This window comes from Ixodes scapularis, unplaced genomic scaffold (assembly GCF_016920785.2).
Source record: "Ixodes scapularis isolate PalLabHiFi unplaced genomic scaffold, ASM1692078v2 PGA_scaffold8__174_contigs__length_109621045, whole genome shotgun sequence".
NCBI lineage: Eukaryota > Metazoa > Arthropoda > Arachnida > Ixodida > Ixodidae > Ixodes > Ixodes scapularis.
In genome coordinates this window covers 12,391,207-12,462,899 of record NW_024609883.1, presented here as the reverse complement: position 1 = coordinate 12,462,899, position 71,693 = coordinate 12,391,207, and the positions used below count along the sequence as shown (strand labels likewise).

The following is a 71,693-nucleotide window of genomic DNA, read 5'->3' as shown; positions in this document are numbered from 1 at the left end:
TCCAATTGGTCTAAAGAGAGCGATATCTGATTGTCTCCTCGGATGGCGGGAAAAGTCTTAGAAAAGTGAATATAGGCGCCTAAAGGCGCGGGATTTGCGGTTCAAGATTCGAGTATGGAAGTTGTCATCGGCAGTTTGAGAACCGCACGAGATAGGGGCGCGAGTGTGCGACCTGCTGCCTCAGGACGAGAACCAAGTGCAATATGTGAGTGTGTAAACCATTTTACATCGTCCCTTTGTTGCGTTGTGTGACTTCCTTGACTTGCTTTTGTGAGCGGACTTCGGAAACCTTAGAAATCGATACCAACGAACAAATCACGTGAGATGTTTGTTGGTTAGATCAGGTTAAGATAGGGAGTACTTTATGGTAGAGCAGCTTTCTAGTGTTTATCGTCTATCCATCAAGATGTTCCGCGTTTCTACTTATGCATAATTGTTTTATCAGGCCCGGTGACTGGAGGCTTTGTGCATTAGAGTGGTGCTTCATAAAATATTTGTTTTTATGATTCTTGTTTTCTGCTTACTCTGGTGCCTTCTTTTGACGTGACTTGTAAACAAACAAAAAGTAAGATGCAAATGCCTTCCTGGTGGGGGATTTCCGGGGCATCATTTTTATGTATCATAATCATCCCAAGATCAATGACAACTTTGTTTTAATTACTTAATAGAAGAATGCATAGTTATTAGAAAAAAAATGAACATGCTTTTATTTTCTCTTTGACTTTCTTTTCTTTTGATCTTGTCCCTCTTTACTCTCGTTGGTCCGGCCCCCCGCGAAATGAAATCCTGCGTACGCCACTGCTGCCGTCGGTTAGTTTAGTAGTCCCTCTGAACTATCGCTTTGCTTGACGTGCTAATAGGTTGATGGTGCGTCATTAATATAACAGCCGGATCGAAATGAATGTTCAGCAGAACCAAGCAGAACTATTAGCCCTCATTACAAGACGTCGCGGCCATTTTGCTTGTAGGTACTGCTCCTCCCTCGGCGCCCCTGCTCTCCCAGTCACATGACCTAGAATTTCCCCTTCTAGGGACAACAGTTAACTTTAACCCACGGTTTGCGTTCGAGAAAACGAGCCCAGATGTCCGGGCATTGAGTAGGAGACGAGCCGGCGGGAGTACCGAAGGAAAGAAAATAAAAACTAAGCCAAACAAGTCAAAGCAAAATACGCGATGGTATCGCGATGGCGACAAAAAGAAAAAACTCAAAACCGTTTACAACTCCCTGTAACGCCGAGTTAGAGCGCGGCTCTTGAGGAGGAGGAGGGAAGGGTGCTGAGGGGGGAGGAGGAGGGAAGGGTATTGAAAAGAGGGTAGACCCCTCCTCCTTCTCCTTCTCCTCCTCCTCCCCTCATTCTTCAATATCCTCCCGGGAGGGAGGGGTCACGTAATCGTGGGGGGGGAGTCACGTGACCTCGAGGGGGGGGGGGGGGGGATCACAGACTCGGGGGTCACGTGACCTTGAGGGGTCACCTGACCTCGCGGATACGCCGACGGCGACGCCGCTCAAGCCGGAAACTGGCCCCTAAGAGCTGCGCTCTAAAAACAACAACATAAGAGCAGGAGGAAGAAAGAACGCGGCGGCGTAGCGTCGCCTCAAACACCAAAAAAGAAAATAGATTGAAAAATGGAAAAAGTCGCAGTACCGCCCGCACCGTCCGACGGGTGCCGGCCTTTATCGTAGAAGTTCCAGAAGGCGTTAGTCTTCCCAACGCTAACAATCGTAATTTGTGCACCGTATAGAACGTGCATGAAATCACTTTCATTTGCGCCACGCCGCTCGCTTGTTCTTTTTTTTTTTTTTTTTGCACGCGCGAGAAGTCTTTTTTTTTTTTGTATCTCCGCTTTTATTGGTTTCAGTAATAGCGTCAAATTTGCATGTGCACAATCGACCTCTTCCAGAGCATACTGACGTCGCAGTAACGTACGTGGTTCGAAATTGCCTTTTGCTTCTTCATCGACAAAACGGTTTTAAGCAATAAATTCATGAGAAATGGGAATTGAAACAACAAAACGAATTGATCGATAAGAGCAGTAAAGGTGAAAAGTAGCTATGTTCTAAAATGTTTGTACATTATCCCTTTTCAAGAAACAGGGCGAAGGTACTATCGGGGAAAAATGAAATGCAAACAGAGGAGCGCGTGGCTCGCGGTACAGGTTGCGCCACCTGGAAGTGAGCCTAGGGGCGAGGGTGCGTGGCCTACTACGATGTGTTCACGCCACTCGCTCAGCGCTCCTCAAGCTTCGGCAGCGCGCCTCTTAGTGCGCTGAAAGCTATCACCGCTATCTTTGCTGGCTCAGCGCGTGCGGTGCAAAGAAGCTCGCCGCACTCGCCGAGCAGGCCAAGATAGCGGTGACAGCTTTCAGCGCACTGAGAGGCGCACTGCCGAAGCTGGGGGAGCACCAATCGAGGGGCGTGAACACATCGAAGTAGGCCACGCACCCTCGACCCTAGGTTCAATTCCAAGCGGCGCAGCCTGTACCGCGAGCCACGCGCTCCTCTGTTCGCATTTCATTTTTCCCCGATAGTACATTCGTGTTTTGCCTGGCTTACATAAGTTCTGACACAGTGTTTTCTTCAGGAGAGCCGCAAAATTGCTCTGAAAGCTGTAACATCTTTTCCACGCGAAGAAAATGTCCTTCACTCATGAGGTAGCACCTATTTTTTAACATTCAAAGCAGCGAATAACCGTGACAATTTTTTTCGTTGGTTACCTCGCACGGAGATAGACAAAACCAATGCGTTGCGGAGAATTCGTCTGCTTGCGGAGACTCCAAGCTCACCAGGGGCGTTGCGATCGCATTATCTCAAATATATATATATATATATATATATATTTTTTTTTTTCAATTCTGTCATTGTCCCGAGTTTTTCTGTATGAAGTTGCACGAGCAAACTGGAACATTCTTTCGGAGTAACTGAATCCTGTCGCTATTTCCGGAAAACTACGGTGACTTATGGTGAATTCCGCTCGCAGATCTCGAGTGCTCCAAAAGCGCTCCAATTTGAGCGCGCATATTCCGCTCGCAGATCTGGCTCGGCTTGGTCATCTTCCGCTCGTAAATCTCTGGCAGAGCCCGCTACGTGGAGCGCCAGCTCCGCCAAACTTGATCCGCGGGATTTCAGAGATCTTTGCGGAAGTTGACAGGTGGTTGACAGAGCGCGCTACGTCATTTCCGTTCACTCGGCGGCGGCGCATGAGCTGCATGAGCGACGAGGTCGGTGGGCCGACCGGCGACCGGCCGCGCCGTCGACGGAGTCGAGTGTCTGGTTGGTTGGTTCAGCTGAATCTGCCCGAATGCGTCGGTTGTTTACGCGAGATTGTGACGACTCGAACGCTTCTACCTCGCGTAGAAAAGGGATACAAAGCCGGGACAGGAGCGTGACAAATCGAAAGCGCTGACATCTGTGATCGTGAGAGGAAGAGCGAGAAAAAGAAAGACCGAAAACCGGAAGGAGGCAGACGCAAGGTTAGGCCAATTCATTTTGCAGCCACTGATTGTTTATATTTTTACACTGCATGCTACCGGCGTTTTCTCGTGCGATAAAGCAAGAACAGATTAGGCAACGACCGTGCAACTGGTGGCTTGTTACCTCTGCGTTTATTAAAGTCGTACCACCAATCTGAACTCCCCCGATGGCAATCGCTGCGCTTGCCCCACCGGTTCGAGGCGTTCGAAAGTATGTGACAGTGGCGAACGCGGACGTCTACCTCGTTATTTGTGAAGTGGGCTCCGTGGTACGTATATTTTCGCCCGCTCTGTGTCGCGTGTTATTTGTACAGCTAAGCAGTGACAGTTGTCTCTGGTCGTCAGAAAGGTCAGTCGACTGAAGCATTCGTCGGCTTGTCAAGTTCGAGCAGCGGCCATTTTGAACGGCCGAGGGGGACGCGGGGGAGGGGGGGGGGGGGGGGGAGAGGGAGGGAGGGAGGGGGGTGGGCGAGGTCGCTCCAAACATGCGAGTTTTGTCTTCCCCTCGTCGATTCGCAGCGGGTCCCACGGAGCGGAAATTTGCCTCCCTCGCGGATTTCGGATAGTGCTCCGGATCTCGCGAAAACACTTAATTTGTGTCGATTGTGACTCATATTTCACCCCGATGTTCGTAAAATGTAGGTTCTCCCCTCGCCTTCACAAAGGCACCTTTTATTTCCTAGAGTTTTCCACGAAAATTCCTCAAGCTAAAAGGGTGGTGATGCGGTAGTAAAGGTTGCCACACTGAGGCGCAACGCAGAACAGAAACGACCCACGACAACAATGCAGACTTCAGTATCAAGAAAATAACTAATAGAAGAAAATGAAAAGCAAACACAAAAAAGAATGCACTTTTTTTTTTGCTTGTTGTATATATTTGACAGCGGCAAGGATTTTTTTGTTTTTTTTTTTCGTCAGTTTGGCATTTATTGCTCTCGCGAAAACTATAAGCGAATATTGATAAGCAGAGAACAGGGCAGTAAACGAACTACGAGCAGGATGACCTTTCAAAATGCCAACAAAGCGTACCCCCAACGTTAAGTGCCTTTCTGAACGCAACCTACTTGAAGAAGGCGCAACTAGTGCCATGTCTATTATGTGGGCTCTCTTTGTTATCCATTCACTCATTTCCGCATTCCAGATTCGTTTATAGTAACCTCCCCATATGGGGAACATGGATTGTAGTTAAACGATGCGTCTAAGGTGCGCCGCAGGGCGTGATACTCAGCAATGACACTATACCAGACGCGACTTCTTTTTTTATCTTTTTTTTATCCCAGAATTGCCTTGTAACATGTATCAGTTATATCCTGCTCCTTATAGTGGACTGCGAAGGATAGCCCTACGATATTTTACCCCCGTTTTGTGCTGTTATGTGCTATAAACCAATCAGGTAAACCAGATTTGCTCACCTGCATAATTGTGTTTGTCACTGACGTCGATACAAATTACGGAATGCAGAAGTATCTTCAAAAGTAATTGAATTGCATTTCTAAGTATTTGTATTCTACTCAAGGTACTTTAAAGTGAAATTAACTTGAGTAGCATTTTAAATACTTTATGAAGCAGGTATTTAGTAACATAACTTAAATACTTTTCTCGAATATTTCGTCCAACACTGGTTTGACCCCGGATTTACGGCGCGACCACTGATCTCTATTGTAGTAGGCTAGATTGCGGATCGAGGCTTCACTTGCTAATGTCGAGCGGCACCACCGGCAGCCATTGCTCGACACCAACAAATACATAGGACTCTATGGGGAAAACAGAAAAAGTGTCGTTTCTCCGCTTCTAAGTTGTTGTCGGTATAAAACTTTTTGGCTTTTTTTCGGGAAGCCTGTCAAATAGCTTGTGCACAAACATTAAAACTGATAGCCCTCACAGTTCTTATAAATAAATGTTGTGTGGCCCAAGGTACTCCGCTGGGCAAAAATGTAGTGCAGATCAATGAGACAAGAGTTACCTAGAGTTACCGCGGAGTCGGTTTTTGTGAGTTGGGTTTAGCAGACGACATGCTCGAAGACTTTGCTACGCGGAATTCGCTCACTCTCGGAAAGTCGCTGTGAACATGAAACTTTTTAGACATTCATCAACTTCTGGCCTTCCCCGAAGACGGTCGATCTTATTGACAACAAATTCCTTTATTTACTCCACTACGAGAGCAAGCTTGCCAGCTCAGCCTTGGGTGCTCCAGCACGTTTGATTTTTTTCAATAAGCAATTGAACGCTTGACAAATACCAATTCAAGCTCCAAACACCCGATATAATGATCGCGGTACGTCCTAGAGTACTCTCCTTCGAGCGCCCTGTAGTAGTTTAAATATTCCTACATTTGTCTGTTTCTCCCATAGACTTCTGTGTATTGCCTGGTGTCAAGCAATGGCCGCCGGTGGTGCCATTGACGGACCCCGGATCTGCGATCCAGCCTACTACAATATAGATCAATGGGTATGACTTTGGGACAATGTGCATTGTGAACGCTGATCTGCACGTGCCGCGTTGCATTTTTGTTGCTGTTTTTTCGTTGCTTGGCAGTTTGCCTTTTTTTAGCTCTGTTTTCAAAGTCTGTAGGCTAGTATTTATTTTTTTAAACATACCTCAGCCTTAAGTCAAAGTCAAATTTGGGGGTTTTACGTGCTAAACCTACGACGGGCATCTGGCATGCCCCAGTGGAGGACTGAGGATTAATTTCGACCACCTGGGGATCTTTTGACGTGCAACCGAAAGCTCGGTTACACGGCGCCTTTTCCGCAATAAGCCTCCGTCATATTACGGGCACCTCGGTCGGGATTCGACCCCGCCACCCAGCCTTAAGGAGAGGGAAGTGTGGGCATGACGTGTTCACCGCATCCCTATCTATTCCTAGCTCAGGCAGGCCGTGGGTGCTGTCGTGTCGGGGCGCGCTACTCAGGTGCGAGAGGAGGCCGCATGCCCCTGCAGCTCTCCCTCGCCCTTTTCAGGTGACCTGCCGCCGGCACACCCTTCGAACACACTCATACTTGGACGCGTCCACGACCTCTGGGCAGGGAACCTACTTCCGGCAACCCGGGCGCGTCCATTCCCGCAGGCTACACTTATAAGACGGGGCCGTTCACCAAGAACACAATTCGTAGCAGGGCAACTCGTAGCAGGGCAATTCGTCACATGTATAATTCGTCATAGGGCGATTTGTCACTGGGACAATTTGCCAAAAAACGGAGATGATGTTTGAAGACCTTGTTGCTAAAAAGTACTAACGTTTTTAGCGTTAAGTCGTTTTTTTTTGTTTTTTTTTTCATATTTAGCTTCTGTGTAGTGTTTTCTGACCTTAGCAAAACAAGCTTTGATCCGCGGTCCGGCCTACTAGAATATACACTAATGGTCGCCGCGAGGTACGGCTCTGGCCGCCGCAGGATGGCTGACAATAAACCGGGCTGACAAAGCGTTCCACGCGTGCGCGACGCCACCCTAGACGCCACCATAACTGTAGTCCACAGGAGGCAGGCACCTGCAGCGCACAAGACAGCTTGTGCCGTGCCCTGTCGCACACACCCGTAGCCGGGTTTTCGGGCACAAATGTTCCCAAGATGCGTGTCAACGGCAACGGTCATGAACCATTTCTCTCCCGACTTCAGAAGAAGCCGGCGCCGACAGCACCGCATGGCCCAGCGTGGCGCTGCTCCGAGCCTACGAGTCCTGGGTACGCCTGGCCGAAGACTGCGGTCATGTCGGCGACCTTGCCGCAGGGCCCACACCTTCCCACCCTGCCGACAACTGTCAGGTGAACCACCCACGCTCCCGGATTAATCGGGGCACTCATGAGTTCCTCTCTCCCCACGACCCCCGCTGCCATAATATATCGCCATTTTAAAGAAAGGAGAAAAAATTGTATCGAAAATTAAAGCGTGCCGCCACGGAGTTCCGCTGTTCGGCGCTGATTTTATCTGCCCCTCTCTATCTCTTCATCTCCTTTTTTCCAGTCAGAAGAGCCGCTCGTCGTAAAGGAATTCAGGCCGCTCAGAATCGAACCTACGAGGCAGAATCAAAAAAGTAACCGCATTTTAGTCATAAAATGGCGCAATCCCACGCTAGAGTGCTGTTTTAAATAGTGTGAGGCCCTTATAAGTTGTGCACACCGGCCCAGCGGCCTGCTAGAAAATGGCACGTGGCCACAGCACCCTCAAAATGACCGCCTCCTTGAACGCTTGCACCAGGGAGGAGCGGCGCTCAGTAATCCGGTTGTTGAATGTAGAAGGCGAAAAAAACGCGGATATTCAGGATGCTGAAGCGGTATGGAGGTGCCTCTATGGATGTTCCACAGGCTATGAGTATTACAAGCATTTTCAAAGATTAGAGTCTGACTGACGCACCTCGCTCCGGCCGGGCTCACACTCTGAAGACGACGCACTCAATGTAAAAAGTTGAAAGGCTTGTGAGAAAAAAAAAAAACGCCGAGTCACTCTCAATAAAATGGCTGAGGATTCCAAGGGTGGTCATGACTTGGTGCACCATTTGCGATAGCCTGTAGCATCTCCCAGGTGGGTACCAAGACAACTTATGCCAGACATTAAAAGGGCCGGGCAACGAACTACAACATAGGAATGTTTGAAGCTAAAGCAAGTAGGCAGGCGAGCCCATTTAGTATAGACATGGTAGCCCTGGAGCGGGGGACAAAAAATGGACGGACAGGTACGAATAGCCCCTGTCCTCTCTGAAATATATCTAAGGATTATCGAATCCCGGAGAAAAGCTCACCGGAGAAAAGCTCACCGCAAAACCGGTGGATGCGGAGTAAAGCTCACCGGCCATTGAGCGGATGCGGAGAAAAGCTCACCGATATATTTTTTTCTTCTATTCATATGGGAGCTGTCGGGTCATGCCTAACATACATAAATTTATTATGATTAAAATTCGGTAGTTTTGTAAAAAAATTTCCTTTTTCCTAATATTTGTTAAGCTTATTGGGTATACTGCTCCCAAATTAATAACTGCGGGCGAGTGTTTTCTGCGGTTTAGTCTCTAGGCAATCAAAGGCTAAGTGAAATCTTTATGAACTTGAAAAATGAGAAAATTTTCGAAAACTTAAAATTGTCTTCCTAAAAAGTAAACCTGTAAAGGCAAAAAATTCGAAAGTGCTTGCGCCACAACGCGGAGCCTGAAATTCTATTTGAAGCTTTTGTTAACCTTTGAAAACAGGATAGAACGGTTAGGATATCGAGGTCTCTTTTTTCCAGGGACATGCACGTTTTCTAGCCGTTCATGCTGGTTTTTCCACACGTTGCCTTTATGTGATAGTGCCCGTCTATGGCAAACCATCCATAACCTTCAGAGCTGCGCTCTGCCACCGTTGTTATTCGTGAGTCGTGATGCTCAACCGATGAAGACGGTGTGAAGACAACAAACACAACAGAAAACTCTTCTCGCAACTAAAGATTTATTAGTGGAAAAAAAAAAAAAACAGCCTAGCCGACACTGATTACATCAACAAACACCTACTCATATATCAGGCACTGCAACGGTTCACACACCCCTATTCATGTTAGCTTGTGAAAACAAACTGACAGAGCTACTGATGGCGCACTGTAAATCTGTCGTTTGTTGTCTTTTTTGCCAGGGATGAATAAAAGCATTTTCTTCCTAAAATGAGACAAAATGCTTTTATTCTTGTCTTTACTATTACGCGAATAAAAATATACTGCGGTTACTTTTTGGCTCTGCCTCGTAGTTTACACGTGCAAGAGTAATTACGAGCTTTGGACTTGGAACATGACTAGCCCGTGCCACTCGAACGCTTCCCCATTTACAGCTCCAAGCGTGAAAAGATGACGTTCTGACTTTTCTACTTTTTTTCGGAAGACGGAAACGTATCCGTCCAGTTCCGAAGATGCATTGTCCTTTACTTGACCCATTTGACCCGGAAACTGGCAGTAATAACATTCGCGGCCACTTAGGTCGATCGTTTTGGACAGTCTGAGTCACAAGGCATACCTCATGTTACCCAAGAGTTTGTTTCCGGTTTTCATCCAACCATCAAACCAGGTGATCGTCGTTTTCCAGGCACAGGCCGTGAGTGGGAGGATGACTACGCGAAATGGCAGGGAACAAGTGGGGGACTCCTCAACTGATGTTTGCGGGCACATCGACATGCAAACATTAGCCGGAGGGATGTGTTCATTGGTGGATTTTTAGAGCGCAGCTCTTAGGGGCCCGTTCCCGGCTTGAGCGGCGTCGGCGTCGCCGTCGGCGTCGGCGTCGGCGTAACCAAGGTCATCCCAAGGTCACGTGACCCCTCCCAAGGTCATCTCAAGGTCACGTGACCCCACGTGATCCCCTGAAGGTCACGTGACCCCTCGAGGTCCCGTGACCCCTCCCAAGGTCATCTCAAGGTCACGTGACCATTTGAAGGTCACGTGACCCCCAAGGTCACGTGACCCCCGAGGTTACGTGGTCTCCTCCCCAAGGTCACGTGACCCCCGAGGTCACATAACCCCCAAGGTCACGTGACCCCTCCCAAGGTCATCTCAAGGTCACGTGACCCCCCAGGGCCGAAGTCACGTGACCCCTCCAGGTCACGTGACCCCTAAGGTGTGACCCCTAAGGTCACGTGACCCCCTGAGGTCACGTGGGGGTCACGTGACCTTGAGGTGACCCCCATGTGACACCCAAGGTCACGTGACCCCCATGTCACGCCTTCCCGAGGTCACGTGACCCTCCTCCCCGAAGTCACGTGACAGCCCCCCCCCCCCCCCCCGAGGTCACGTGACCCCCCCCCCCGGAGCATATTAAAGAATGAGGGGAGGAGGAGGAGAAGGAGGAGGGGTCTACCCTCCCCTCAGTACCCTTCACTCCTCCTCCTCAAGAGCTGCGCTCCAATTCGGCGTTACAGGGATTTGTAAACGGCTTTCACTTTTTTTTTTATTTATTTCCATCCGAATGGTGTATAGCCGAAGAACAAACCTGGACCAATCAAGTGTACAACTAAAGTGAATTTTAGTTGGTCGTTCCAAAAACAAAAGCCGATACGCCGCCGACGCCATTGCACAAGCATCTGATCGTTATCGGGTATTATTATCGAAGATGTCGGAGCGATATACTGAAACTCCTTATTAAATCGTTCTTGTAACTTCTCCAACAATACGAAGCATGCGTAAGAGTGCAGGTAGATCATTGGGCATGCATCGTCATCGAAACAAGATACATTTGATTTCAATTTTTCTTTTTCTTTACCGCAATGATAAATTACGCCTTGCGTACTCCTCCCAAAATGTAGCGCTAGCGGTCTGAACCAGATGCCAAAGTTTCACAACTGACCGTTATCTCATGCAAAATTTAAAAGTGATATCGGAAATATATTTTCTTTAATTTTTATTCAGAAGCTGTCTTGCATTGCCCGAAGGCGTTAGTGCACCGGAGTTACAAACGTGGAACAAAAAAAAAATACATTTCTTAACTCGCAGAGCACACGTGCTCCTCCAACAGCTTGTTTCATTGTTAGATCGTCCGGACAAAAAAACAAAAAAGAAGAATCGCGCACATGTTCGTTTTGGCACGGTATTCTCCTATTTAAAACAATAATCTGTCTGACTAGAAACAGTACAGTTTTTTTAATAAAACTAGTTTTGTTAATCCTTAGTCCTACATAAATATTGAAATAAAAATTTTAGTCCCAATTTGCTCCGTTCGGCTAAAAGCAACTCGCAATTTGCATCTTTTCTTTTTTTTTTTTTTTGTCAGTCAGTCAAATTATTGTTTTGTCCGTATCGTCTCAGACCAAACCTCGCTGCCTATTATGAACTTGTTCTAGTTCTTCTTTATTTTTTTAATTTTTGTGCAGGACCCCATACAACAGATTCATATTCCAGAATTGATCTAACAAATGCCAGATATGCTGTTTTCTTCAAGTTTGTTTCGGAACATTTTAAATTTCGCTGCCTAAAGTCGTCAACTTCAGCGTTCAATAAACGGTCGTTCCAAAACATAACACCCAGATATTTGTCCGTAAATTTTGTTTCGATGAAGTCCTTATTTACACTGTGTTTAGTATAAAGTTTCTTGTTATTCCTAGTAAAACTTACATGGACACATTTTTGGGGGTAATTCAAATTCATCTTCCTTTTACAACACCAGCTGTCAACACGTATCAGGTCACCCTGGAATTGTTCTGAGTCTTGTTCACTCGTAACTACTTCGTACAAACCACCATCATCGGCAAACAGTCGCATACGGGATATTCTTTGGTTAGAAATGCGATTAATGTAATTTAAAGAGGCTCCAAACCACCCTGTGAAAGTGGTTAGATCGAAGCTTTGGTATCACCTTGGCAAACGCCACCTGGTGGTGCTCCAATCTTTGATGTCCCAGAGAACTGCCGGTGTATAAAAAGAATGAGCGACGAGTTTCCATAGCAATAAGGCTACCTTAACACCGCTGCTTGAAATGTAGGTGAAATGTTTAACCACCTATTCTCCAGGTGAACACCCAAAGAACGAAGGAGTGCGAGATCTGTTAAAATGTTTGGAGTATTCTTGAAAGCCAACTTGCCTCGATCCTCCAAGATGTAATATTGTACAGCCGAAGGCCCTCTCTAAGTCTCCATCATTGTTGTCCGTGTAGCATTTATGCTTTCTAGCACTGGTGACATAAGCAAGCTCAACAGGCTCGCAAAGACGGAGCGACCGGAAGTCGCTTCGGACGCAAGCAGCGGTTCATGTTTATAAACAGCACAGAAAGGGTTATATACCAAATGATTGACGAAAGAAAACTAAATGCACTGTACCAAAACTTTTTTTATACATGAAAGACTTCGTACACTATCGTTGCCGCAGCAACCTATGCGACCGCCATCTTTACTGAGAAACGCATGCGGGGAGCGCTACGTGCATATTCTTTATCACCTGGGTTTGACGCTTGTTCTGTGGTTTTCTTATAGAAAAAAGTGCCAAAACCACATGATAAGAGATAAGGCGCGAGCGAGCGTTCATAAGGCGCGCGTGTCGACTATTTTATCTGTGTTGACTACTGTTCTGTCGACGGACACGAAAAAACTTTCAGCCTTTCCACTCTGGCGAAGAAGGAAGACCAGCGAAGCTGTATGATGGTGGGAGTGAAGTAATGGCGGCCGCAAGTCGCCAAGCCAGAGTGGAAAGTCTGGAAAGGTTGCCGACGGCAGCAACCTTTCCAGAGCGACGGCGGCAACCAGACAACCGGCAAGCCGGCTGTCTGGTCGCCGCCGCCGCTCATAGATGGCGGTAGCTGTCCGGAGTGTTGTGTCGACATTTGTTTGCTGGCGGACACGATCCTGGGGAAACTAGTCCTTAACAGCTCTGCTGTTAAAACCCGACCAACGACTCATATACAGCTCCGCTGTAAAACAGGAGTGTTCCTAAGGCGCTGGAGGACTACAGATGTCACATCAACGTAGTCAGACCGTTTGCCATTCAAAACCACACTGGAGCCGCTGGGACAAATAACTTTCGATTAATGTTAAAACAGTTAAATATAAAATAAGCGAGTGTGAAACCGTTTCAAATACTTTGCGGAAGTCCAAGGAAGTAGAGTCCTTTTGTTTGCACTCGTCAATACCAGATACCAATTCGTGGAAAAAAAAGAAGAAAAAAACGCAAGCTGTGTTGTACAATACAAACCCTTACAAAAACCGTGTTGCTCACTTACAATCAAATAACGGGTGAGACCAGCTGAACAGTGAAAGACGAGAAAAAAAAAACGATCGCATGGACTACCAACTATTTTAATAAATCGTCCACCTCTTCTACTAATTCTTATGTGCATCCTTTTGCTTTTTCTCTTTTCTCCTGGATCGTGTTGCACTCTTCCTTCTATTTATATTGAGCAGGGAGGGCGCCCTGCAGAAAGAGCTTTTCTTGAGCTTGCAGGGTTATGGAGGCGAAGCCACCGTGGGCGGAGCTCACACAGTTTTCTTCTTCGTTGTCTATTAGCCCCGAGAGCGAACACAAGCGTCGCTGCGGTCGCCGCGCCCTGATTGGATGAGGTGCACCGTGACGTTAGGGGGAGGACTCCGCTCCGCGCATCGGCTTGCTTCCCAGCATCGGTTTCCTGGTTTGGCGTTGTGTGCCGCAAGCTCTTCGAGGACCTGGACTTCGTTTACCCGGTGTACAAAACGTTGAGTTAGGCCGATATTGACGTGCTTCCGTACATTTTGTAAGTTTGCTTGTCCCTTTTACTTTTAAAATTGGGTTACAAATCCCGAAAGAAATCGGCGGAGGCACTTCTGCCGATGAACCTACCCGTTCGTCCACACGACACAAGGCAATCTTGCGAGGGGTCGGTGAAGCGGTGGCGCAAGTGTTTCAGACGCTGGAATTCTGTTCTTTGCATGTTCATCATTTAGGACGATATTACATCCCGCTTTCAAGGCATTTGAAGTGGCATTTATATCATGGGCCTTTGGGTGGTCGGCAATTTAGCTCGCGAACCCGAATCTGCGCTGCCACTCTGCATGCGCTGGTTCGCAGATGTTTTAAAGACCCTGTGTTTGATTATCTTTGAAGTGCTCGTGGAACAGGGTTGTTTTACATAAATGTAGTTTCTTCGTGAATTATTATATAGTTTATACACGTATGCAGGCATATTTCTTAGAAGATGCACAATTACTGGAAATTAGTTTGTATGGTAGCAGCAAAAAACGGCCGAATTGCCCCCAGTTGCCTGTATGATATTTATTGAACTGCCCAAAATATGCACAGCAATAGTGCCGTAATTTGGAATGTTTATATCTTTTTCCTGACATTCTTTAGTCCAGTCTTGGGTATTCGGAAACTACACCGTTTAGTCTGAATTGTCATTTTCAATTAAAAGAGACACTGCTGCAGGTCCCCAAAAGCTTCCTCAGCCTCCAAACTCCCTACAGCTGGACCCTGTGACAACAGAGGAAAACAGGAGTAAAAGCAAGCATTCGAACGTCTGTCCAGTGGTAGATGCCTCACTAGTGGCAGAAAATGGTGAACCTGTGAAGGACGACAGTCTGCGTGAGAAAAGCTTCTGGTATTTTAGCTTCAGGAAAATTCGATTTAAGTAAAATCTCAATTTTAGGGCTTATGGGACTAATAACGAGCTAGACACCTTCGCTTACGTTTGTTATACATTACTTGAGGGTTGATGTAAACAAGTCCACACATACCACCCGCCTAGTCCATTGAAATACTATCCGAATCCAGCAAAGGTCAAATGCGAGCAATGTATATAATAAATGTCCCTTGTTTTTTGTTTTTTTTACTTTGCCCCTGCACTTGGGCTGTCTTACTTGTGATTCTCTCCCCATGGCCCAGACTGTATTTAGCATGTTGCTCGAGCGGCATGCAGCTTTTCTGCTCCGGCGATCTTATTTAAAAACAGAGATACAAAACAAAAAGTCTACATAACCTGCCAATTCATTCAGACCATCAGCAGCGTTTATTGTGCGATATGTAAATCTATAGTAATGCTCCTGCAATTATGGTCATACTACTTTATTTTCATATACCATCTGTGATTCATGCGTTGCCTGCCCTGTCAACCATGCTTAAAATGTTGCTTGAACTTTCGCCTGTAGCTATAGACCATACCTCAATAAAGGCACATATAAAAATTTACACTTCCTACGAAAAACACGCCAAAAAAAATTAAATAGAAACGAGCGCGCCGACAGCTTGCGTCGTCACAGCCTCTACAGAGCGAGCGGGGCGAGTCGGGGAAAAATTCTTTCCTCGCCGTGACGTCATTCCGGTTCCCCGTAAGGGGGCGCCACGCGAACTTCTCGGGGCTAATAGCCGAGGCCTCCAACATCTCCCTTGCAAGCTGGTTTTCATGGTGCCCTATAATGCGGGCTTGCTCCAGCTTTGATTTGCATTTGCAAGTTCGACAATGGGCAGCGAGGTGTCCTGGTCCCGCGAGATTTTTCTGGTTGGCCACATGTTCACGTGCACGCTCGTTTATGCATCTCCCGGTCTGTCCAGTATGGCAGCGTCCACATGTTAACGGCATGCTGTAAATGACTCCTTTTTGGCTCGGGACGTATTTTGTCCTGTGCCTGGTGTCACACGTATATTTCTCGTCGGTTTGTGCCTGATTGATCCTGCGGCATAAGGAATAAGCCTTATTGGCTTATTCCTTATGCCGTCATTCCTTATGCTATAGTAGAAGAGGAGGACGATTTATTAAAATAATTGGTAGTCCAGCGATCGTTTTTTTTTCTGTTTCTACTGTTTTCATTGTTCAGCTGGTTCCACCCGTAATGTATCATAACCAACTAGCTCAACTCATCCCCATAGTAAATAATCAAATTATTTGCCCTGATTATGTGAAACATTGTCTGTGAACAACAAACGTGTTAATTAAATGATCTTACATAAATAAACATTGATGAAATAGGTCTGTAATTAGAGACAACCTTCTTAGAACCGCCTTTGCGGATGGGTACAATGTGGGCTACTTTCCAGTCGTCTGGCAGAACGCGAGTTGACAACGACAGTGTATAAATTAAGTATAGATAGTAAGAGATTGAGCGCAACGCTTCAGAACACGTGGTGAAATGCCATCAGAACCCTTTGGTTTCATCAATGTTCTGCAATAGACCTCTCAAAAGTCACGTGCAGATTATTAGGTGTGAACCACTGATCTCTATATCTATTTGCTGGATCGCGTTTGACCAGCTTCGCCTATGGACGGGGATGCGGCCACGGTCGGCCATTTTTTTTTGGTAGAGTTATATTATCTCTAGCCGAATCCACGGCGGTATTGCATGGGCAGCCTCAATGGAACATGCACTCGCGAAGGCGCGGTGGGACCCACGGGGGTATTGCACGGGCAGCCCAAGTTGGACATGCCCACGCCAAATTTGCCCACGCTATGCCCATATTTTCCCTCGCATATCCGAGGTGGGACACACCGCGGCACTGCATAGGCAACCCATATTGGGTATACCCACGCTTTGCCCACGTGGGACCAACGTAAGTTTCGTAGGGGCTGCACGAACCCCATTGCCCACATGGGCCCCACCTCCTGTACTACTTTGAAGTTGCCCACTGTATCGACCTGCTCACCAAGTATAATTTTGCCGTTTCCCATCGGCCATGAAATCCACAAGGCAATGCAGATTTGTTATCTCGACGACCTTCTCCGGCGTATGAAGACCCCCAGGTAGTTCTTATGAGAGCCGTAGTCTTCATTCACCTTCGAGGCTCTACGAGACGAACAACGTGGCGTGCAGCTTTCACCCGTCCTGGACGAGCTGCTCGCGGGCATGACGGCAAAAGGGAGTGATCGACGAACAACGGGAGCACTCTTCAAGAACCGGGAGAATTTAAAACTTATCGACGGCTGCCTTCTCTGGACAAATATAGCAGAGTCAAAACCAATTCCGTGATCCACACTGCGTAAACAACGCTTGCCCCGGATTCTGTTCACGATTCTCCGGTGCGGAACATTTGAAACGTGAAAAAAACGCTAAAGGTAGCAGGAATGTTTTTTTTTTTTTTTTTTTCAGGTTTCAAATGCAAAAAAAGTATTGAGGAGTTTCAGCGACGGTGTCACCACCCTGGCGGCAGGTCGCCGAACGAGAAAGAGGGGGATAGGTTCGCTGGGCGTTGGCTGGCGTTGGCTTTGGGTAAATGCGTTGGCCGCGGACGTAGGCTTATAAACTTCGGCAGCAAGAATATTACGCGGCTCTAGCAAGCTCTAGTGTTCCGGTACGAGCAACAGAGGTGACACGATCTGCTACGACTAGCTACGACCACCCGCCGCAGCGATCCAGGCGTCGAAGGAGCGCAACCTGTGTACTACGCAGTCCGTCGCCGTCGCCCGACGCAGGTCGTTTGGCATTCAGGGCTTTTCGCCCCGGGTTCTTCGTTTGTACTTGGAACCGAGTATTATTTCCTGTGCTTGTGTATGTGCTCAGTGGTTAGATATGGACCTTATAGAGCAGTTCTTCAGACTCAACAGCGACTCAAGGTTGACGGCCGAGGGGCTTGCAGCAACGCTTTCGGTTGGTGCACGGGTGTGACGGCTGAATCCCGGAGAAAAGCTCACTGGAGAAAAGCTCACCGAAGAAAAGCTCACCGGAGATAAGCTCACCGGAGAAAAGCTCACCGAAAAACCGGCGGATGCGGAGAAAAGCTCACCGGCCATTGAGCGTATGCGGAAAAAAGCTCACCGATTTTTTTCTTCTATTTATATGGAAGAAATTCATATTATAATCATATGAATTTATTATGATTAAAATTTGTCAGCTTTGTAGAAAAGAAAATCTAATTATTTTGTAATATTTGTTAAGCTTATTGGGTATACCGCTCCCAAAATAATAATTGCGGGAGAGTGTTTTCTGTGGCTTGCTCTCTGGGCAACGAAAGCCTAACTGAAAAGTTTATGAACTTGAAGAACAGGAAAAACGTGAAAACTTAATAATGTCTGCCTAAAACCTAAAAATCAATACTGTAAATGCCGAATATCCGAAAGTGCATGCACAACAACGCGGTGCCTGAAATTCTCTATGAAGCTTTTGTTAACCTTTGAAAATAGGATAAAACAGTCAGTAGGGTATCGAGGCTTCTTTCTTCCACGGGCATGCACGTTTCCTAGCCTCTCGTGCTGGCGATCCACACGTTGCCTTTGTGTGATAGTGCCCCTTCTACGGTGAGCCACCCATGACCTTCAGAGCCGCACACTGGCATTGTTGTTACTCGTGACCTATACAAGAAGTAGTCTTCTGTAAGGTAGCGCATAGGGCGATTTGGTAAACGTTATACACGATGAAAACCGCTGAAATGACGACGACTGAGTGAAGGCAACAAACACGACAGGACGAAGCTGTTTTCGCAACTAAAGGTTTTTAGTGAAATTAATAGAAAGAAAACAGCGTAGCGGACACTGATTACATCAACAAACACCTACTTATCTATTAGGCAGTACACAATAATCGGAGCTGAAACGGTTCACACACCGCTCTTCATATTAACTCGCGAAGAACAAACCTCTTTATCTGACAGAGCTACCGACGGCGTACTGTCAGCTGTCAATAAATTGCTGTCTTTTTTACCGGTGTACGATGTTCTGATTTTATACTTGTGGCTTTATTTAAACACAGAATGGGTGATTACAAATTTTTGAGGAATTAGTAAATATGCCCAATTAACTTCAAGAATATTACCAAAAAAAAAAAAGGACATATGTTTATTGAAGTGACGAATGCGAATTGTGTTAAATTGCCAGGTTTGACGCAAAATCTGCCAAGTTAAAAAAAAAAATCGATGAGCATTTCTCCGCATCCGCTCAAAGGTCGGTGAGCTTTTCTCCGCATCTGCCGGTTTTGCGGTGAGCTTTTCTCCGGTGAGCTTTTCTCCGCCGCCCGTGACGACTACGCGGGTAAATTTTAAGATTGCTGCTAGCAAGGGTGGGCCATAGTCGCTTTATGTTGACAAGATTTTAAGTGTAAGTACTCCGTGCAAAGGCGAATCTATCGCGTTTCTAATCTACCTTTGTTTTTGTTGTTGTTTTTATCACGCACGACCGACTACTAAGCAAATGCTTCTGTACCGATCACGGAGTAAATGTCTTCGGCCTTAGATTGCGGAACGCCCAATAAGAAGTCATGTTCGTTCAGTGAGAAAACTTCCCTTTTGAGTGACCTTCTTTGATTGATAATTTCTCCCGTATCGAGGAGCTTTAATCGACACGATCGATTAGGTTTGCTTCCCTAGTTAAGGCATTTTGCTGCCACATGCGGCACTAATGCTTGGCACGATGTATTCCACTGGTGGTATTGTGAATTCGATTACTTCAAAAGCTAAAAGTGTTACAGGTGGGACCATTCAGTTTGCTAAAAACGTGATAACATGGGAATTTCGTTGCATAGCTAGCGTTTTACGTTTAACATTGATAAGAAACATGCTCATGTGATGGTGCATGTCTACAGCATAAGCTTTGCAGATCCAGGATGGGTGTGTTATAGGCTACAGCCTCCAGGTTTTTAATGGACCAAATTGGTAATTACACGGCAATAAATATTGTGGTGGAAAACTGCCCATTGACTCGGCGAGTTTTGATCGTGACCAATTGGTGCGCTGTTGGCAAATTAGGAAATGGCACGCCTTTTCCCTGAACACCTGGCTTCAAGGGACATCGCATCAACATGTCCTAAAATATGTTTATTTCAAGGTTCCAGTTCACTTTTCCGCATCATTACAGGAAGGCAGTCTCAAGCCACAACAAGCAGCAGTGAATATACAATGCATAATAAGAGGCACCAGTGTCCAGGCGTATAGTCCGCAAAAGCCAATTTGAGCCTAATTTTTTTTTTTTTTTTTTTTTTTTAGATAGTTTGCATTTGGTGTATAATCTGCAGGGCCTGATTTCCACGCCCAGTACATAGTCCGCCAAGCTGGTGCGTTGTGTCTTCGTGCTTTTTTTTTTTCTGGGTGACATTTTCTTCAGAAGTTCTTCGGCGAACGCTATTGAGACTGAAGAACTGTTCTTGAGGCCCATATCCAGCCACTGATCACACACACACAAGCACAGAAAATAACACTCGGTGCCAAGTACAAACGAAGCACCTGGGCGGAAAGCCGTGAATGCCAAAAGAGCAGCGTCGGGTGACGGTGACTGACTGCGTTGCGCCCCTTCGACGCCTGCATCGCTGCGGTGGGTGGTTGTAGCTAGTCGTAGCGAGATTATCTTCACTTCAAGCAAGAAATCTTGCCATACCATAGTCAAGATATGTGTGCAAGTGTTCGACAACGTGGGCTCTCTCTCGTTGGTGCAGTTGTCATCAAGAAAGGTACATATCAACAATGTTTGCGTGTCTGAGGCTCCAACTATGGCGCATACTTTATCTAAACCTAAATTTATCGGTCTGCAGCTACACACATTTTTATTGACGTTGCTTCGATGGTGTAACCATTCAGGCCTCGCATTAAATGGCTTTGCGAACTCTCCGGTTGTGTATGAAAACCTATTTTTGCCCTAATGAAAGACATCTTCAAAAAGGACACGTGTCTTCTGCTGATACATATCTTCCAATTTACAATGCAGAGGCAAAAAGAAAATAAACTGTACATCTACCACTTAGCATAAGCACTTTTTGCCATTCATTCTTGAGCACACTCAAATATCTGCTTGAGTTGCTCTTTTTTTTATATAAGCTTTGCCCTGTTTTGTAAAAAAAAAAAGTTAAAAAATCTTTACCTTTGTTCTTTTTCTGGCATTTAATACAGACTTGTATGTCAGCAGATCACACACAGCAGATATCACCGTGGCACATACAACTCGAACGACGATGAGACTATTGCTATTACAATAAAGCTTTCCACAAGAGCCAAAAGGTGGCTTGTAGGGGTGCAGAAGCACATCGAAATAAGATTGGCGCTTCCGGTGCTTGTTAACATCATGCGTAGAAACAGGACGATCGGTGACCAGCTGATCGCAATATAACACCAAGGATACAGATGTTTCGATACATAGAACGCAGGATAAAGACCTCAATCGTCCCTTGTATCTGTAGCTGTCATACTTTCCATCCAACCGCTTTTTAGCACAATTAACTAGAACAACCGAAGGGTTCGCAACACCGTTTAATGAGAGGCCTGAATGGTTACATCATCTAAGCAACGTCAACAAAAATGTTTGTAGCCTCAGACCGATAAGTTTAGTTTTAGGTAAAGTATGCGTCATAGTTTCAACCTGCGAACATTGTTTATATGTAACTTTCTTTGGACCCGCGTACAATTAGGTTGAACTTGGTGACAGCTGCACCAGTGTGAGAGCTCACGTCGAACACTTGCACACATATATTGACTATGGCAAGATTTCTTGCCTTCGACTGGCTTGAACAGTTCATTTGTAGCATCACGGTAGGTCTTGGTTGAAGCGATGATCGTTTCGCACACGACAACAAACAGAGAACGACATGCTTTGTTTAATTTATACGCTACCGGTCTACGGCCGTCTCAAAACTATCCCCCGCTATTACGCCATGTTGGATCGATCGGAGCGCCCTCTATATTCGCTGAAACTCCTCAATAGCTGGTTGGTGACGCGGCATCGACGTGATGTTTTGCGGCTTCCGCTTTGCCAGTCCAAAGTACATTCAACTTCTTCCGGCCCCGGAGAGCCCCTCGGCCAATCAGGGGGAGCCGGTCCATCTTTCTCGCCTTCCCTCGCAAATTTTGAGCGGGTGAGGGGCGCTCGTCGCTTCTTGGGAACTCCACGAAAGGACAAAGGGAGGCTTAAGGAGCAATTGTTTCTGTTGTGTTCTCCTCCTCAAAACCGGTCAAAAATCCCACAAAGGGTACCTTTTCTCCCTCTCCCGCCGTGATGTGCGTTTTTCCCTTTCCCACTCAATTTTTTCTGTCCTCGGCGTCCCGGCGTGCTCTCCCTTCACCTTTCACTCCTTGTCCATACACTCCCGCACGCTTGTGGGCTAAACCAGCTGGCAGAAGTAATAAACAAAAACGGGTTACGCCTCCCTCATTTTCGCCGACCTGTTTTGCGGCTTGGACCTCCTTTAAAGGCCGGTCCAAACCAGCCTGCAAAACGTCTCCCGAAACAACCGGAGCGGGAAGAGTGACGTCGCCTGTGACGTCTCAGGTGACGTTTTCCGGATCCGGCAATTCCGGGAGAAAATTGAATATGTTGATCTTGACCTGTACACGGATGACGCCGGAGAGTCCCGGATTTTCGCAGCCGCCATTCGGGGAAGGCGGGCAACCTTCCTCGGAAATCTTGCGCGGGAGTGGGCAAAAGTACAGAGGAGGGCTTAAAAAGACACTGACAGGTCAAAATCTTTTTTTTATTATTATTATCCGAAACGATTGAAAACAATGCCGGAAGACGATGAAGCTGCTGAACGGTACGTTCGTGGTTTTGTTACTCCTCGATTTTCGTGAAATAGACAACATTAACAAAACACAGCATCGCATCGTTGCAAACGATACCTTCTGGAGTACTCCGCCGTACCCCCACCCGCAAATCTGAGCTGCAAGAAGCGCACCTCGGCGGGCGGCGGGCTGACAGCGCAAGATGTCGGCCCACCGACAAACGAGGTACCAACTGCCAACCGCTTTCAACTCCTCCCGGAAGAGCAAGGCGAATCTACCTCTTTACAAGGACCTGGAACCTTAATTGAAAGCAGACAAACAACAGTCACTGCAGACAACGCCGAGACTCAAGACATTCCAACCAAAAGACCACTGGTAAATATATCACACAAATACATGAAGACATCAACGAGCGACCCTTCATCTGAATGTGCTACTTCCACGTACGAGCTGAATGAAGACATGATTGAAGATGATGACACCGGATTCATCCAGGTGACTTACAAGAAGAACAGGTCGACAGGAATACCAATTATATTTCATACGACCTCCAAGCAGTTCTCGTTCTGGAAAGTAAATCCGACCTCACTGGCTAATGAGGTGCTTGGAATCGCACAAGAAAAAATTCTGTCCCACAAAATCACTAAGGATAGTAGTCTCGCAGTGAGTGTCGCTTCACTCCCTGCAGCTAATAAATTGCTAGCGACAACTTCTCTCATGGGATTCGGTGACTTTTTAGAAACGACAAACCTGTCATCAAGACTGTGAACTAGCATACAACATGCCTTCCTCTATATGGCCGCCGATGGGTCGAAGCGGCGGGTGCTTCGTTCCGTCGCCCTGGTCGTGGCGGGGGCGCTCGTACTCCAGAGCTTCGGCTTCTTGAAGTCAGCGCCCAGCAGGGGAGCGCGTGCTCCGGCTGCGTTTGGGGCGGCGGAGGGATGCGACCTGTCCTTCCATCGCATCGGCGGCTATACCCTTCATTTCTGTAAATACGCCCATCCCCATTGTCACCTCCTACCCTATCCTCTTTTTCTCCCGATCCCCGCAAGACGACGAACCAGACCCCTCCATGGGTGACTAACAATGCGTCTTGCATCCCTCTTTCTATTTTATTTATTCTTTAAATTTTTTAATAAAACCAATATTTACACACACGGATTCGAAGTAAAAGCATTTACGCCGAAGTCATATTCAAAGAACATGGGGAAAATTAAAGGAGTTCAACTACAGTACACAGACAACGATCTTCTGGAGTACTTACATGACGCAGGTGTTACGTACGTCCAAAGGCAGGTCGCATACAGGAGACAAGGGGACGGTAACTCAACGCCTCACCCCAGCTCAACGCTCACCCTCACCTCACCCCAGGGGACAGCGTGATTCTTCGTTTTATACAAGACCGTCCGATGCCAAATCGTGTGTATTTAGGTTTCACGAGCCACCCTGTGGAGGAATACTTTGGCGCCCCAATTCAATGCTACCAATGCCAACGGTTTGGACACATCGCACAGAACTGCCGGAGCGCAAGACGTTGCAAGATCTGTGCCGGTCCACACCACCACAAGGACTGCAACTATCGCTCTGAACCTAACTGCGCAAACTGCGGATGCTCTCATGCAGCAACATACGCCGGATGCTCCAGCAAGAAAGCTGCCACCGCGCTGAGGAAACAGGAAATACTGAACGGTCGCACCCCCAATCGTAGATCGCCACCTTCGAATCCAGAGACTGTACACCAGCCTGAAACACCAAGTCAAAGAGAAACATCAACGCCTAGGAAAAACCGGACGTACTCACACGTTTTGCAACGACCGTCGAAGAAACAGGCAAATACCACAAGTGATACAGCTCAGTGTGATCCAAAAACCTCTCCACCACTTTCACAGAGAACATCTCAACCGTCAGGGTCACCGGTGCCTACTGCATCTGTCGCCGGCAGAGATTCAAGACCCTCAACTTCCCATGCAAAAATGTCGACCACTTGTGACACAGACATCAGCGGTGCAGGCACATCGGCCACCCCACCATGCCAAGGGATCGATCAGCAATTGCTTCTCCGACTGGTCTTTCTGGCAGTGAAAGCAATCATCAAATCACTTCCCGACGCACTGAACATCTCCGAGGTAAAAACACTTCTAGCTATGGAGCCTCTTTTACTGGCTTCGAATAGGTCGATATAAATGAATGAAGAATATCGCCCAACGACAATATTTCAGTGGAACGCCAATTCTCTTCGCACAAATATAGGTGACTTCCGTAAGCTCGTCGCCGAATTTAAGTTTCCTGTTATTACAATATCTGAAGGACACACGGATGACCAATTCAGACTCGCTGGATATGTCTCATACTTTTCAAAACGTCCACGTGGTCCAAGTCGAGCCCTGATATGTGTGAACAAACAATACGATTCGACCTTTTTATGCACATCTTCATCTGATGGACCAGAATATGTTGCACGCAAAGTCAGGTTTGGCGAGAATGTATTGAGCGTAATTAGCATTTATATTGCCGCGCGCGCAGCTGGCCAAGTGGGCAGCGCGTGCGAAGCCTAACGGTTATCGCGCTTGCTTCCCACGCTGAAAGCCAGGGTTCGATTCCTGGCCGCCGAGGCGCATTTTTGTTGACTCTGTAATGTGATGTTCTGGTGAATTCGTGAACCGTCTTGCTGATTCGAGGTTAGAATGTTCCACGCGCCGAACCTTCTACGCAGAACGATCCAGAAATCCACGAGAGTACATAAGGGGTTCCGCAAGGCGAGCGGAGTCAGTTTTCGCCCAGCGTTCGACTCTGCTGCTACGCCGACTTCGACGCCCGTGACGCTCCGTTATTATTTTTTGTACCCTTTTATTTTTGGCACAAGTTCGCCACATTAAACGTTTATTTCTTTCTGTTTATTTTCTTGTTTATTGGTCACCACCCGTGACATTTTGGTGGAGGTGCGGGGTAACGCATGCCCCTGCCGCGTACCCCTCCGAGGGCCCGCAGTGCAAGTCCGACGCCAAGCCCACGAAGAACCAACGAAGGCACTACCGAGATCCGGTTCAGTCGTCGCACCCAAGGCCTACACCCGGAATTCGGACTTCTGCCGCCCAGGACCAAGCAGCCAACGAAGCCGACGATGGCCAACCAGTCGCCGACCCCCGCCGCTCCTGCCGTCGTCTACCTGCCCGCCGCTCCCCGTACCCCGACTCCCTTTCACAGCGAGATCCACGAGGATGTCGAAGACTGGATCAAGCACTACGAGCGTGTGGCGCGCCACAACGGATGGACTGCGGAGCAGTGCCTCCAGAACCTCTACTTTTCGCTGGAGGGTACTGCGTGGCATTGGTTCGAGAATCACGAGGCTTCGCTTACGTCGTGGGACATCTGTGTGGCCGAGTTGCAGCGGACGTTCGCCACCAAGATCTCCTCCGAATTCGAACGCAGGGCCCCGACGAAAGCGTCACAAGCTTCGTAGAAGATGTCCTCCGCCTGAGCGCCCGTGCCGACCCACGAGCCACAGACGACAAGAAGCTGCGGGTCTTCATGCGCGGGGTGAGAGACGACATCTTTGGAGGCCTCGTGCGCAACCCGCCGGGCACCGTCGAAGCCTTCGTCACCGAGGCGACAAACATCGAGCGCGCCCTCCAAGCGCGCGCTTCCCACTACCAGCGACATCCAAGTGTCGCTGCAACCGCGCTGCTTGGCGGCGAGAACGCTCCTGGTACGGACATCCGCGAAATTATCCGGGAGGTCGTCCGGGAGGAAATCCGCCAGTTGCTGCCAGCCGCAATTCGTCCAGCGACACTCTCCATTGCCGAGGCGCGAGGAAGTACAACGGGCGCTCCAACCAGAGGTTCCCGTCACCACGGTGGCACCGGAGGAACCGACGTTGAGCTACGCTGCCATAGCCCGACGACCGCCGCAAGCTCCCCGCCAAGCCACGGCGCCACCCCGAAGAGACGCCCCAACGCCGCAGTATCTCCGACGACAGGAAGATCAGGCGCACGTTCACCCAGACCGACCTGCGCCGAGGAAGACAGACGTCTGGAGGACGGCCGACCGACGCCCGCTGTGTTACCACTGCGGGGAAGCTGACCATGTGTACCGCCGATGCCCATACCGACGGCTCGGGCTGCGTGGATTCCACCCAAAGGACCCACGCCCCCGGTATGGTGAACGCCCTCGGGAGATCGACGATTACCTGCGACGACCTCAGTCCCCCGAGCCTGCGTCCCGCCGAGAGTTCCGGTCGCCTTCGCCACGACGTCCAGCTTCGCCGATGCACCGACCCCGACGTGCAAGCCTGTCGCCCCTCGCTCCTCGCCGGGAAAACTAGGCGCGGCAACCCCTGGAGGTGGAGTTGCCGAAGACTACCGACGTAAAGAGCCTCCAAGAACGACGGAGCGCTCCCACCCTCCCGACGCTACGCATCACAACGACGCTCCTGCTTCGGTGTCCAACAACCTAAACGTTGTTATCGACGGCCTCGACTCATCGGCACTCGTGGACACCGGAGCAGACTACTCAGTCTTGAGTGGGAGGCTCTCCCGCCGGCTTCGAAAAGTCATGACGCCGTGGGATGAACCACAAATAAGAACCGCCGGAGGACACCTGATTACACCAGTCGGGAGATGCACCGCTCGCGTCGAGATTCACGGCGAAACATGCCCTGTGAAGTTCGTCGTTCTGCAAGACTGCTCGAGGGACGTCATTCTCGGGATGGACTTCCTGTGTGAATACGGCGCCATCATCGACCTTGCGGAGAACAGCTGACGCTTCGGAAGCCTGTCCCATCGGTGGAAGATCCCAAACCGACGTTAGCTGCAGTGCGAGTCCTCGCCAGCAACGTAAACCTGCCGCCGCTGTCGAGTGTCTTTGTGCCCGTCGGGACTGAAGGAGCCACTTGCGGTGTAGCACTGCTGGAAGGAAGCGTCCAACTTCTCCTCGGACGAGGGATTGGCATTGCAAGAGGCGTAACCGAGCTCCAGGACGGGCGTACCGTAGCCCTTGTCACCAACTTCCGGCGAGAGTCACAGCACCTTACAAAGGGTACAGCTGTGGGCTACGTCGAGGAAATTCAAGACTCAGCCGCGATCGCCGTGATTTCAGAAGACGCCTCTCCGACACAGAACAAGACAATCACGTCATCAGAGCTCGACATCGACCCGTCCCTCCCAGCCCCACAACGACGTCAACTTCGTGACCTTCTCACCGAGTTCAGTGAGTGCTTTTCCGCGTCGTCGAAGGTGCGCCAAACGACGGTTGCGAAACATCGGATAATTACTGATGACGACGCACTCCCTGTGCATCGGCCGCCGTACAGGGTCTCCGTGAAAGAAAGGGAAGCCATCCAGTAGCAGGTACAAGAAATGCTCGACGACGACATTGTCCAGCCCTCAAGCAGTCCGTGGGCTTCTCCGGTAGTCCTGGTGAAAAAGAAAGACGGGACTCTTCGGTTCTGCGTGGACTATCGCCGACTGAACGCCGTAACAAAAGAGGACGTCTACCCGCTGCCACGCATCGACGACACCCTGAACCGGCTGCGCCACGCCCGATACTTTTCGTCGATGGACTTGAAGAGCGGGTACTGGCAGATTGAGGTCGACGAACGAAATCGTGAGAAGACAGCCTTCGTCACGCCGGATGGACTGTATGAGTTTAAAGTAATGCCGTTCGGGCTGTGCACAGCGCCGGCAACCTTCCAGCGCGTTATGGACACCGTCCTTGCCGGCTTGAAATGGCAAAGCTGTCTCGTCTACCTCTACGATGTCGTGGTGTTCGCAAGCGAATTCGACGAGCACCTGAGGCGACTGCGAGCCATCCTACAGGCCTTCAAGGCTGCTGTGCTGACCCTCAAGCTAAGCTTCCAAGTGTCGGTTCGCCTATGGTGAGCTGAAATTCTTGGGCCACGTCGTGAGTGCTCAGGGTGTAAGCCCTGATCCCGCAAAGACGTCCGCTGTCGCCGAGTTCCCGAAGCCATCAGACAAGAAGACCGTTCGAAGATTCCTTGGGCTGTGCGCCTATTACAGACGTTTCGTTCGTGACTTTGCGCAAATTTCTGCACCACTGACGCATCTGACGAAAGACGACGTGCAGTTCCAGTGGGGAGAGGAGCAAGAGCAAGCGTTCGGCGAACTCAAGCGAAGGCTCCAGTCGCCCCCTATCCTCGGACATTTTGACCAGTCGGCGGACTCTGAAATCCACACGGACGCCAGCAATACCGGTCTCGGTGCGGTACTCGTTCAGCGACAAGAAGGGGCAGAGAGAGTAATCGCTTACGCAAGCCGGGCGCTGTCTAAGGCAGAACAAAATTATTCAACGACCGACAAAGAATGTCTTGCTGTCGTCTGGGCGATAACCAAGTTCCGCCCGTATTTGTATGGGATCCCGTTTCGCGTGGTCACAGACCATCACGCCCTCTGCTGGATCGCAAACCTCAAGGATCCGTCCGGACGGCTCGCCCGCTGGAGCCTTCAACTGCAGGAATTCGACGTAACCATTGTGCATAAGTCCGGCCGCAAGCATAATGACGCTGATTGTTTGTCTAGGGCTCCAGTCGAACCTCCAACCTCCGGCGCCGACGACGATGACGGCTCCCGTTTTTTAGGCGCAGTTAACGCTACCGACATGAGGGCACTGCAACGCGACGACGCGGAACTTAGCTCCGTGATCGACCACCTCGAAATTCGAGGAGGCTCTGTCCCACGGGTCTTTTCTCGGGACCTACCGAGCTTTGTCCTGCGGGGAGGCGTGCTCTTCAGAAAGAATTTCGGAACCAGCGAAACTCCCTGGCTACTGGTTGTCCCCGCCAGCCTCCGAGAAGAAATTTTTCAAGCGTGCCACGACGACCCTCGGCTACAGCAGGACCCTTGCCCGGATTCGTGACAAGTACTACTGGCCAAAGCTTCCGAAGACCGTCCATCTCTACACACGATCGTGCCATGAGTGCCAGCGACGCAAGAAACCGCCGTCAAAGCCAGCAGGTCTCCTCCAGCCGATTACCCCGCCAACCAAGCCCTTCCGGCAAATTGGAATGGATTTGCTGGGTCCTTTTCCACCGTCGGCGATGGAGAACCGCTGGATAATCGTCGCCACCGATTATCTTACTCGTTACGCCGAGACGAAAGCCCTTCCGTCGGGGACTGCGGTCGAAGTCGCCAAGTTCTTCATCGAGTCCATCGTCCTCCGGCATGGCGCCCCCGAAGTACTGATCACAGACCAAGGATCATCATTCATGGTCCAGCTGACGCAAGAAGTCCATCGTCTCAGCCACACCAGCCATCGTCGCACCACGGCGTACCACCCGCAGACCAACGGGCTGACGCCCAGACAACACCAAACGTCCCTCGGACGTCCTAAAAACGTGCGAACGTCCCACGTCCCATTGCTGACGTCCTGCGGACGTCCCACGGATGTCCGGGGCGGCATAATCCGGAACACGTCCCAGCGCGACTGTGATCAGGACACGCTTTTTTTTTTTTGACGATTACAGCAGCGGCTTCACGCACTGTCACCGCACAAGATCGTGGCTCGTATTGCAATCGTCGCTTTTGGTTCAGCCGTTAGAAAAATCAGTTTCAAGTTATTTTGGGTTTTGATCATCCGCGCTTGCCGTACAGTCGGCGTACGCGCCCCTACAAATTGCACCGCCCTTTCTCCGCAATAAATGTGCCGGCGTGCAACCACGGCGAACGGAGGGAGCCAAAAACAGAAAAAAAGCGACCTATCGTATTTCTTGAGTCTTGTCGCCAACAGAATCACTCGCGTTGCTTCGCAGACACACCAAGAGCAAGAGCGATAGTAAAAAGCCTAAAGGCAGCTCTTTTAAATTCTCAGGCACACAGGAACAAAAATTATGTTAAAAAATGAACCGCTTTAAATACATTCGAAAGCGGAACTATGGCGAAACCGAAACGGTCCTAAAACTCGGTTAGTTTTTATTTTTAATTTCACAATCATTTTTATACCATGTATTTATATATTTTTACAAATTATTTTTTTTAATAAAACATAGATAATTACATTAGTGAAATTAAGTAATTCAGGCAGAGCTTTCAATCGCGCCACCGCTGTGCAATCATCATCATCATTAATAGCGTGCGCGCGGAAAAGCTGCAGCCCTGACAGCCCTACAGCCGACTACAGCCCGGAGTCCGGAGTGCTGCCGTGCTGCCGTGCTACCGTGCTACCGTGCTACTGCGCTAACCTGACAACTCACTAGCCACCATGGCTGGAGGAAGTAAGTATGATTTAACGTTTTGTTTGGAGCGACAGTCGGGATTTTTACCAAACCGGTCCCCTGATCCGCCACAGCGGTATTGAGGCTCGCGCTCCCCCTTTGAAGCAGCGCGCGGCCAGAGGGCTACCGCGCTCGCAATAGCCAACAGTAACGCTTTGCTAATACTCCGTATTATGTGACATGACTTTAGGCCGAGTAATGAAAGTGTTACAACATTTCCATCGTTCGCAGAGCTTGGCTGTTGCAAGACAAGGCGAACCACTCGAAGATCGTAAATATGGACAATATGGCTGCTCTACCCAGAACAACAGCTTATCGGCGCGTTCGTCGTGCGGCGGAAAGCGATCTCAAACTTATACTGTCAGTTAGTAGAGAAAATGCAATGTGCTCAGCTGAAGCTTTGGATGAGGCTTCTGTAGAAAGGCCCGCTGGGTCGCCGGAACTAGCTGCAGGAGCGCCGCAAAAACACGCGGGATCGCCGGAACTAATTGCAGAACCATCACGTCTCTCGTATCAGCAAGATGTCCCGACAACGTGCTGTTTTTCTGAGACTGTGCCTGATACTCCGGAACCGGTCTTCGGTGCAAGCGCCATTCACTCGAGACGAGGCGTCCCTGTAGATTCGGAAGGCTTGCCTTGCAGTCGTGAACACCATTTAGAAAGAGACAATCGAAGGAATGTCGAGTTGGATGAATTGTCTGAATCAGAGGAATCCGACGTTTCACGTTTCAAGGAAAAGCTGCGGCGGTGGAGCGTAGAGGGGGCTGTTCCTCATGATACCGTTACAAAGCTCCTGAAGATACTGCACTCGCATTCTTGTTTCTCAGACCTCCCAACATGTGCCAGGGCACTTTTGTCTACACCAAGAGTCACTGATAATGTGAGGCCCATGGATTCCGGCCATTACTGCCATTTAGGCTTGAGTGAGGGGCTCAGGGCAGCGCTGCAACCTGTGCGCAATATACCAGATCCAATAATCCTTCATGTGAATGTAGATGGACTACCATTGACGAAAAGCACGCGGGATCAGTTCTGGCCCATTCTCTGCCAAGCTGCTAACTGTGCATTTCCAGTTGGTGTCTATCATGGCCAGTGTAAGGCTCTTCAGTCAAATGTCTTCCTTAGTCCGTTTGTGTCTGACCTGAAAGGTGTTCTCTCTGAAGGTGTTGCTATTGGCAACAGGGTCTTCCGAGTGCAAGTTGGAGCAATAATCTGCGACGCGCCTGCCAAGTCATACATTCTTGGCACCAAAGGGCACAGCGGCTACTTCAGTTGCTCAAAGTGCACGACTGAAGGAGAATTTGTGCGGGGACGAATGTGCTTCCCTGATCTTGATGCTCCATTACGAACAAATGCTAGCTTTAGGCGTGCAGAGCAAGAGGACCACCACATCATGGAAACTATCTTAAAAGAACTTCCCATAGATATTGTTGACCAGGTGCCACTTGACTATATGCACCTCATCTGTCTGGGTGTTGTGCGCAAGCTTGTACTCCTTTGGCTGAAAGGTGATAAAACCTACCGCATTGGAAGTGCATCAAGAGATTCTGTGTCGGGAGCTAACATTGAAATGAGGCACTATGTGCCATCAGACATGTCTCGGAAGCCACGCAGCTTGTCCGACATTGATAGGTGGAAAGCGTCAGAATTTCGCTTGCTTGTTCTTTACACGGGGCCAGCGGTGCTGAGGTCAAGGATCCCCAAGCCTCTGATGGACAACTTCATGACACTTCACTGTGCAGTCACCATACTTTGCAGCCCATTACTCTGTAGAGAGCACTTAGGGTATGCAGAAAGGCTCTTAAGGCATTTTGTTGAGACCTACATAACACTATATGGTAGACATGCAGTCTCTCACAATGTTCATGGCTTGATTCATGTGGCAAGCGACGTAAGAGTTCATGGACCTCTTCACAACTATAGTGCTTTCCCATTCGAAAATTACATGCGTAAACTCAAAAGCTATGTACGCAAACCAGAAAGGCCCTTGCAGCAAGTCTACAATCGAATCGTAGAAGAACGATTTTTGGTTGCATCTCCTGCTGTCAACACTGGAGAGTCGGCAGCATCGACTCCACCCGTCTCCTCTGTCTTCCTTGGAGGAGAAAGTTTCAAGCTGACAGCAAGGCATGAAGGTCGACCATTGCCGCTCGGATGCATTGGACCTCAGTACAAGACCGTGACGTTTCCTGCTGGCATCACCATCAAAACAAACAAAAAAAGACTGCACTTGCATGTTAAAAGACAAGAGTATCATCAAGGTTGAAAACATTGCACGCACTGCAGTGAACTATCAACCAGTGTTGGTTGGAAGGAGGTACCAGAGTCTAGAAGACCTTTACAGCTATCCCTGCAGTTCATCATTGCTGAACATCTTCCTTGCATCTGAACTGTCTGACATTCACTTCTGGCCACTTTCAGAAATTGCAGTGAAATGTGTGAGACTCCCATTGGCAAACAAATTTGCCGTTATTCCAATGGTGCACCTACAGTGAAATTTTTTTATGGCTGCTTGTTTATTAATAATCTAGTTTATGATATTGTTTGTAGATGAACTGGACAAGCTAGTTCGGTTTTAGTATGCTGCATTAAAGAGGGAAAAATAACTCGGTGGACATGCAAATGCTTGCCTTTCCTGCTTCGCTCAGGTGACAAGTTTGCTATTGTAGCATTTCCTGAAGAAGATCACAGCTTGGCCATTATTCACAAAACATGGCTCGTTGAAAGCACTGAAACGACATTTTGGCCTAAGGAAAAAAATCCTAACAAGCGTCGTCGAATGACAATCGAAGGCGTCAAACCACAAGACAGTTGGATGCAGGTCAAATGCCTGATCAAGGACTGGGCTGGTAAGTGCTTTTTTGCTCTAAATTCTTTCCAGTTCTCAATGCGTAAATTTCTTTCAGACACATATGAGAAGGCGCTGGAGAAACTTCAGGCTCTGGAGTATACGTCAGACTTCACTAGTGAAGAAGAGCTAGGTCGTGGCAAGCGAAAACGCCGTCCGACCTTTCCTTTTGACTATGATGACAGCACCGACACTACAGGTTCCGACGATGAATATGAACCACCAAAACCACCCACGCCACCCCAGCCACGGAAGAAAACAGGTATGGCATCGTGCATTGTTGGCGATGCTCTAGGACGGTTGAAAAAAATAATTCTTTGAAAACATCTAGTGTAACTTCAAACGGCTTACTACCAACTATTCCTCCTTTTCCAGGTGCCAACTTCTCTAAGTCACCTCTGCATCACTCTGGTGTGTATACCTTATGTCTCTTCAGTGCATGTTCAGGTACATGGATTGAGTAAGTGTGACTATTTCCTCTGCAGCCCTGTACGAAACTGTCACGTCCCAAGCCACATCCCAAGCACGTGCCCAGTCTTCACGCATGCAGCCACAGTACATAGGTAACTGCTTGTGCACAAGGTGAGTGTTCTGTAGATAATTTAATTTTGATTCCAGGTCTCGACAATGTCCAGCTTGTACACGCATCCCACACGAACAAGATGATGTCCAGCCCGAGCATCCAGCCTACAGGTAGATCTTGCAGCTAAAGTTATGTTTTATGGATTCGACTCCTTTCTTTCTCACATGTTCTTGAATTTCCTGTTAACATTCAGCATTTTGTAGAGAATCTGTTTTCAATTTCAGGTGATGACTTGGGTCCACCAGTGCCCACACCATATGCGAACATTTTGCCCCATTCAAGTATCCAGCCCACAGGTAGATCTTACAGCGGAAGTTGCATTTGATGGATTTGACACATTTTTTTCTCGCATGTTCTCGGATTTTCTTTAACATTCGGCATTTTGTAAAAAAACTCTTTTTGGTTTCAGGTGTCCACAGCGTCCCCCCAGTGCACACTCTATACAGGAGCAGGACACCTCACTCAAGCATCCGGCCTGCAGGTATATCTTGCAGCTTAAGTGGCATTCGATAGATTTGACTCATTTCTTTCTCACCTTTTTTAAATATTTTTATAGCATTCAGCATTTTGTGCAAAATTGCTTGTCAATTTCAGGTGCCAATGATGTCCCTCTAGCGGCGGCAACACTGTGGCAGCAACACCACGGTGAGTTTTATTTTGTGAATGCTAAAGTTTTCATATCCTTCGAAATAACATCAAAGCTGAGAACTGTTATGTACTGACTGACAGACTGGCGCTTATCAGCTCGTGGCCACTCGAGGAGCGTGGGCACTGAGCGCTCGAGGCTCGGGGTGCGCGGGCTGACGAACGCCGGGCTCCGAATTGATTAAACCGATTTGACCAGTGGTCTCCTGTGAACCGACTCGATGTAACAAGAACAGCATTTTATAAAATTTCAGATGCACCTGTAACCCCTATGAACATGTCTCACCCTGGCACTGGACGGGTAAACACAGATGCACAGGTGCCTGGTATGTAATATCTATTTAGATCTTCAATCAGAAACAAATTTTGCGATAGTGGTTTCTGGGCTTCTACTTCTTATGCTACGTGCATGACAAAAACGATTCGGAAAAGGTATTGTGTCTAGAAACGTTTTTTTCTAATGAGTGTGAGTTGTCGTGAGGGGCATGGCTTTCCTAAAACATACAATATATGTCAGGAGCAGTATTTATCTTAGTGTTTTTATTTAAAGAGGCACTAAGGTGGTTTCTGAATAAGATTGTTCTTGATGTTATTTTATAGGTGCCAGTTAATAAATATATCCAGTGCCAAATTACGAAACTGCCTATGTATCTCGAGGCAACAGAAATACATGCATACTATACACACTAGAGCAATGAAAACACTTGAATGTGTGGAGATTTTGACTGTTTGTACTATTATAGTTTGTTTTGAAAAGAAGTCCGATCCACACGTTCAGAAATCACGCCACTCGTTGGCTGCACGAAAAGCCATCGCTAGCAATTGGCTGACAAGCGCCCCTTGTTGGCTGCCTCACAATAATATTCATCTCAGAGAAGGGGGCGTGTAACAATCTTTAATCATGTTTTTAGTGGGAAAATGGGCCACGCCTGATTGTGTAATTTCGGGTTTTCAGAACGCTTGGAGCACTTAGATTGAGTTATTGTCACTAAAGAACTCTCAGAAACTGCTTTCATACTCCTTTAACTTTGCTATATCACGGAGAGTTACTATTTCATGTTATGTCAACAGTTCTGCAATGAGGATGCTACTGTGGCTGCAAGATGGAGCTCTGTTCTGTCCATTTCAGTGTTTATGGAAAGGATCCTGTTGGCACTGAATTCCATCAAGGTGACACAGCAGACCCACTCCGAGTACTTTAGCTTGCTGCTCAGAAACACCGAAGATGCCCCACTTGATCCAGAGGGCCTGCCGGACTTGCCTTTTTCTACAGTACAGGACTTCGTGCACTTTGACAAAGAGCTGGAGGTCGACAAGAGAGCAAGACTTCGTATGGTAAATGATGGTTATTCTAAACTAAGCTCTGTATTTTGCATCTATGCATGATTGAACTTTTTTTTTTGTTATGAGCAACTGTATTTTTGGAACTCCACCTTGTAAATATTCAGGTGATAAAGGTTTCCTTACCAGGTGCCAGAGTTCAGTTACAAGCATAGCATATATTAGAACCTCATTAGATGCATGAACACAATTTCGTGTTAGTAATCACATTTCATGACTGAATTCCTGAACAGGTACTTCAGTGTTGTCAATAAAATCTTATTTTTTAAGTTTAGATATACCTAACTTTAATTTGCATCATGTGTATATGTCGGTCACTCTTACAGTACCGAGAAGGCGAGTCAAAATTGGGCGGAAATGATCTCATAGTGCCCATACTTCTAAGCATGTGGTTTTGTTTCTAAGATTTATGTGCATCCGTAGGGAAGATGTTCCTGCTATGCCATCAAAATCGATATCTCAACATAGCTATTAGAACTACGGCACATTTTGAAAATTTTTCAGTGTTTTAACAATGTGAATGCTTTATGTGCCAGTGGTGATAAAACGCTTGAGAACCACTATGCTTATGAAACCACACTAAGATTGTGATATGCTTAAAATTCTAAATGAGTTAGTAGTTTAATGTTAGCCCATATTTCTGATCTGATTGCTGTTTTGATTCTTTTTTACCAGAGACAACACATGTTAGTTCAAGGAGGTGATACACCTAAAGAACGGACCACCCGAATTTTGAGAAGTATACTATCTTCAAGTGTCGCAGCCGAGTACAGCTGGTGTGGCGCCAAGGGAAAACACAAGTTTTCTGATCTCAACATCTGCAAGCTCCTGTGCAGTAAGTTAGATATCTGAACCTGCACAAGTGCAATTCTTAGTATGTACTGAAGTCTAATATAAAAGAATAGTGCAAAACCTTTTTGGAAAATTTGGTATATAACTTGATATAAGAGTGTAACAAATGAAATAATTAGAGCATATTTTCCAGTGTGTAAGTCACTTTTTTTTCCCAGTGTTACATTGATGTTCTTATACAGCAGAGCAGTTTATAACAGGCACCTGCACTTATCCCGCCACCAACCACCGAAGAAAAAAAGACATGTTCTTATTTCTTTAAAATGGTACACAGTAACGGTCCTAGATCCACGAGACGTAGCCTTCAGGTACCGTGGATCGGCTTTTCCACATAATGCCCGGGAATGTGATGGCTACCTGTAGAAGGGTTTTGTATCATTTCATAGATGCACGTTTCACTGACAACTTTTTATTGACACACATTTCATTGGCACTGCTTACACAAAGCACATGCCGCTGCATCATCTAGCTGTTCTGGCTACTTTGAGCACCAGTTTTTATTTAGAAGTAGTGCTTGCAACTAGTTTCTGTTCATGAGAGTAGTACCAGTTACTAGCATCTTGAGCTAGTCACTTACTATTTCGCTAGGTGGATTGCATTGGACTTTTGGCTTTATTTTGCTGATTCCGGCAAGCTAGGCTTTCTAACAGACCGCGTTGCGCACTGTCATCCCTTGCTTCACTCCGCTTGGGAGTTTAACATCCCCTCCGGCTCCCGCCTTTGGTAAGCCTGTTTGGAATCGCCAAAGGCTTAGCCGGCTAGGATAGTAATGGGGATGGCGGAAACAGAATGTCGGCAAAGAGGCTCCGCTTTATTACATGCCAACAACATCCAGGCCACCAAAGAAGTACATGCAAGGCTATGTCGCGAAGAAGAGGCTGTCGAAGGATCTGTCAATGAAATAGCATTCGATGAACTGATTGCTACTGCTGTAGAGTGACGCAGGCACATCAAAACAAATTTGCTTCAAGGGTTGTGTTTCTCATTTGGTTTGTTTGCAAGAATAATGAAATTGGTTCCTGCTTATGCATACTTCGCCTGAAGTTGTTGATATGGCAGTTAGCTTGACTGCATAATGCAGCTCACATTTTTTCTGCCAGTCTAAAATATCTTGCTGAACTTGACAACAACTTTTTTATATGCAGGCACCCTCACCTACCGTCAAAACTTGGAAGAAGCCAAGGCAACTAAGAAGGACATAGAAAAAGCAGGCATGTCGTGGCTCCGTCATGCTGCTGAGCGGGCAGCGGCAGAAAAAAAGTCCATGGGAAGGAAGGACGGCACACCATTTACACTAGACTAAGAAATCACTTCAACAGGGCAGCCCTTTGAAAGGAACTATGCAAGTCTGTTTCTTAACGTTTTGCACTACAATTTGCAACGGCGGTGCCCGCAGGGAGTGTGGTAATGTATCTGGAGAGCTACATTTTCAAAGAAACAACTTAATTGAGTAAAAGTTTAAAAGTCTGAATGCTTTTCTCTACATATGGTGTTTGCTTGCTTATGGCACACATCTGATTGTTGCAACAGCTGATAAACTGCAGCAGCAGTTCACAAATAAAATACTCGCAGAGCATTTTTGGTTTGGAAAAGACCGTCTGCTTTGACCGAGGGGGCCGTATGTCGGCTGTTTCACCAGTCAGACTTGTGACGTTAGGCGAATGCTGCAGATAAGGAGAAGACATTCCTATTTTTTAACTTTCTTCTCAGGTAAAGCCATTCATTGAAATTTGGATGGAAAATTTCACCACCTACGGATACCAGTGTCGTAAATTGTAGCACAGTACATTAAGACAACAATTTATACAGTTCCTTTGAAGTGCCCTGTATGTAAGATGTGCACCAATATTTTTTTGGCAATTCACTATCGATTCAATATTCTAACAGCCATTCTGGCATTTCAGTTTTGTGATACTTTATACAAGATGTATTTGTCACACTTGTTTACACTACTCTTTTCTATGCAGTTCATGCATTTTTTCCTGTATTAAGCAAGTTCAGAGTCACTGATGTCACTTGCTTTTAGTATAAATTTAGCTATTCAGTGCTCGACTGCTATTGTAGACTTTGTGCATTATTTAATGTAGATGTCTGGTCTTGCTGACCTTGGTCACATGGCAATATTTTTTCTAGATTTTGCCAAAGTAATTCTTTTGCACGACTTGCATACAATCATTATACACTGTTGGCCCCTAAGCTGAAAGGGGGTTAGTCATTTTTACTGGCATTACTGTCCTGCAACTTGCATTTTTAGTACTTGGCATGTACTGCTTCTATGCCTTGCCATAACTGTATTTCAGTTTTATATAATGTGTTATTTTTTTTATAATTAACAACTCTAGTGCAATACTGTGATAACATATTCTATGTTTCTGCACTTCAAAGGAAATGTTTGAGTGATATGCAGAAGTAAGCATTCTAGTGAAATACTGTGATAATATGAGGGGGCATCAAAACGTTTCTGAACTGGCATCCCTGAACAAAAACAAAACAAGTACAGCAGTGTGACACTTCCTGACAAGCTTGCAGTCTGTGCCGAAATTTACTGTGCAGGGCGAGAGTGATCTCTAGCTGTGCTTGTTTGTTCAGAAGGGATTTTGCAACTTTCTCACCGTGAAACACAAATGAAAAACTCGAACCACGTCCATACATCATTTTCTGTGAAAATTGAGAAGAACACATTAGAAACTCAGAAACTCCGTCAGCAAGCATTCGGTGACTGATCTAGGTTACACAAATCTGTGAGTGGCATGGACATTTTAAGTGAGGCTGAGAATGGCTTGAAAACAATGAATCAAGAGGATGCCCTCCAACAAACCTAACATTTAAAAATGCAGAAAAAATCCTCGTTAATTCAGTAACACTTTCTGAGAACGATTTCGGACATTGCTGAACAACTCGACATTATTTATGGTTCAGCAATATCCGAAATGCGCTTCCGACGGTCTTCGTGAAATAACATAGATTTTTTTTCGGCATTCTGAAATGTTATGTTTCTCGGAGGGCATTCTCTTCATCGTCTCCAAGGAATTCTTGGCCTTGCCTAAAATGTCCATGCCACTCACTTATACATGTTTTTACTAAATCATGGTCACCAAATGCTTGGTGAGGAGTGTGTGGTATTTTGACATGTTCTTCCCAATTCTCACAGGAAATTTGATGTAAACGTGCTGTTTGAGCTTTTTATTTGCCTTATGCGGTCAGAAAATTGTGAAATACCTTTTAAACAAACAAGCATAGCTCGGAATTCATTTTGTCACCACACAGTGACTGGCAAGCCTGCTAGGAAGGGTCAGGTGTGTCGCACTGTGGTGCTGCATTTTCTTTTTGTTCAGTGGTGGCTGTTCAGATACTTATTGATGCCACCTCATATGTTATTTCTCTGTCTTTGCTTTTTACATTGAAATAATAAAGCTTTATTTGTTTCGAGACTTGTGTGGTCTTATCCCACTGTAGTGTAAATTAGTACACCAGTATGAAAATATACAATGTCCTATATATGTCCTAATAAAGTCCAGGAAACATCCTTTCCTGAACATCCTGAGGACGTCCTTTGGTGTTTCACTTCGGATGTCTTCTGGACATTATTCGGACATCCGCAGGACGTCCCTAATGTCCCAGTCGGGACATCCTTTGGATGTCCAGCGGATGTCTGTGTGTTGTCTGGGCGGAGAGACTCGACAAAACCATCGCCGACATGATCTCCATGTACGTCGACGTGGAGCACAAGACATGGGACGAGGTGTTGCCGTACGTCACATTTGCCTACAACACGGCCGTACAAGAGACCACCGGAGTGACACCCTTTCAACTGGTGCATGGCCGCAAGGTAACGACAATGCTGGACGCTATGTTACCCCACGAACCGGCTGTCGACGCAAGCGACGACGCCCATGTGGTTGCCCAAAGGGCAGAAGAAGTCCGTCAGCTCGCCAGACTCCGTATTAAGGCTCAACAACACGTCGACTCTGGCCGCTACAACCTTCGTCGTCAGGACGTCCACTTCCAGCCTGGAGACAGAGTGTGGGTGTGGACACCGATTCGCCGCCGCGGTCTCAGCGAGAAACTCCTGAAACGTTACTTCGGACCCTACAAAGTGCTTCGTCGACTCGGGGATCTGAACTACGAGGTGATGCCTGACGGAACACGGACTTCGTCACGCCGCCCTCCACGACCGGAAGTCGTCCACGTCGTGCGACTGAAGCCGTACTACGCTCGATAGGACTGTGGACCTTATGTGTTCCAAATGACTCTTTAGTTTATCGTTATTTTTATTTGCTTTGTTTTTGGGTTGCATCGGAACGATGCGCTTTTTGAAGGGGGGAGTAATGCCGCGCGCGCAGCTGGCCAAGTGGGCAGCGCGCGCGTAGCCTAACGGTTATCGCGCTTGCTTTCCACGCTGAAAGCCATGCAGGGTTCGATTCCTGGCCGCCGAGGCGCATTTTTGTTGACTCTGTAATGTGATGTTCTGGTGAATTCGTGAACCGTCTTGCTGGTTCGAAGTTAGAATGTTCCACGCGCCGAACCTTCTACGCAGAACGATCCAGAAAGCCACGAGGGTACATAAGGGATTCCGCAAGGCGAGCGGAGTCAGTTTTCGCCCAGCGTTCGACTCTGCTGCTACGCCGACTTCGACGCCCGCGACGCTCCGTTATTATCTTTTGTACCCTTTTATTTTTGGCACAAGTTCGCCACATTAAACATTTATTTATTTCTGTTTATTTTCTTGTTTATTGGTCACCACCCGTGACAATATTGAACCAGCCATAGCTATTACCGAAAAAGATATCACGTCCATCTTAGATGCTGTTAACAGTCCGTTCGTTATGTGTGGCAATTTTAACGCACATAATACACTGTGGGGAGGTATGCAATGTGACAAGCGCGGTAAAATAATAGAAGACATAATTGACAAAAATAATCTATGTGTGTTAACTCTTTCAGGCACAGAAGTTTTGTTGAAAATAGAAACCTGATTTTATTGTATAAATAGTCAAGTACGGTGCTATAGTCGGTTACAAGATAAGAAGGTAGTAGAAGCCCCTCCCCATAAGCGTGATGCGCCCGCTTCAGACACCGGCGACTAGAGAGAACTTCGGCGCGCACTTTATTGGATGAAATTTGGTGACGTCACGACCAATAGGAGCATGGAAACAGACGCGGTCTCCTCGGTCTCCTCAACGCCCGGAGAAACATCGTGCCTGACGAACCGTCGCCGAACGAAAGGTTAGTGGTTTCAGTTTTCCTGCGATGTGATCTCTATGTGTGTTCGTTCCACGCGTCCGAGCTGTTTCTTCGTTTCAGATCTATTTGGCGCCGCTGCCTACATTGTTTGAGCCTGCGTTCACGATTAAAACAACCATCGCAGAAAGCTGAAAGCCCGCCGAAGAACGGCTGACTTGCGAGCTAAACCTAATTCAACAAAACCATTTGATCCGACAGAATAATGTGCTTCATCTTACATTTTATGTTAACAAAGAACTGCGCTGTCTGTCTTCGTCCCTGCATGTTTTATTCTTTCGTGTTTTTCAAATCTTTACCAACCCGCGTCCAATCGAATGCCCCGATCACAACAAATAGTTGGTCGTGCTCCGATGGCCCTTATCATTAGCCGGTAAGGCAGTTACGTTTTTCGTTTCTATATTTTGACCCAAGTAACGTCATATTCTCAATCTGTGAAATTCTATCACCACCTCTAGTTTCGCATTCTGGTGCACCGTGCACTTGCAGCTTCCTGCACCCCTGCGAGGTTTCCTGCGATCGTACCCTGTATATGATTGATTTCTCGCCGCACGCGAGTGCTCTCGAAGGCGTGCTATACACTCTGTAACATAGGTTGTGTGCAGAAAAGGCACAGGCCCGAGCGCAAAAGCGCCCTTTTTGCACGAGCAGCCGTGCAAAAAGAACATTCTGCGGAGCTACGCCCTCGCACCCGTGCCTCGGCTGCACACAACTTATTAATAACCGAGCCGTTCTCGTTTTTGTTTTGCATATTACTGTGAAAGAAGTGTCATTGTTGTTTTCTTCTCAAACAAAACTCACACGCTAGACAAAAGCAAACAGATAGGAGTCTGCACATTCACACCCTTTTCTCCCTCGTGCGACAGGTTATAGCTGGTCGCGATTCAACACCGTTTCTTTTGAAGCTGATGGTCACCACAAGGCGTGAAAGAGGTGACTTGCAGCTTTGCCAAGGCAGCAGCAAGACACTACAAGCCTTCGCATTAACTGGCTAGCCAGTGCCGCTCTGTTCTGAACAGCACTGCGTGCCATGCAGAGGGTTTGTGCAAGCTCGCTGGGTGGCGACGCTAGCCACGGTAAGTGCATCCTATGCAGCTTTCTTTTAGGGATATATGTGGCTTGCAGGCCATGTCGTGCATGTGCCACCCGAGGGACAGCAGTGCCAGTGGCAAGGCTGTGCTGATGGTAATCACCACTGCACTGTGTTTTCATTCAATAACTACTGAAAAGGAACCAAGTACTTCCGAGAGATTCTCAGCTGTGCTTTGATGAACTCCAGCTCGCTTATGAACAGGTGGATGGCACAGCTTGCCTTTCCTAATAGACTTGATGTCTGTGTTAACAATGCAACGAGACTTCTTTTTAGTTTGGGGCGTTGTTTCTGCTGCGGATGACTAGCGTTGCAGTAGAGAAATATGCAAAATAGTGTAATGCTTGCATTAGTTACCTATAATAATGGCGGGAATAACTGACCTACATTTCCACCGACTGCATTTCTCAGAGGAATAGCCTGGACTAGATAGCTCGCTGCACTATGTTCTTCCTCCTTAGCCTGTACAACTCGGCGTCTTTTCCTGATTGTCTTATGTGGCTGCTTCTGTGTTTGCCTAGGCACTCGGTTGAAATAGTGAAAGCTGTCTGCATCGCACATAACGGCCATGAAAGCCAGTGTGGACGTAGCTGGGGTAGCTCCCAATATGGCTTCTCTAGCTCGACACAAGTAATGTTCCTACCACTGTCGTGTTGGCAGAAAAAAGACCTGCTTAAAAAATCCAGCGATTTTTTGGGCAACCCCACCTAACCACATTTTCGAAATCGTCATCTTTTACTCTTTCCGGTATGCTATTTACTATTAAGAAACTCAAAATAGTTATTATGAAATCGGCTAATGAAAATGACGCCAATACCAAGATTCAAATACCGTAAAATACCGGGAAAGCGCCTACTCAAACTTTGGAGATAATCGCAAAAGGATGGGGGATGGGCGCTTGTCTGGTCATCAATTTTACATATAAATGTACTGTACGTATTTGCTCAGATCTCACAAATTTGGTAATGGGCGCTTAATGTGGAATGGGCGGATGCGCGCGGTATTTTACGGTATACTTTCGCTTTTCATTGCCGTGACATCATGGCAGGCACGTAGCCAGGATTTTGTTTTGGGGGGGGGGGGCCTGTTTATGACAAAGTGCTGTATGAGGGCGAGGGGGGAGAGGAGGTCCCAGCAAAATGGAAGATTTCGGGGTGGGGCCCCCTGCCTACGTGCCTGCGTCACGGGATGGCAGGCTTGCGGTTCGAGCGGGCTGTCTAGAAATGAACTATGCCGGGCATTTGTTTCGTGTTGCACGGGAGCTGGAGCAACCTTCCAAAACATTCTTTTAACGTTATGAAACAGTTTGTGGTCAGTTGAGAACAAAGTCTACATCCCAAAAAGTGAACCCCTGCTTTCCCATGATGTCACTATTTCAATGTTGCCAGTAGAGCTTTTCACTTTGAAGAACGCAATGATGACCCTAATTGTAAATTCTGTAACTTCGCGAAAAAAAAGTTATTTTGGCCAAATATTTGGGTTACTATTTTAGCGATGTTCGTTGGTGTGTTAAGCAAGGTTTTAGGCAAATCGGGGACAATGAAGAAAATGCCGGAGTACCCCTTTAAAGGAGAACTCCGACTTTTCGAGCTACCTAATCCAAGGGCATAATCTGAATGCGGATGGCTTCCTGATTCCGAAATGCTATCTCATTCTCCCAGATTCACTCTAGTTAACCGAAACATCATTCTCCCTTGTTTTTCCCCAGTTTTCCCCGCCGCCCAAGCGTCACGTCACTTTGTGCAGCAAGGCGTGCGGCCGGCAATCGGGTACACTCGCGCCCGCCTTTCTCGCGTCTATCAGCAAAAAAATCTGGGCGTTCGTGCTGTTTAAAGTTGATAATTATATATATTTGCACAAATTATGGCCTTGGTCTATGTGCATAACTATAAGAAAGTAAAAGAAAAACGGGAGCAATTGGAATTTCATAAAACCATTTTTGCAACTCGCTACGCTCAAGCCGCGCCTCGCTAGTTTCGTGATATCACTGGTAAATCCATTCTCTTTTTATTAGAAGATGGCTGGTGAAGAAAGGTCAAAGAGTCACGCAATAAATTTTTTGTGAATTGCCAAAGCACCGCGGAAAATGCTCGGAATGTGGGTACAGATGCCCACATGCTCATATGACCTGAAGGAACGTGCCATTTGTTTTAGATTTTCTTTTGAAAAGTTACTGTTGCAGGCGTCAGCACGTGTGACTACTCTTGTGGCATGAATATGCTCCTTGGTGCTGAAGTAATTTAGCAAAAGATCTGTAAACCATTTCTGAAAAGCGCTTCTGGTAGATGCCATTTTCAGCGTTCATGCGTGTGGCACATATATTGCTTGCCTTCCAAAGCGATGAACATGTGCATGCTGGGCTGGGACCTAAGACATGTTGACTGTGATTATCGTAAACAATGAAAAGTATAGAATGGAATGAACTGTGTTCGTGTAGATCAGATGGCAGGTTACTGGTCATGACGATTGTGTTAAAATGACGATTAAAAGAACTTCGCAACCACCAAGCCAAACATCAAGGTGCAGGGGAATGCGTATAAAATACACAAATACACTGTTCATCTCTAAATAAAGAATATTTGCTTGAAGATACAATAGTGTGCGAGGTACAGAAAGACATTATAAATCTTTTAATTCAAAATAGGGGAGGGGGTAATTCTATGTAAATTTCTTTTTTAGTTAAGTTCGTTTGGCACAATTTTCATCAGCTGTAAATTTGCATGCCTCCCCTTAACAACATTAATATTTTCATAATTAAAAGAAAAAAAAAAAACTTTTCAGCTCTATATAAAATTTCTTCGCAATATAATAAATTAAAGACATTTTCATCACTTCTTCTGCAGCGAATATTGCACGCCAACCATTTGACAAACCAGGCAAGGATCTATCGTATATTAAAGGGGTACAAAAACAAAAATCGAAATATTCAAATTTCGTTCAGAAATGAGTCAAGCATGACAGAAAATAACCGTAAATGATAATCACACGTTTGTATTTTAAACGGCTGGCTATATTTTTCGTTCCAAACCGTGCACTCGAGCAAGCGCTCGAAGAGAAGCGAACGGAGAGCGCGATGCGTCATGGGATATCTGGCGCAAGCAAAAACAGAAAGAAAAGATTCCCCGCATTGGTGGCGTAGCAAGGCTGGCGTGGTTATGAGCTTTGCCTTTGGTGGCATTGTCAGCGTTGTGGCGGTGTCAATAGTGTCAGCGCGTAACAACCAAGCCGTTCGAAGTACCCGTGGAGTGACGGGCATGTGGCTGGCCCAAGGAGCACATAGCTTCCACAACACTGATAGCTTAGGACTGAACGTTGTGGGGAAAGCAACTTTTTTTCGAGTTTTGAGCGACGGGCTAATCTTCTAGGGGGACAATGGATGTGTCCGGTTGCACGAACGAGGGTCCGAGAAAGAGGGGAGTCCTTCCTTACAGTCTTCTTGGATTGTTTGGTACAATGCGCGATTTGTGAGTTGAGCTAGGAGGAAAGCTAAGAAGGAAAATGTTGAAATGCCAAAGAGCGGCGCTGCTCCGAAAGAGTCTATGTCACGACTACGTAGCAAGTTTCCCAACGTTGCTAAATTACCTCCCAAATAGGCTCCGCATGCATCCAGCAGGCGCACATTGAAAGATTGTTTATTTAGCTTGAAAATTAGTTTTCTTGTGCCTTTCAACGGAAGACTGGTGTTTTTGAGGTTAGGGTGCAAGCTAGAAAATGAGCGCTGGAATTTCGTTTTCCTACCCTTTAATGGAGCTCAACACCTGATCCATGAACCTCTGTAACAGCAGACAGGAATAGCAATATGTCAAAAGTCGTGTCTAAATTCAGACTTGAACTTCGTTTATAAGTTTCTCTTCTCGTTTTCAACATATCGGCCGCGTGAGTGGAACTCCTAGAGTCGCCCGAGCTAGATTCGACGTCCCAAACAAATATAGTGTTTCTCAAAAATTAAAAAAAAAAAAAATCACTGAACTAATTGTGAATAACAAATGTGACTTTGCAAAATGTCGACTATAGTGCTAGATTCTGTACTATTTTTCTCGGTTCTTCGCGCTCTTCTTTGGACGGATGTCGTAATGGTCACAGCCGGCTTGAGTTTGCGCTTGCCACTCTTGAGCTGCTGAAGGATACTCAACTCGCAGCATGCGGCTATAAAGTATTTCGAGCAAAAGTGAAAATGTTTCATGTGACACTAGTTCTCTCGGCACACAGCTCGCGCAAAAGCACCTTGACATGGTTGCCCTCCATTGCTGCCGGGGAACGCTTTTTTTTTCTCCCACGAAAACAAGGGCAAAAAAGAAGCTTTTTCCCGGCACTGTTTCTATAATCTATAGAGGAGCACAGATTGCAAAGGAACTTTCAACCTTGAAGCTGCGAAAAGATTACCTCGATCGCTGGCGTTCGGAAAGCCACTTGGCGGCTGCCCGAGTCGCTCGTCCGCCTGCACATCCGTGACGTACGCGGGTAGGGAAAAGTAGGGATTTTTCATTGATGCCAGTGGAGTGTCGCCTCCTGGAACCTTCCCGGCCGGCATAACTTGAAAGTTTAATAACTTCACAGAAATATATATATTTTTTTTTAATATTTTGGTTATCAGTTAAAAAAGGCTTAATGATGCGGTCTGCAAATTTCCAGCCAAATCGAAGTCTACCAAAAAATCGACTTTAAAACATAGAATGCACATAGTACACAATGGAGAAATTGCTTGCCAATCATTCTCTTAGGAGTGTATGTCGAGCCCCTTCGAGGCAGTTTGCTGCCGCAGCGTGCACTGTAATCCCCCCGAGAAGAGAAAACAAAATGTATGACCAGTAGGATTTCTTTGTTCCAAGGCTTCTTGAGGCAGGAAAGGCTAGTGAACCAGTATTGTTGCTTCTTACTGCCTGGTACGAGACTCAAATCCGACATGCAGGGAAGTCGAAAGGCCTCTTGAAGTGCCCTCTTTCTGCTTGCTTGTGCCTTGAGTTTTAGCTGTGTCTACAATTTACGCTCGCCTGCATGCCTACTCTTTTGGTCTCTTGGTTTTAAAAGCGCACAAAAGACGAGGACAGAGTAAGAAAACAAACGACGGACGAGCGCTTTTGTTTGTGTTTGTGTTTCTTACTCTGTCCTCGTCTCTTGTGCGCTTTTAAAACCAAGATGAATAACTACCAACTAGCCCAACTTTCCACCCTACTGCAGTTCTTTTGGTCACTTTTTTGTTCACTGTGTTACTGAAGTTTTCTGTCCTTGCTATCCCAGAATTGCATTGTGGATGCACAGAAATACAAGGTGCTCGACGCCTGCGGCTCTTTAATATTGCTTTTCCCGGTACCACGGCATGAAGGAGGTGGCCTCTCTCCCTTCCAAGCAGCTGCGATATACTACAAGCACTGGGTTACAACTGCAGCTAGCCCATGGGTACCATTCTGCATCCTGCACTATATGTAGTTCCGAGAGCCATATGAAAAGGCAGGTGTGACCTTTTTAGGCACTGTCACTTTGTTTTGTGCATTTTCTGCCGCTTTTTCGGGGCAACTTCTTTTTAAGATTCAAATATTAGAAAACGGACTCAAGTGAGAGAGGGGGTTTTCTGAGAAGACTGGCTTCTTTGCTAAACCGTTGGGACTGGTATTATATCTATAGAGTTCATGTACACCTTACATTATGTACTTTTTCTTTAGTTTTATTTTACTCGGTACTTATACTTCGATGTTACACAACAGCCACTAAAAATGAGGAAAAAAAAAAAAAAAAAAATGTTGACTTGTCGGTTTTCTTATTTTGTTTTTTTGCAATATGTTGGACGAGTCAATGATGTGGTCGGTCATTCATGTTATTTTTCCTACACGCACGTCCAGCCTATGTTTACATAAAGCCCCAATTGCCCCTTAGCAATAGAAATAATCTGTGCGACAGACTAGGCGGCAGCATCGTGGACGGAAACTGGCCTGATTGTATCTGCCATGTTTAGAAACTACATTTGATGTCAGGTTATGAATTCAGTGGCAAATTCCCCCCAAAAGAATCTACATCACTCTGCCAGCCAATCGCTGCCGTCAGTTGTCGTGACGTCACGTCCAGCAAAGAAACTGCAAACTAGTATTTTTTTTTTAATGGCAGGCCTCTGCTGTTGATGCGACATAGCACGTCAACACTCAAGCAATTCTTCCACTCTTGACCTCTCCGGTTTCACCTTATGAAGTCGTGACGGTGTCTGCTTTTGTTTGCAATATTTCCCATGTGTCGAGGTGAGAAGGCAGCGGTTGTATCGCCAAGGAAGTAGCAATCAATCTGTGCATTTGCTCCAGCGGCACAGTGTTACAAACAGGACTCTTTCACCAAGGGCAAAGTCTAACGACTCGCCCTACAGTTGCCAGCATCGTGCAGCCGTGAATGCGTAACTTGTCCGAACGCTTTTATGCTTTCGTCTGTGTACAGTGACAAAATGACTCGCTGAATGCGAAATGCCGTACAGCAAACTACAGTAGAGTCTCATTAATTCAAACTCCAGGAAGTCACAGATTTTAGTTTGAATTATCAGAAATTCATCTAAATATGATACTAGATGGCATTATGATTTGTTACATGGATAGCTACTCATACAAAGCAGATTTTTGCCAGTTTCCTCTACATAGGCCTAATTATAAGCAAGTACAGGCATAACACATTAGTGAAAGAGCCGTGACATTAAGTTTATTCATCCGGCAAAAAATTTGTCGATTGTGGACTGTTTAGTCAGCACATACGATCTCAAAATAAAATTTTCAATACCAGCCAACGCAAGTAGCTCTTTACGGGACTCTTCCTTTGCAGACAGAAACTTCCGGAGCTGAGCGATGTGCTCAAAGCTATGGCTGTGACAGTTGGTAGCAAGTCATCCCTTTCTTCATTGTCATCTTCACTCTCACTGCTGCACTTTGCTGGCGTTACTTCCTGTACTATGTCCTCTAATGAGTCATCACGACAAACACATACATCATCGTCAAGACTAGCATATTCCGCCAGCTTGGCGTTCACATTATGTGCTTCAAGGCCAGAAAGCATGATGCCAGTGAGCTGGTCCTCATCCTCGATGTCGTCTTGGTCATCATTGCTAGTCTTGAAGCACATAATGTGAACGCTGTTTTCTGCTAATGTGTGCCCGCTTGAGCCCCGTTGAGTGTGCTTCTTTATGAGCACCGGTGCACTGAAAGCACGCTCTGCAGGTATTGCTTCTCTGTGGTGCACCGGTGCTCGGAAAGAAGCGCATTCAACGGGGCCGCGAGAACAAAAAAAGATATGAATTAAGCGTAAACGCCATTCGGATTAAGCGGCTTATAAATACATTAAAAACATAGCGGGACAACCAAAGTTTTCAAATCTGTTTGAATTATCCGGAAGTACAAAATATCCAAGCTTCAATTATTGTGAGCCTATTGTATCAATCACTTTCTGTAGCAACTTTGTGCTTAAAATCGCAATAAAGTGATTTTTAGGCAGAATTCATTTTTTCGGACTGCTCGATTATTCTGAGTTTTGCGCTATCCCCATCGAGTCCGAAATATTGGTCGGTGACTATCAAACTTAAGCACAATGGTTACACACCACAGGTCCCGAGGACCATGACATCAATGAGCTGGCTTTCACCTTGTTCAAGGCAGCAGCGGAACACTATGGGCGGGACCCTGGGTCGACGCACCAGCCGGCTCATGGCTGCTGTCCTGTACCCTGCACGGCACTACGTGTGGCTTAACTGGCCAAGCAGAGGGTCATCGCGTGACTTTTATGAGGCGTCGCTAGCCATTGTAAGTATATTTTTTGACACTCATGTCTGGTGATGTACTTTGGTGCTGTACAACGGAATACATTTGGTGGCAGTTCAGTCTTGCCAATTAGGCCATTTTGAAACGGAACACATTTAGTGGTGGCTCGGTTTAGGTTTCCTGGCTTGGCAATCTTGCAGCAGTGTCTAGACTCAACACAAACCTTTTTGTACTTCATTGTCAGGGATAGTGTAATTTCTGCAATACTGTCGAAGCAACTTCTGCACGCGAACAAGATGCAAGACGAAGCCACATGCTTGTGCCCAGTGCTTGTGCCCAGTGTACTTCACGAGTTCATTTCGGCGTTGCCACTCCACGCGTCCATGCACTCGCCGCACCTTGAGAGTCAAGTGTGCACCACAATGCACTCCCGTCATGCAGCACTCAGGAGAGGAACGAGAGCAGACAACTGGGGTTTTTCCGCCATAAGAGACGAGAGAACCTAAAAAAAAAGAAAGCACGTTCCACGGGCAACAAAATCGGACGCGAGCTGTGCTATTCATTCTGTGAAGCAAGCAATCGACAACCTGTGCTTCATTTGCAAGTTTTTAGTCGTTTTGTTGCCAGACAGACGTTGAATTACATCAGCGGATAAGGATAGGTTCAAAACAAACGTCAGCTACCGCGAGATCTCTGTCGCAATCCGTGCGGGGGTGAAAAGTTGAGACGTTAGTTGACAAACCTCGCCCGCCCCCCCTGTCCATCACCTGACCCCATTCTGCGAATGTGGCTATAAGCAAGGGAGCGTGATCATGTGGCAAAAGATTCTCAAGCGCGACTGGCCCATGGAGCACATAGTTTCCACAGCACTGTCAGTTTAGGGGTCCACGGAGGATATTTGTGCGTAGTACTGTAGAAGCCACAGGCCGGAGTGGGGGGGGATTGGCAAATTTCGTCCGAATGTTTAGCGAAGAGCATCAAGGAGCTAATTTTCCAAGGGAAGAATGGTGATGTGCGGGTACAAAAATAAGGGTCCAAGCACTGTGAGCAAGAGGGGAGTTCTTTCTTTTCCTCATCTTGAACTGCTAGCCGTATACTACCTTTAGGTCTACCCACTAGTCATTCCAACCAGAGCTCTGTGTTCTGACGTCCACACACATTCTCGTCTCCCCCTCTCCCTCAGTGTTTTGGTGCATACTCAAATGCTCTGCATCATTAGCAGATTTTTTTTTTTTTTTTAAGGAGGGGGAGTTTTTTTTTTTTTTTTTCAGGTTAACTTTTTTTTAATGAAAAATCAACATACCCCAGCTTTTCTTAGGAAAAAATTATTAGTTTTTGGTGACATAACAAATATTAGGTAAACAAAACACATCTGGGCTGCATTTTGCCCGTGAAATAAGTATCTCCTTGCAAACTCCCCCTTCTCCCCTCTCCACCCCACCCAGCCTGACCTATAAATTCGCCCCTGCTCTTCATTGCCCTGCATGTTTAGGTCAGATATTGTTCCTGTTGACCTGATGGACTCCTTTGTTCTCTTCATTCATCATAGGTTTCAAACCGTCCTGAATCGTGGACCAAGCCTTGCAAGACTTCACTCTTATGCCCTCTCCTTTTTGGTGGATCGGGACTTGCCATCTTCCCCTCTCGTGGCTCCCTGTCGTAATTAAATAAATTGTATTTTTTTCTCATGACAGTGCACACCTACTGGTACACGTCACAAAAAGAGTGTGGTAAATCCATGCCACAGATTACTGTGAAACATGCGAGAAGGTAATTGTTGTGTTCCGAGGCGGGAGGAAGGTCAAAGCCCGGAGCCGCAAACCAATACCCGCGAGTCCTTTATCGAACCTTAAGCGTATCTGCCAGTCACGCGCATCTCGGACCCTCGCACGTGGCCCAGCCAGCTCACCGTCTCGCATGCCGCCAGTCTTCGTCTTCTTTATACAACGCCTCCCCCTTTCAGCCTCATCGTCCATAGCGTTCCGGTGGTCGTGAAATTCTCCCACTTCGTGTTATGGTTGCTTGAGGATCGTTCTCCCAGTAACCGGCCGGCTGGCTGTCGCTGTCGGGAATCGCGGGCTGGAGATGGTGCCGTGTGCGTCGTATCGTTCCTTGGTCGGTTTCTACAAGGTAAGACCAAGGTGGTCCGGCCGCTCCCGCCTGAATCCACATTGCTGCGTGTGGGTGTAGCTCCCTGCCATTTCTTGTGCGGTGGCGCCTATTATAGTTAGACGCCTCTCTTGTCTTCCGTTTCCTGTATCATTGCCGATACCTCCTGGAGTGTTGCCAGAGAGGTACTGGGCGCCGTTGGAAGAGTGGAGCGTAACTTGTGCCCCATCAAAAGTTCGGCAGGGGAAAACCCTTTGGGCCCAGGGATGGTTCGGTAGGCCAGAAGAGCTTGTGCTGAATTCGAGGTTTTCTTCGCAGTCTGCACCGCTCTCTCTGCTTCTCCGTTACTCTGGGGATAATACGGGCTTGAAGTAACCAGTTCGACTCCCCACTCTCTGGCGAATCACCGGAACTTGGTTGAGCCAAACTGGGGACCGTTGTCGGAGCGGATGACTTCTGGGCAACTGTGTCTAGCGAAGTTCTGGCTGAAAACCTTGATAATGTCCTCTGTGGTTGTTCGAGGTATTTCTTCAAGTTTGAAGAACTTCGAGTAGTAGTCGACGATGACTATATACTTCTTCCCCCTGAACTAGAAAAGTTCCGTTCCAATTTCCTGCCAGGGACGATCGGGTAGTGGAGTCTGAAGAAGGGGTTCTGTATGTGGTCGTCTATATTGCTGACAGGTAGGACGGCGACTCACATAGTCATGTATTTTCGTGCTTAAGCCAGGTCACCAGACGGAGTCTCTGGCTCTTGCCCGGCATCGGACAACACCCTGATGGCCGCTGTGCAATCGCTCCAAGACTTCTCCTTGCAGACTAGGCGGGATCACCAGCCGGTCGTTACGCATTGGTAATCCCTGCACAACCGAAAGGTCTGCGGCGAGACTCGCGAATTTGCTTAAGTTCGGAGGAAGTTTGTTCCTTGCCGGCCATTGTTTTTCGCTGTATTCCATAACCCTTGATGTGGTTGGGTCTTTGGAAAGTTCTGCCTTCAGTCTGGACAAAAATGAGGTAGAGGGTGGAAGGAGCTCCAATGTTAGCATTTCATACTCGTGAACCAACGTTTCACTGATCTCCACGGTGTGCCTTGAGTCTGTAGACTGGCGTGTGGTCGGTAGGGGTTTCCTGGAGAAGACATCCGTGGTGAACATCTCTTTGCCCGGTACGTGGGATATTGCAAAGTCATACTCAAAGATGCGCATCCTCAGACGCTGTAGCCTTGGTGTCATTTCGTCAAGACGTTTCGTTGTGAACAGTGGCACCAGAGGCTTGTGGTCTGTTTCAATGTAAAATCTCTTTCCTACCAAGTAGGTCCGGAAATGTTCACAGGCCCATACGATGGCCAAAGCCTCCTTTTCAACTTGGGCGTATCTCTGCTCCATTTGTGTCGTGGCTCTCGATGCGTATACCACTGGGCGTCTTTTGCCGTTTTCCTCTTGTAGCAGAACCGCCCCCGGTGCAAACGAAGACGCATCTGCCGACAACGTAAGTTGTGCATCCGGTTTATAGAGTGTGAGCACAGGAGTCTTGCATAGGAGATCTTTGATGTTAAGGAATGCTTCTTCCTGAGGCTCGCTCCAGAGCCAGCTAGCATCCTCGTGTAGCAGATCTCGAAGTAGCTTAGTTTTCTCGGCTATGTCGGGAAGAAATTTCCCAAGGCGGTTGACCATCCCCAAGAATGATCGCAGGTCTGCCAAGCTTCCAGGTGCCGACATCTGGACGATCGCTTCCATTTTCTTGGGGTCTGCCGCAATGCCCCTGCTGTCCAGAAGGTGGCCCAGAAACCTGATGCTCTTTCTGGAGAACTCACACTTTGAGGTGTTCAGGGTCACTCCAGAGTCGTGGAGGCGGCGGAGTACCAACTCAAGATTTATGTTGTGTTCCCTTTTGTCACGACTGAAAACTAAGATGTCATATGACATACTTGTCCTGGGATTCCCTCTAGGATCCTTAGCATCTCCCACTGAAAGGCTTCGGGCGCTGTCGCAATGCTAAATGGGAGTCTTTTGAATTGAAACTGTCCCACTGGTGTGATAAAAGTCTTCAGTTCCTTTGACTCTGGGGCTAGTGGTGCTTGCCAGTAGTCGGCATTCGCATCTAGTTTGCTGAATACCGTCGCCCCGGCGAGTCTTGCCAAGCTCTCCTCTACGGTTGGCGTGATAATCCGCTACGGCACCAGTTGCGGGTTTAGCTGTGTATAGTCCACGCAGATACGAAGAGAACTGTCTTGCTTTTTAGCCACCACCATGGGTGCGCACCATGCTGTGGCATGGTCGACTCTTTCAATAACGTCCATGTCTTGCATCCGTTGCAATTCCTGTTGAGTGCTGGGTAGCAGAGTTAGAGGTACCCGTCTCGGGTATGTGATTGCGAATGGTCTCGCATCAGGGTGAAGCGCGATCTTGTACTTGGAAAAGCAAGGGGTACTTTTTACGGAGGTGGTCATACTCCGGCTTGCTTTCAGCTTTGACTTCGTTCAAGCTAGGTAGCACCTGAAGGGCTTCAATTACAGGCCGCCCCAGCAGTGGCTGTTTTAGCTGGTCGGACACATAGATGATTTCTCTAGTAGTGCGCCCATTCCAGGTTACCGTCGCCGTGAACTTGCCTAGCGTGTTCAGCAGAGTGTGGCCTGCTCCATAAAGATCCGTCCCTGTTGTCTGCAAAGTTGCAAATGTTGTCGCGTCGCACATATTGGGAGGGATAGCTGTGACGTCCGCCCCCGTGTCCACCTTGAATGTGATGTCTTGGTTGTTTACTTTGGCTGTAATGTACCAGGCTTCCCCTGGTACTTTGCCCATTGCTTGAGTGTACCAACTCGCTGAGGAAGACTTCATTCAGTCCTTGTCTGTGCTCTTGTATACTGAAATTTTCTTGAGTGTGTTTGGAAAAACAGACGCTCTCAAAGTGGCCTAGCTTTTTGCAGGCGTTGCACTTCTTGTCTTTTGCGGCACATCGAGACTTGGCGTGTTTCCGTGAACTGCCACACCATCGGCACGTCCATGGCGAATTATTAGACAGGGCTTGGGGAGGCAACATGCTCGGACGTCGAAAGTCCTTGTTCTCGCTTTTTGTTTTCGGCTGTCTTCCGAGTTCTTCAAGAACGTCGCCGTCTGTCCTTGTGCTGCGTAGCTCAGTCTGTTGGCGCTTTACCGTCTGATGATCAAGCTGCCGTAGTCGCGCGCTGCAGTGTAAGCTTAGCATCGAGCTGGAGTTTCTCACTTAGTTTCCTGTCCAGGAGTCCGACGACAATGCGGTCCTATATGAGCTCGTCCCGTAAAGGGCCGTAGTCACAGGTATCCGCCAATCTGTGCAATGCCGTGATAAAGACCTCCACAGGCTCGTCCCGCTCTTGCTTTCTAGAATTGAACTTTGCTCTCTCAAAGATGACGTCCACCCGCGGAATGAAGTGCGTGTCGAACTTAGCTTTGACTATGTCGTAATCGTTCAGCTCCTCTTGTGTCATCTCGAGCGAAGAAAGGACATCCTCTGCCCATCGCTTAGATGAAGGTTTTCACCTGAGTCGAAGCGTCGCAGATATGATCCGGTAGCGGTCCCACTGAATGATCCATCCCTTCCAGTCGCTCGAATTCCTGAAATCCAGCTTCTCCGGTAGCTCGACCGCAAAGGGGTTGAAGAAGGAAGGTCCTCCGCTGGCCTGGGAGATTGAAGCCCTCGAACCGTCTGCGTTGCTAGTCGTGGCATAGATCTAGCAGCGGCCCGAATCTTCTTTGCTGGCCGTTCGGTCGAACTGCAGAGTTTGGTGCAGCTTCTCAGGTCCCGAGAAACGATGGAGGATTGTTCAGTATCCCACTGCTGCCACCATGTCGTGTTTTGAGGCGAGAGAAAGGTCAAAGCCCGGGGCCGCAAACCAATACCCGTGAGTCCCTTATCGAACCTTAAGCGTATCTGCCAGTCATGCGCATCTCGGACCCTGGCGCGTGGCCCAGCCAGCTGACCGTCTCACATGCCGCCAGACTTTGTCTTCTTTATACGACAGTAATTATACAAAAGATGAAGCTCCGAAAAGTTTGATGAAAAGAAGATAGCTATCCCCGTTTAATTTTTCTTGCCACCTTAGCATGCTACGTCCGAAGTATTTCAGCTTATCATGGCATTGACTTTTGACCATTCACACTTTCAAGGAAAGGCTATCAGCAAGAAGGGTTCCCAGGTCTGTTCTGTTTGCATTTAATTACTGAGAAAACGTTTATGCGGAGTGCAGGTTCTGCTTTTTTTTTGCAGGGGTTGTAGTGACGTCGAAATGCCAAGCTCTGATTGAAGGATGGTGGGTACACAATGCTAGCTGCCTTCAGGTCTACCCACTATCCTTCAATCAGAGCTCTGCATTCTGACATCACCACAACCCCTGCAAAAGAAACGGACGAACTTGCACTCCACATAGACATTGCCAAGTGTATTTCAACACGTCTAAATGCCTAAACTTTAGACTATTTTGTCACCATGATTTTAATGAAGTTTTGCTAGGTGAAGTATGTTTTCCAGAGCGTTTGCAGGTGCCATACATAAATTTAAAGAAAAAACACTGACTACATTTGTCCTCGAAGTTTTTACAGAACACACATCGCTATCACCATCACTATTTTTATTTTCCAAGATGGCCGTTTTGTTTCGTGAACGTTCTGTGACTTCGGCGATTTACTTGATTTACGAACAGCACTGCCCAATCGGTACGTTAATTTTGGTGGCTATTTATCGCGTAATATCGTGGGTATCTTGTATTTGTACAGAAAGTAGTATTTAAGGTTGAGATTGTTCGTACAGAGCATTAGCTCGGTGGGTCGTTTCGTCTGTTCAGCATTAGCACGGTGGGTCGTCTCGTCTGTTCTAAATTGCTTGTGTTTGCCTTTTGTCCACGTTTCTTTCCTTTCCAAACCCATCACACACTCTTGTTCATTTTCCTGTTTTCATTACCTAAAAGTTTGCTAACGACAATCATATTTTGTATGAATCTGGACAAGTAGAAAGTGCCCATGCAGCTCTACCTGCACTGTTCTGTTTATGTTGCGCAATTGCAAGATAGGCTTTTACTGTTTTGAAAATATTCTTTAACTTATGGCGTTCTAAAATATCGCTAGGAAGCTGAGTTATGTTCGTAAAGAACATGTGGTTAAGCAGGGGTGGATAGCGCTTGTGTTGAGATGTTTCCGCATGTCCGGAGAGCATCCTTGCGGGGCAGCTGTCAACAATCTATACTTCGTTTCAGCTTCGGTCCAGACGCAGCCGATGCTACAAGCGCGAGCATGTGGCCCAGAACAGTGCTTGCACTGCACGAGCGCGCGTGCTTGGCAGGGATGCTGAAAGCCCGGAGCTCGCGCTTGTAGCTTTGGCTGCGTCTGGACCGAAGCTGAAACGAAGCTTTTTTTTTTTTATAGTGACGAGCCGAAGCGGGACGGTAATGTTGGAGATATGAAACAGAATAGTACCCCGTGTTAAATATTTATTTGTTTGGTGGTCTGCTAGGCATTACTGAGGTGCTTTGTTTGGCTGTGTGCTTTTATTTTATGCTTACAGAATGTGCTGCACCTACAACTACTGCTCAGTTTCACTTGTGCAGAGGTCTACGACAGTTGACCGAACACAATTCCATAGAAGCATGTTTTCGAGAACGGGACCACTTTATCGAAGCTCAGTTTACAGTAACATCAGTTATTGAAAAAGGATGGCCATTTAGTGAATCTATTCAATCGGCATAAGCAATTCTGGAAGCCCCTAAATGCTAGCGCGATTCACTGAGGCATGTTCGCCTATGCTTCGAGCACTCGCTCTTCTCTCTTAGGCTGTAAACCAGGCAGAATGTAATTGCAAAAACGGCAGGGTTGTGACATGCACAAAACATGTCTATCATACTCTGAATGTGCTGGCCGCCCAAGCGAGCGATTCGGTGACTGGCTCGGCTTTACCGTCGGCCAAGGCAGAGCAAGCAGTCGAGTTCGGTGAATTGCGTTTTCCTGAATTTGCGAAAAGTAAGTTTGTTGCCATTTTCTCTAAACTGTGTGTCTTTTTGAAAGGATTCAATAAAATGGGGGTTTCTAATCTGGTGCTTGAGAAAATAGGTGCCTCCACTCGGGCTTTACATGCCAACATTCTTAGATCTATCAGTTGACAAGCTCCACAGAAAAGCAGCGTTCGAAAACAGTTCTCTGTTGCTGGCACGCAAGCAGGTTTAGGTAGATAACATTCCTAGCGCCACAGTGTCAATGCCTCAGTGGTCAACAGAAAACATTTTTTGAATGACGCTCTTTTTGCATTAAGTATTGTGAAGACCTTATGTTTATTGTAAGGTATTGTGTTATTGTAATAAAGTCACTTTCCGCTGCAGGTAACGTGCATCCAACGTTTCACCGGATCTGTCCATATGACGGGCCGATCGTGTAGCAGGTGCCATTAAGCGGGTGCGCCGCAAAAAGGCGTCAGGCGTTTTCCGAAGCTTGTCAACTGACCTAGATCTAAGAACATATGTACACACATTGCTACCATTGCCAAGCGGGTCCAGATATTGTTGGAGATCTGCTGTTTGCTAAAAATGTTTTTACAACGTTCACACGTTGACTAACATTTCAGCAATCAAGGAAGTTGACACCGAAATGTTGAAAGCAATAAAGAAATTAAAGCTAGGCTGTTTTTGGGTCCAGATTTATCTTCTTTTATTGTTAAGAACAGCATTGATTTTGTTTGCCCCATCACTGAAGCATGCATATCCCCAGATTTAGAAATTAGTTTCTGCACACTTGAATACACGGTGCCATTTCTTTCTTGGAAGCAAGTCGATATTTATTTCGATTTATAGCAAGCTTTTGATAAGATCAACCAGAAATTGCTTTTGTAAAAACCGTTATTGTATGGTGTAGCATTGCCACATTTAAAATGGTTTAATAACTCTAGCAACTCGCAAGATGAGGACGGTAGGGAGAAGCTTCCTACTTTTGGCAATGCTTCACAGTGATGTGATTGGCCTAAGCCGTTCTGGAGCACCTTTTGGAGCAGCCAAAACAGTGTTTTGGAGCAGCAAAGGTGGCTTTCGGAGCAGCTAAAACAGTGTTTCAGAGCAGCAAAAGTGGCTTTTGGAGCAGATATTCTCAGAAAAATAAAAAATATTATTTTTAAGTGCTGTACAAACGAAGGACACTGTGCTTGCCGCAATAAACACATTATAGTCAAGTTAGACCACCTGGGAGTGTTCGAACACGTAATTGAAATGCCAATGACATGACACATTTTGAAATGCTTCAGTTAAATGATACATATAGACCCTTTCTCCTGTACTCTCGCCCCAGCCACCTGATAGGCATATCCGGTATGGGCGACGAAAAAATAAGACATTTCAACCTGGAAATAGTAAAAAAAGAGAGGGGAGGCAAAACGAAAATGGGTAACAGTTACGCTTATATCCTAAATGGATCCTATTGGCATGGCGACGGCAAAACAATGTTTTTGCCCATACTGGAGGTGACGACATTTCAAGATTGCGGCGCCCTTGAGAAAAAGGTTAAGTGCACATATTAAATTTTTTTGAAAAATACCAGCTTAGTAGTAAATGGCACAACATTAGATTGACTAGTGATCAAATAAATGTAAGGAGTCTCCAACTGATGAAAAACGTAACTAGTGCAGTGCAATGCGAAATTGTCACGCGAGCGGAGATGGCTGTTCGATAGAAACAATGCCACTCCGCTCCGTCGCCAACTGATTCCCAAAATTGTATGCAAAATGTAACTGTCAAGCATACGACAAAAAAACAGTCCGGCGGCACGTGCTTGCCAGTCCGGCAGGCAAGGTACAAGATAAACACGCACACACACAAAAAAAAACCTGAGCACATCGATGAAAGACATGGCGAGCCAGGGTCAAAAAGTTCTTCGAACGCTTTGTGCAACGACTGAACTTGAGAGAAACAAGCGCGCTGTGCGGGTTCGGCGTGCAGACATTGCCGTCTTTGCTTTAGCTCACTTCCCTTCACCAACTTTCATTCGCGACAGATTTTGTCGCGTTTCTCATCTTGTCGGCGACTATTAGCACAGAGATGTTCTGGTGGCATCTTTTTTCATTCACAACATCAGAGGCAGTTTGATACTTCAGCACCATGTTCCAGGTAAGAAAAAAAAAAAAAAAATGTTTTTCATGCAAGGCTTGTCAAAATATTAGGTGCTGGAAAATATCAGCCATCCACATTGTCCTTATTGAGAACTCTACTCTATGTTCATGTCCTGCGGCCTTATTGAAAAGCACTGCAAAAGAGCGCAAGCATGCACCTGATGTTGCCACACCAGTCTCCTCCTGGACAATAAATTCTGCTTGCTATGGTCACCAAATGTCAACAGATGCACATGCCAACACAGCGATTGAAGCCAGCTACCGCCACTCCATCTTCCAAATGTCTCCTACCAATGCAACAGTAGCTTGGGCTCCCAAGCTATTCAATCCCCCCTGCAAGTGGTTTTATGGCATCCCTTCAATTTATTTCTAAAATTTTATATTTTTTTCACCCCGTCACATGGGTGCTGCCATCTTGAAATCATGTCACATAGCCGCCAAAAGGTGACTTCAAATCGTCGCTCCTCCCTCCCCTTCGCGAACACGTTGCATTTGTTTTTTCGTTGAGTTTTACCGCAACTTTACAGCGAAGCTGTATCTGACTCGTTGGTAAGTTTTCTTTTGTGTCTGTCAACAGAACAGTAGTGGACAGAAAAGCATTGTGCGCTCCTTGTCTTCTATCGTGTAGTTTTGACACTTGTAGTTTTCAATAAGAAAACCACAAGTGTCGGAACCACATGACAGATGGGGCGTGCACAATGCGAAACACATAGTGCTCCCCGCATGCGTCTCTCGGTAAAAATTGTGGTTTCATAAGTTGCCGTGGTAACGGCACCATACAGTCTTTCACATAGCGTCCCAAGCGACTTCTGATCGCACAGTCTTTGCAAGTCTGTCGAGCTTGCTTATGTCACCCATGCTAGAAAGGATAAATGCTACACGGACAACAAGGTTGGAGATTTAAAGAGGGCATTCTGCTGTACAATTTAATGTCTTGGAGGAGGAAAGTTTGTTTACAAAATATTCGAAACTTATTAACATACTGTAAAGGACTTAAATTTTGCAAACCGCCTACATTTCGTAAAAAATAGGTCACGCGAACGATTCTGGTAAAACGTAAATACATTGGAATCTATATTGAGATTCCACCGCATCGCGAAAATCAGAACCCGCTAATTATTCCAAAACTTCAGCTTTAACGTGAATTGCGAAATATTGAGCCCGCAAAAAATAAGTCGTTTACAGCATCTCCCTTTTCTTCGTTTTTTTTTTTTTTTGGCGTTCACCTGAAGAATTAGTGGTTAAACATTTCATTGACATTTCAGGCAGCTATGTCAAGGTGGGTTTTGTTCATTCTTTCTGTGAATCGGAAGTTCGCTGGGACGTCAAACTGGAGCACCGCCTGGTGGCATTTGCAAAGAAAAGGGTCTTTACAAAAAACGTTTTATATAGTGCAGTGGGCAATCGTTGCAGGTGATACCACAGCTTCGCTGGCGAACTAACTGTCTTTACAGTGTGAATAGGAGCGCAACTTTTTAATTTGTCTTGCTTTGTGAAGTGTTGTCTGATACTTATATTTACTACCTAACCTCATGCCATCATTATGCGTGCAACTTCTGCACATTATTTTATATATGCACCGTCGGGGAAAGGAGTCAGCGTTAGCACTGGCGCACATAGAGTATGGAGAGGTCCCCAAGTCAGACAAGGGTTGAGAGGTCAATTATTTATGACACTGAAAATTTGCTTAAGTGTTAGTTGTGCAATAAGAAGCACAAGGTATATTTACACATTTACGATGTTAAAGAAGACTGCAAATATAGACAATGCAAGTAGTCACTGTTTCTTGAAAGCATCGTGCTCTGCCTTCATAACGAATCCAAAAGTTACTTTTGATTATATGGGGGAATCATGATTGTAGTAGAAACATTTGTTTGATCTATTTATGAATTTAAATAAACTACAAATAATTTATTTAGACACACAGGGTTGCCTCTTGGGGTAAAAAATGGTCGAAAAAAACTTGAGTGCCTGGCAAAAGTGCCCGAGGCACATAATGCACGACGCTGAAAAGAGACCATCATCATGGAAATCGCTCGGGTGCAGCGATGTCGATGCCGGATTTACCCTCGACGCCGCTGAAAGAGCGTACCTGTTAGTGATGCAAAACTATCAATAGTAGCGAAAGTAGGCAGAAATCTGACACGATAGCAAAAAAACTATCGATAGTCGACTATCGAAAAATTAGACACTACTATCAATAGTCGACTGTCGAAAAGCTATGGATAGTACTATCGATAGTCGACTATCGTAAACCTATCGATAGTACTGTCAGCGGTTTACTATCGATAGTCTTGCGACATAAGCAGTTTGCGTCGCTCTCTTTTTTTTCTCACTTTATTTTTTCAAATGGGACACCAACTAGCCCAAGCACTTACCATCCCAACTTGGTTCAACTTTCAGTGGTGATGAAGACGGGAGTTTGGGCGGAAAGGAGGTGAGCGGCGGTGCGGCATCTGTGTTCGCTCTAGTGGTGCAAAACTATCAATAGTATTGATAGTCAATTTATTGATAGTTTTGAATCACTAGTACATGTTCAAACAAATAACATCTGTCTACACAAATCCATGAAGGGGTACCTGGCATTTGACCGAGCCAAGCTTGCTGGAGGCCAATTCTCTTGCACGATTTAATTTTATTTCACAAATTATACACTAGAAGACAAGACTTCAATTGGCGGGTTTGTCTCTTATCGCACATAGCACAGCCGCGAGCCCGCTGAAACCAAAAACCAACCAAACTAAAGCCATTCTATGGTACCATGTGTGTCAATGCCCCGTGTCCACCAGTCAGGTAACTGCCGAGATGAAAAAGTCTATAGGAATACCGAGTTTGTGTAAACGATAGCACACCACGTCCAGTTGAGTTTTAGCTCTTCCTCACTCGCCGGGCAAGCTTGCGCAAAGGTAGCACAAGAGAAACAAGTGATACACACTAGCGTACATAACTTCAAACACAAAGAAAACTTTGTAGCCCTTATTGCCGGTAGCATTTCTTTCCAAGTGTAAATGGGCAGAGATCGATGCCATGATCTTCTGAAAAACTTCAGACATAGCATGCCTAGCAGTTAAAGTGGCGAGAAAAATTAAAAACTGAGGAGATTCATTTCCTTTCTACCAAAATTTTTGTATCTTAACCTTTCAGTAATCACACGACATATTTCAGAGTAATCTGAACCTTGGATTAACCACACTTTTTGTACAGTGGAATCTCATTAGTTCAAGCCCTCTTAATTCAAACTCGCAAATAATTCAAGCTAAAGCGCGAAACACATGTACGACGAAAACCTTCCGATCCGACGTGCGGACTGCCGGAATGACCTTGGGGGAGAGGGTTTTCGTAGCATCGGAGAGCGTTGAAAACCCTCGCCTCCGACCGTCGTATTGCGCGGTCGGACGTCGGATCGGACGGTTTCGTCGTACATGTGTTTCGCGCTTAAAGGAGCTGTGCAACAATTTCAGGGCTTTGCTTAAATAATTGTGGAAGTTGATGCCTGACACTTCTGTAGTGAACTACAGATAACAGATTTTGCCTGGATACCCTAGTTTTTGTTTAAAAAAATGAAAAAGATCCAGGTTTTTGCCGCCTCTCAACTCGTACATCGTCTTCCGGGTCACGTGCGCAGTGACGTCACTTGAGAAGGCGCGGGGTTCAGGAAAAGTTCTCTCTTTAGAGCCATCAGCGAGCAGCGAGAACTCATCCGCTCGCGACCGCGTGACCACGTGCTGGCGGGCGCCCCGCGAAATATACGGTGAAAGGAGGAAAGTCTCATCCGGGTCCGGCCATACCCGTCCTTGCCCGTCCGGCGCTGTCCCCCTCCCCCTCCGGCTTCCGGCGGCTATTCGCGGTTTTGTGGACCTAGGATAGATGGCGCCACTAAAACTCCGTATAATAAAAGTTTTGTCGATGATACCAGGGTTTTGACGCATTTATATATATGTTGGAACGACAAGATTTATAGAAAAGTTACCTTTTATCGAGCAGGTATTCACACAACTTGCTATCTTTTTTACAACTACCCAAGCGACGTCACGCCGCTTGTTTCTCATGGCCGCCGCTCGTGGCTGCAGGTCGGGAAATATTCTAAGTTTTGCCTCGCTATTACGCGGCGGAATCGCAACATTTCGATGAAAGGAGGTGTGTTTTCTGCCATTTTTGACACAGTGAACAATATCAAAAGCAGAAAATGCCAATTCTTTCAACGTTAAAATCGTTGCACAGCTCCTTTAACATGCAGGTCCCATCCTATATGTTTCTAGAAAGGAAACTTCCGGTAATTTAAACTCGTACAATGTTTTGGTCCCCCTCGGGTTCAAACTAACAAGATTCGACTGTAAGATGTGGTTGGCAGGCGATGCGCATTGTCTTAAGAAATACAAACAATTTATATGACAGAAAGACCTGAGGGGATGGGGGACAAGACTTGATCCAGGCACTGGGCCTAAAGAGAAGTTCCATCTTGCAAGGCTTGATCTATAATTCAGGGCATTTTCAACCTACGGTGTATGTAGAGAATGAAAGCGCCTACCAGGTGAACAGAAACAGTACGTTATCCGAACATGTAGGGCAACGCAGAGCCGTATATGTAGAGAGTTTGGTCAATGGGAGGCGCTGGCAGAGTCGGGGCGTGCGGCAGAGTCGGAAAGAGGGCTTGGCATGCTCTCTTGACCAACCAGAAGCCGAAAAAAATCCCTTAGCGGTGGTAGCGGCAAACAGTTTTGATCAAAAGTCTATGTTCGTATATGGTTTTAATAAGCGCGTAAGAGTGAAGTGGTAGTAACTCTTCGTGGTTGAAAATAGGGAGCACGTGTTGTTTTGATCATGATCATGCAGAAAGAAGTAAGAAACGAATGCGCCGCGCAACTCTGTTTTGCGTGGACAGAGTGTGACCGTTCGGACGGCAGATTCCTGGCCCTGGGTGCTTGGCGTAAGGATTATGTCGATCGTTCCGCTAGTCGCACTCTTCCACCATCTTTTTGGATTAACGTGATTGAGACATCACGTGTACCATACTTTCAGCCATTGAGAGTTACTCCAATGCAGTTATGAGGTTTGTTTCTCGCGACCACCGCCAGGGTATTATTTCCGGCTTCTGGTTGGTCACATTCAAATTTCTGAAGACACCCTGGAACACGCCCAGTCCGCTTTCGGCCAATGGCGCCTCCTCATTTGTTTCCTATTCGCAACTCCAACGCCCTATAGGTGGCGGGGCGGTAGTTCCAAGATGGCGGAAGAGACGGGGATAGATTCTCCAGGGTTTCCCGTGCGCCTGCTCACTGACGCTGGTCAGTGCAATAAAAATGATTTATTCGTCTGACAACGCGAAGTGGTTAGGGCAGGATCATATTACATGTGACGGAGATGTTGATGCGCGTTAGCAAAATGAGCATGCTGATATTTAAAAGTGGCAAAAACCTCGACTTGCGAAGCTTTGTGGTGGGCGAGGGCGTTTTACGCACTGGCCACGTCACTGTTTGTGGCAGAATATTTTTGAGGCTGATGAAGATATTGTGTTTGCTCCTTGCCATGGCCATTAGTGCTCTAAAAAGTGAGCCGCGCACGGTGACCGTCAAGCTTCAGAAGAGCAGCGTTCACAGTACTGATGCCTTCGTGTCACAGGCTCGCAACTCGCTGCTCACCGTCTCGGTTTTAGTGTATTGCAACACGTGATCAAACTCCTCTGTGGTTATTTATAGGAAGTTTGTTATCGCAGGCTACCGTGCGGTGTAGCACTACAACCGGAGGCTCGCGCTGCACATTTGAAGCACAATTTTCAGCGCGTGTCAGGAGCGTTGCCTTACCTTGCTTATGGTGGCCAACGGTAGCCTGCGGTAACGCTATGCTAAAATAGCCTATTACCATAATCGGCGTGTTTAGGGGTTTAGGGGTTTTATTTATTTCTCTACCAACATGCATATTTTAATATACCGTACACTTTTTTTTTGTACTGTGTTATTTGCGACGTTGTGGCCCCTCTCCCCAAAAACTGCCCGTTCCAAGCTCTCGTCACGAACGGCTGGCAAACACAGACGCGCTTAAAATGCTTCGGGCATTTCTTTATTTATTTTGGGCTGACCTGAAAGCAAGTATGCGTATTCTATCTTCTAAAAGTGCTTGGAATAAATCGTCATGTTCACCCATTTCCGACATGTATTGCTCGACATATCGTTGCGCGACCAGTTTTTCCCTACTTATGGCAGAGAATATACTTTTCATAGACCGAACACTAGAGCTCTACATTTTGAGCGGGAGCGTTTGCCGTCACGTTGAGCGCAGATCGAGCTGGCGGTTATGCACACGACCAGCAATCCGCAGCATGCGATATACGAAAAGTCCCTAATAAAATTAGACATCCCGGTCCTTCGTGCAACGCTGTTGCGAGGTGGAGCACAAGAATTCCTATTTTAACACGCTCACTTTTTTGTTACAACGGCTTCACGCATCAAGGCCAACAGCCCCTGCCGCCTTTTCCGCGCCGCCGGCGCTGCTGCCGTCCCCGTTCCTCTAGTTCTCCGCTCGTCCGAGGGAGGGCGAGTGGCGCGCTGGAGTTGCGAATACTTCCCAACGAATGGCCAAACTCTCTACATTTATGGCTCTGGGGCAACGCACAGTAGTCGAGTATACAGTAAACTCTCACTTGAGCGAACGTTAGTTTAAAAAATATTTCGGCACACGAGAAATACCGCACACGTCGACACACGGGAAATACCGCAAAAAATAAAGCAGACACTGTCACGACTTTGCAAGGTAAAACCGGAGAGGCCAAGAGCGGAAGAATAGACCCCTTGTAAAACGTACAGCGCAACGACGGCAGGGAATTTCGGGAACCCTCGGTACAGATCACGCGCTTTCTCGTTGCACCTTTGCGACTGCCCACGTGTCCCGGCAGCTATCGCCAGCAGCCGTTGCAGCCATCCTGCCCATCCGCCAAGTCGTTTGTCATTGGCGGCGCACTGTATCTGTAACAGCGTAAAGGCATCGCGACAGGTGAGCTTATTTGAATACATTATTCGTCGTAACTGAAGTGTCACCGAATCCACTTATTTTGCACCGCAAGCAAGCAAGCAAAACTTTACTTTGTTTAAGGGCCTACGTCCTGGTCCGGACGGTCCGTCCGGCGCACGTCTCGCGGATGGATTCCGCAAGGGGACTGGAGTGATTAATTAGTGCTTCTAGTGCGGTGGGTATGTCGGTGCCCATGGGTAGAGCCAGCCATTCCTCCCAAGAAATGATGTGTGAGAGGGTTGGGGGAAGGGTAGGTGGGTTACGAGACCAGTAGGTATGAGGGATGGAAGGGTATTCTCCGCATTTTGGGCAGGTGGGGGAGTCGGGTCGTTTGTAGATGTGGTGGAAGATGTAGTGCGATGGAAGAGAGTTGGTCCTGCTTGCCTGACGAGGGAGGATTGTTGCCTAGACATGGTCTTTGGAGGGCGAGGGTAAATGGCCCGCTCTTCACATTGTTCTTTTAACCTCGACTTCCGCAGGGCTCTGCGAGCGTTCCTTGTTGCGCCTACTGAGTAGATAGCTGGCCATGACGAGACAGGACCCGGGGAGTTTTCGAGGGTGAGATGATGGGCTGTCTCATTACCCTCCACACCTTGGTGGCCAGGCGTCCATACGAGGCGGAACTTTTTGTCCGGGTAGCGGACATGTATTTCACAGACTAGGTTATTCGTTTTAAGTGTAAGGTGTTGTCGGTGTAGTTTCGTATTCTTCCAAATCGTCGATCGTTGGGGGTTCTGTGAAGGTTTCGGAGTAATGTGTATTAGTGCGTGTGTTAAAGGGCAACTCCGCTTCATTTTCGATATTTAGAAAACTATGTAGCCCTTTTCAGTATCATATAGGAAGACCCCATGTCAAATATTACAATCTAATTCCGTCTATATATTTATTAAACTGGCCAGCAAACCTACAAGTGAGCCAAGTGGCCGAAATCTGCCAACTCTAGCATGCGGCGGGAGGCGCAATCATCAGCGCAGTCAATGCCACGGAGTTCGAGTAGCCGACAATGAGCCACTATGTCAGAGGCACGACTACATCATTCTCACGTTTCGTTTGTTTTTACTTCTCAGAGCGAAATTGAACGATGACGTCATGAGCCTAAAAATCACTTTATTGCAATTTTAAGCGCAAAGTTGCTGCAGAAAGTAATTGATACAATAGGTTTGTGATAATTCAAACTGATATTTCGTACTTCCGGTTAATTCAAACAGACTTGAAAATTTTGGTTGTCCCGTTATGTTTTTAATGTATTTATAAGCCACTTAATTCAAACGGCGTTTTCGCTTAAAGGGCCCATGAAACAAATTTTGGCTGGAATAAATCAATTTATATTGGGATTTTACTAATAACACATCATTCAGTGGGCCAAAAGAAAAAAGGTAGAAAGTCAAAAGCCTGACTTTCGGTACGAAAATTAAAAAACACAAGGAACTATTTCGTAACTCCTTCCCTTCGTAAGCTCTCTGCATTTTCACTGTGATACATCCGCGGTCCCCGTAGCGCGTTGCAAAGCCCCCCCCAGCGCGTCACCAGGTCCAAACGCACGTCACATGGCACCGGACCTCACTTAATCCGAATGTTAAGTTGGGCTAGTTGGTTGTTCATGACTGGAAGGATGCGCCGAAAGAAAGGGACAAAAGAAGTAGGTAACGACGACACGTGTCGTCGTTACCTACTTCTTTTGTCCTTGTCTTTCGGCGCTTCCTTCCAGTCTCACTTAATCCCTTCACCCCTAAGCTGACATTGTGGTGGAAGCTACGTGCTTGCCGGACAATCAGCCGCCTCCCTTTCATCACCTGACCTCATTCTCTGCGCGTGGGTATGCGCGAGAGAGTGTGATCACGTGGCAAAAATGTGGCTGGCCCAACGAGCACGTAGCTTCCGCAGCACTGTCAGCTTCGGGGTAATTGAGGTGGGGAAAGCAACTTTTGTCTGAATTTTGAGCGACGGGCTAATCTTCTAGGGGGACAATGGCTGTGTCCCGGTACTCAAACGAGAGTCCGAGAAAGAGGGGACTGCCCCGTTTCCATCTTCTTGAACTGTTTGGTAGAATGCGCGATTTATGAGTTGAAGAGAAAAGCTAAACAGGAAAAAGTTGGAAAAGCGTTTCATGACTCCTTTAATTCATACTTTTGTTCTCGCGGCCCTGTTGAGTATGCTTCTCTCCGAGCGCCGGTGCACCGCAGAGAAGCAAACATGCGGAGCGTGCTTTCATGACTGTTGTTTCTCCGCAGTGCACCGGTGCTCATAAAGAAGCACACTCAACGGGGCTCAAGCGGGCACACATAAGCGGAAAACAGCGTTCACATTATGTGCTTCAAGACTAGCAATGATGACCAAGACGACATCGAGGATGAGGACCAGCTCACTGGCATCATGCTTTCTGGCCTTGAAGCACATAATGTGAACGCCGAGCAGGCGGAATATGCTAGTTTCGACGATGATGTGTTTGTTTGTCGTGATGACTCATTAGAGGACATAGTACAGGAAGTAACGCCAGCAAAGTGCAGCAGTGAGAGTGAAGATGACGATGAAGAAAGGGATGACTTGCTACCAACTGTCACAGCCATAGCTTTGAGCACATCGCTCAGCTCCGGAAGTTTCTGTCTGCAAAGGAAGAGTCCCGTAAAGAGCTACTTGCGTTGGCTGGTATTGAAAATTTTATTTTGAGATCGTATGTGCTGACTAAACAGTCCACAATCGACAAATTTTTTGCCGGATGAATAAACTCAATGTCACAGCTCTTTCACTAATATGTTACGCCTGTACTTGCTTATAATTAGGCCTATGTAGAGGAAACTGGCAAAAATCTGCTTTGTATGAGTAGCTATCCATGTAACAAATCATAACGCTGTCTAGTATCATATTTAGATGAATTTCTGATAATTCAAACTAAAATCTGTGACTTCCTGGAGTTTGAATTAATGAGACTCTACTGTAGTTTGCTGTACGGCATTTCGCATTCAGCGAGTCATTTTGTCACTGTACACAGACGAAAGCATAAAAGCGTTCGGACAAGTTACGCATTCACGGCTGCACGATGCTGGCAACTGTAGGGCGAGTCGTTAGACTGCCTTTGGTGAAAGAGTCCTGTTTGTAACACTGTGCCGCTGGAGCAAATCCACAGATTGATTGCTACTTCGTTGGCGATACAACCACTGCCTTCTCACGTCGACACATGGGAAATACCGCAAACAAAAGCAGACACCGTCACGACTTTGCAAGGCGAAACCGGAGAGATCAAGAGCGGAAGAATTGCTTGAGTGTTGACGTGCTAAGTGGCATCAACAGCAGAGGCCTGCCATTAAAAAAAAAAAAGAATACTAGTTTGTAGTTTCTTTGCTGGACGTGACGTTACGACAACTGACGGCAGCGATTGGCTGGCAGAGTGATGTAGATTCTTTTGGGGGGAATTTGCCACTGAATTCATAACCTGACATCAAATGTAGTTTCTAAACATGGCAGATATAATCAGGCCAGTTTCCGTCCACAATGCTGCCGCCTAGTCTGTCGCACAGATTATTTCCGTTGCTAAGGGGCAATTGGGGCTTTATGTAAACATAGGCTGGACGTGCGTGTAGGAAAAATAACATGAATGACCGACCACATCATTGACTCGTCCAACATATTGCCGCGAGCGCAGCTGGCC

General features: G+C 46.9%; 1 protein-coding gene and 1 long non-coding RNA gene across 4 annotated transcripts; both read left to right on the top strand.

Annotated features, from left to right (window-relative positions):
• The first annotated feature begins 30,350 nt into the window (after positions 1-30,350).
• On the top strand, positions 30,351-40,198 carry LOC115313305. Of its 3 annotated transcripts, XM_042286854.1 has the most exons (14): positions 30,392-30,498; positions 30,730-30,769; positions 33,147-33,347; positions 33,405-33,608; positions 33,722-33,757; positions 33,832-33,909; positions 33,965-34,039; positions 34,154-34,225; positions 34,339-34,410; positions 34,524-34,574; positions 34,829-34,900; positions 35,704-35,909; positions 36,591-36,750; positions 37,913-40,198. In XM_042286854.1, the coding sequence occupies exons 3-14, from the start codon at positions 33,278-33,280 to the stop codon at positions 38,068-38,070; spliced, it is 1,254 nt and encodes a 417-aa protein (XP_042142788.1). In that variant the 5' UTR covers positions 30,392-30,498; positions 30,730-30,769; positions 33,147-33,277; the 3' UTR covers positions 38,071-40,198. The 3 variants fall into 3 exon arrangements, with proteins under 3 accessions (XP_040359656.2, XP_042142788.1, XP_040359657.2); XM_040503722.2 differs by lacking the exon at positions 30,730-30,769 and having other exon boundaries at positions 30,351-30,498; XM_040503723.2 differs by lacking the exons at positions 30,730-30,769; positions 34,829-34,900.
• Positions 40,199-43,041: 2,843 nt separating this feature from the next.
• Positions 43,042-52,414, top strand: LOC121833507. Its single transcript, XR_006076738.1, has 3 exons — positions 43,042-43,084; positions 50,667-50,861; positions 52,369-52,414. It is a non-coding gene; the product is annotated as an uncharacterized LOC121833507 (long non-coding RNA).
• Positions 52,415-71,693: the final 19,279 nt, after the last annotated feature.

Excerpts from the sequence above, each read along its gene's own strand:
- LOC115313305 (XM_040503722.2), top strand. Across the intron at positions 33,609-33,721 it reads CCAGCCACGGAAGAAAACAG|GTGCCAACTTCTCTAAGTCA; the intron begins GTATGGCATCGT and ends CTCCTTTTCCAG. Across the intron at positions 34,901-35,703 it reads CACAGATGCACAGGTGCCTG|TGTTTATGGAAAGGATCCTG; the intron begins GTATGTAATATC and ends TGTCCATTTCAG.